At 38.8% G+C, this 72089-nt stretch overlaps 5 protein-coding genes across 9 annotated transcripts; 3 read left to right on the plus strand and 2 right to left on the minus strand.

Moving 5' to 3' along the window:
* The first annotated feature begins 3937 nt into the window (after positions 1-3937).
* gng7 (guanine nucleotide binding protein (G protein), gamma 7) lies at positions 3938-21567 on the plus strand. Of its 3 annotated transcripts, XM_027014032.2 has the most exons (5): positions 3992-4023; positions 5338-5396; positions 8917-8979; positions 20284-20405; positions 20642-21567. In XM_027014032.2, exons 4-5 carry the CDS (start codon positions 20325-20327, stop codon positions 20765-20767), a joined length of 207 nt encoding a protein of 68 aa, XP_026869833.1. In that variant the 5' UTR covers positions 3992-4023; positions 5338-5396; positions 8917-8979; positions 20284-20324; the 3' UTR covers positions 20768-21567. The 3 variants fall into 3 exon arrangements, with proteins under 3 accessions (XP_026869821.1, XP_026869827.1, XP_026869833.1); XM_027014020.2 differs by lacking the exon at positions 5338-5396 and having other exon boundaries at positions 3938-4023; XM_027014026.2 differs by lacking the exon at positions 5338-5396 and having other exon boundaries at positions 3972-4023; positions 8914-8979.
* Positions 21568-38564: 16997 nt separating this feature from the next.
* Positions 38565-40032, minus strand: gadd45bb (growth arrest and DNA-damage-inducible, beta b). Its single transcript, XM_027014057.2, has 4 exons — positions 39836-40032; positions 39639-39740; positions 39303-39528; positions 38565-39193 (listed from the first exon to the last, which is right to left on the minus strand). The coding sequence occupies exons 1-4, from the start codon at positions 39877-39879 to the stop codon at positions 39089-39091; spliced, it is 477 nt and encodes a 158-aa protein (XP_026869858.1). The 5' UTR covers positions 39880-40032; the 3' UTR covers positions 38565-39088.
* Positions 40033-43358: 3326 nt separating this feature from the next.
* On the plus strand, positions 43359-44316 carry LOC113579369 (cocaine- and amphetamine-regulated transcript protein-like). Its single transcript, XM_027013251.2, has 3 exons — positions 43359-43487; positions 43640-43723; positions 44242-44316. The coding sequence occupies exons 1-3, from the start codon at positions 43359-43361 to the stop codon at positions 44314-44316; spliced, it is 288 nt and encodes a 95-aa protein (XP_026869052.1).
* Positions 44317-44684: 368 nt separating this feature from the next.
* map1sb (microtubule-associated protein 1Sb) lies at positions 44685-57428 on the plus strand. Of its 3 annotated transcripts, none has more exons than XM_027014723.2 (7): positions 44685-44840; positions 46203-46304; positions 49470-49552; positions 49850-49990; positions 50195-53381; positions 53485-53693; positions 53872-57428. In XM_027014723.2, the coding sequence occupies exons 1-7, from the start codon at positions 44693-44695 to the stop codon at positions 54037-54039; spliced, it is 4038 nt and encodes a 1345-aa protein (XP_026870524.2). In that variant the 5' UTR covers positions 44685-44692; the 3' UTR covers positions 54040-57428. The 3 variants fall into 3 exon arrangements, with proteins under 3 accessions (XP_026870524.2, XP_026870541.2, XP_026870532.2); XM_027014740.2 differs by having other exon boundaries at positions 53488-53693; XM_027014731.2 differs by having other exon boundaries at positions 50198-53381.
* Positions 57429-66299: 8871 nt separating this feature from the next.
* si:dkey-193b15.8 (protein FAM163A) lies at positions 66300-69403 on the minus strand. The gene is given in 4 exon segments (XM_027014752.2): positions 66300-66643; positions 66645-66868; positions 66871-66900; positions 67207-69403. Coding segments are annotated over 4 exon segments (432 nt in total). The 5' UTR covers positions 67300-69403; the 3' UTR covers positions 66300-66558.
* Between the last annotated feature and the right edge of the window lie 2686 nt (positions 69404-72089).

The following is a 72089-nucleotide window of genomic DNA, read 5'->3' on the forward strand; positions in this document are numbered from 1 at the left end:
TATCAAAACATTACTACATATTGATAACATAAAGGTTTAAAACATAAACATACTTTAGTATTTACAATTATATCTCTTTTTTCTGTAACATAACCTCTTAAGACCACAGCTGTTAGACTTTGGGTATATTAAGTAATACATATTCAAATAATTATTTTATTTTAATTTCCTGCATATTAGTAGTGGAAATAACAATTCTCAAGTGTCTCATAACTTTCATGTATGCCATTGTGTTAATAAAGAGAGACACCTCTTCACTATTAGTCAGCTAATGCACTTGCACTAATGCTACAGTGTACGTACGTGCATTCTGCTACACTGTTTATGAGCTTGTCACATCTTAATGAAGCCAAGCTGGCTTTCGGATAAGTTATGCCACTTGTACTTCTGCCTGAAAAGAGGCACAGACATTGGGGACACCCTAGCACCTGTAAAACAGCCTTACATACTCTCATAGTTAGCATGCACACCTCTTACTCTGAATCCTACTTCTCTGCACTGTGCAGCAATCAGTTATTTATTTCTCTATCTCTCTGTCTATGTTCTGTAATTTATTAAGATTGCAGCTACATGGAGACAAAAGAGGTCTAATGAAATCAGTCCATAAGCTAAACTGCAAAATAAATAAGAGCTGTAAACTTTAGGCTTCATAAGGATATGAAACAATTTCTATTTCATATTCACCAGTATTTCAACTGATATGTTCTGATGTGATATGGCTCTTCAAAATAATATGTGAGTACAGTATGAAAGATACGCAAACAGTTTTTTTGGAACAGTACATGACATGCAGGAGAATGTTTTGATTATTAAGTTGCAGTATGTACACCACTAGACAAATGACTAAAAAAAGGATCAAGCAACATGCACAGTGTGACAGCAGTACATGACTGATATTACTGCTCTTCAGTTCGCTCAACAGTATAGACATAAACTCTTGCATATTTTTACAGGCTATGTAGTTTCACAATATGGTTCAAAGTATGAACACTGAATTAATAAAATTAAGTGTAGTACAAAAGTATTATTAATGTATTATTCAGAAAACAAAAAATAACTGTGTTAAAAATATCAACTGCTTCATAGGTGTTACCCAGTAAGCTCTCTGTAAATTGAACATGTCCATTTGATCACATGATTGCAGAGACTGGAATCTTGGGCATCATATAACCACAATTCTGGCTGTTTGCTTGGGTTATCCCACTGCGTGGCCCAGCAACCCAGAATCTTTTGTACAGACCCATACACCACCTAAAAAGACAAACAACACTTAAGTTATCAAACGTCTGTTTAAATCCTACATGTCACCTTGTAAATAGCTGTAAAATGTATGTAAGTTATAATGATATGAGCTCAAGGCTGAAATTCAGAAGGGAATCTCATCTGGCAAATAGAAACAGACCTTTAAACCTCTGTCAACTTACACTAGTGGCTTAGATCTCTTCATATGCCTGCTAAAAACCAGTATCAGTTCCATCTTAGCTGACTGCACAGCAGTGCTGGATTGCCTGTACTTGTTCAGTCAGTTCCTGGTTGTACAGGGAACAAAGGAAAACTGAATGTTTGGATGTGAATTAAACAGTGGGAAGTAAAAACACTGCACGAGCCACAATCGCCTGCATGAAGGCAACAAATAAAACTGTGAAGTTATCTATTTATTTTTTTGCAATTCACTTTTATGTTTACCATTTTAACATTTTTTAATGTGATGTTTTTTACTGAATAGTTTTTTTACAATATAATTTGAGTGTAAAATCTTTTTAACTCCTTATTAAAGACATGATGTAAATGTGCTCTAGCAATAGTCTTCCTAACAAAAATGATGTACACTCCCTAATGAAAATCAAGGATACTGTACTCTGTAAAATATATACTTAAATAATATTCTCTGATAAATGGCTTTTTTAATAAAAATTAGTATTATATTAAACCAACTGCTATCTTTTTCTTGCCCCTAGGCAAGTTTAATAATTTTGTCTAAGCTTACACATTTGACCCAAGCATATGCCTTAGAATCTTGTGCTAAACATGGTTTCCATAGCAACATCATACTGGTAGGGACATTTCCAAATGCAGGAATCCACTTAGTGCAGATGTTTAATGCACAATTACATCATTTCAGGATGGTCTCGCTCTACTATAGGGGAGGTAGGTAAGATAGTGTGTGGAACAAGTGGTCCAGCACGTCAGTGTCACATTTTGTGAAGGAGATGTGTTGTGCTGAGGGTACACACCACAAAATGGTGGCTGTGGGGTGAGGGAGTTCGCACCTACACTGAATGAAAACTACAGTATTTTTTTTCTCTCTCTCTCTCTCTCTCTCTCTCTCTCTCTCTCTCTCTCTCTCTCTCTTGCTCTCTCTCTCTCTCTCTCTCTCTGTCTCTGCAATGTGCAATGGTCTTTGTGTCAGCATATGCAGTGTCTGCAGCTTTTAGGGCTTATGAGATATACTACTGATGTTAGAGAGAGAGAGAGAGAGAGAGAGAGAGAGAGAGAGAGAGAAAGAGAGAGATGTATAGGCTTCAGCATAATTTCATGCTTCAAGGAAAATGAGGTCAGTGCAGCAGAAGCGATTTCCCCTGCATCTGCTATAAATGTCCCTATACTGTAAAATAAGGCAACTAGAGATCCAAGTATGGGTAGAGGGTCAAAACATAACTGATGAATTTAGATTTTGATGATCCCAACAAGGAAGTATAAGACTGTGAAGGAGAAAGGACACTAAAGCTGTGCTTTTTGCATTTTTGAAACAGGACAGAGACATCAGTAAACATAAATGTGTTGAAGGGGAAGATGGGGAAAGGCAAGAGGCCATAACAGTTTCTATGTTCTGTGTTGTTCTGGTAATTTTGCAAACAGAGCTGTTTAACTTCTCTTCCAGTACTTATAAACCAGCAAATGGATTTAGGAATACTTACATATAGCAAAAAACATATTGATATATAATTGAATTATATGCCTTGTACTGAAAGCCAGATGTTTTTTGTCTGTTAAACTGACTCAGAACCATAGAAAATCCCAGTTTTCTCTAAACCCTTCAGAACTCCAGATTAACTCCATTTTAAGGCTGCAGCCCTTTCATCATGTATTACGTTCTCTGAAGAGGGATCAGGGCTGGCTGATGATGTTTTCTGTAACAGCCCATTTAAATTAGATGACAAAATACCTCCATATTATTAATGGTAGTATACCCACACAATTGTAGTAAGCATTATCATTATTAAGGACTTTATCATTATTATGCTTTTATTATTCTGTTTTCTACTTATTTTCTCTAGAAAATAAACTTAACATTCAAAAGGGAAAAACATAATATGAAATAACAAATATTCCATGGGGGGAAAAAAAACCTTTTATAGATTCTGCTTATATTTTAAAAGCAAAACTACCTCCAAACCTTGCACACTGCAAATACGCAAGGCATGCATTCAGTACCATGTCGCAAAGATCAGAACTTTCTGTATGCAACCTGGTCTCAGGATGAATTAGTACATATTTCACTATACAAAGGTTTCGTATAGTGTGTACGAATTATAGTTCGCCCTTCGTGTTAGCATGAATACGCTTCAGGGGCGCCCTCGTGTGTTAGTACACGGTACTACACAATGCGGCTGGAGGCGGTCTCATTTCTGTCCCTCTAGATGCAACGCCTAATCAGATCTGTTAAATAACAGTCGTTGAGATCTTATTTAATAATCTACCCAATAACAAAAATTGGAACATTTAAAAAATCGTTGATAGATGTAACTCAATGTACAATATTCCCTGAACTAGAGGTGAAGAGGACGGAGCTATAAAAACCGATTGGTTTTCGATTGTAACTAAGATCAGCTTTATTTGATTCTGAACTGACACCGCTTTTCCCAGGAGGGAAAAGCAAGTTTGTATGTAAGAACGCTGTGACAAGTGGTGGGGGACTGGTAAACGGAGGGGAGGTGTTTGGTAAGGGGGGAGTGAACGAACGGGGGAGCAGCTGAGCGAGCCTGGCCCTTTAAATGATCTACACATACACTGTACGCGGAGGTGAGTATTAGATGTTATATAGTTATATAGTGTTATTTTCTTCGTTAATTAGTTTGTAATCGAGCAGTCATTCTCTCCGAGAGATTTATATGTTTGCTGTTTGTCCGAGTTTTGCTTTAGACAATGCACGGGAGCTCAACAGTATGAATCCGATAGGGCTTGAATTTTCCAAGCTTTGTCCGGTGGGGTGGGGAGTGGAGGGACCGTTGATATGGAGAAGCTTTATTAGTCGCACAAAATACCTTTTACACTACTAATTTTAATTAATCACAAGCCAGGATTGACAATAAATTGTTTTCTGTAAAAGAAGCGTTGGTATGAAATCAAAGCTAAAGCTTCTTACCATCGTTCCCCCACGATATTTCCAGTATCTTAATAGCCGAGTAGAGGCTTTACGCGCCTCCTGTCAACACTTTCTCGCGTATCAGACTACCTAATTCTGAGGCTGCAAGATTAAATGGTTGGTGTTTGTTAGTAAATAGATATGTCCATCGTTTCATGTTGTTCACCGACATATAGACGGGAAGCTGTACATTGCGTACCGTTTGTGAAAAAAGACCGCATTGTCTTTCCATCAGATTGAGAAAGGCCTACCAACAGCAACAGGACCAAGCACCTACATGTTGTGCTTTGTGTGCCTGATGCATATGACCACACATACCGACCAGCGATCAGGCGCGATTAATAGATGTATAGCAACATCGCGGTCGTTTAAATCGCGTAAAATGTAGTGTTTGATTTTTGAGAGGTGTATGAAGCTTCTTTAAAACATCTACTTTTGTTAGGACTAGTCATATCGTGAGACACACTTCTGCTTGTGTTACTGTTACAATTTACCTTTCCTGCTACAATGTTCCTTGATCGCGTAATTGGAGTTGTGAATGTTATCTTGGAATTGAATGTGTTTGTTTAGCTGATGTGATGAAGTGCACTTGTCAGTTGACAAGGGAGGTCCATGTCTTTCCAAAACTTGCCTATGCTGTATACCCACATTATATTATAAATGCCATTAAAATGCTGAATGCTAAATATATATTTTTCAACTTCCAAAATAGCGGTGGTTAATAAAAATATTTTCTTTTATAATTTTAGTATTTCATTTAAACATCAAAAAGGTTAATCACATTTCTATATATAATTCACAATTAAGTAAATCTGAAAAAACAAACAATTTTTTTTTTTTTTCAGGTGATTTACTTATGTGAGTATTGCTACGTTCACACAGCAGGTAGAAGTGGCCCAAATCAGATTTTTTAACCAGTCGCTGACACCCTATGTGATTGATGAATTACAGTCCCACTTTTTTTTCACCAGGACTCTCCGATGAGACTGGCCTCTAAGCTACATTTTGTCACGAAAACACACATGATAACGTGCGTAATTGCATGCATCCCAACTGCCTACAATGTAGCTACTAATACTAACTAGTTTTGAGTATGTAGTATAATTAAAAGTGTCAAAGTTGAGTATACGCAAAAATCTATAATACATAGTACTTAAAACCGGTCATTTTTGAGTATGATGTGGAAGGACACTATTGTCCCATAATGCAATGCAAAAAGGAAAGGGAGGAGCTACTCGCATCTGGAAACGTTTGAAAAAATGGCAGACAACACCACTTGGCAGGAGAACAGGAGTTGAAATGTGACTGTAACGTAGATGTATTTGTACAAAAGTAAAATAATTAATAAATATAATAAATGGTTAATATTTTAGTAGGAAATCTGTTTGAAATTCATGTTAATTTGTGTAATTTAGTTAACAATGGTAGCCACATAGCAAGATAATTATATAAACATATTTGTAAATGAAGTATAATTTCAAGAGTTAGTATTTTAGGTTTAATACCCATTTAATACCCCAAAAGTAACAATCACAGCTTGCAATGACACTTGTTAGCATATCCACGCTTCATCACTTCCTGTTAGTACAAAATGGAGTAGTATGTTAATATTTTGTGTACTAACCTGCCAAACCCATACTATTAAGATCGGTATATAGTATATCTTGTAGTATTGGTGTGTAGTACACAACTGAGATGCACCCTCAGACTTTTCTTTTCTCCAAAATGGATGTCTGCAAGAAGTGAGGGCTCCAAGTTGTTTGTGCACTAATTTCCAGTGGTAAAATAAGGTGAAAAATGTAAAGAATATACTGACGTATAATTCGTCCCTTGGGTTTCCCCTTACTTGAGCTCTCTTGCGCTCTCATTGGCTGTAGCTCTTTGCTGCACTAATTGCCAGTTGTAACTGGGTCCCAACACTCTTCACATTTGGACTTGCCAACAGGTTCAGATATTTATCCTACTTGATATTTTTCGGGGGTCTGCGAGGCATGGGCGAATCTCTCAGATGGCATCTTTGAACCGATTTGTTTCTGATCTAGGGCTTGCATCTGATATCCAGAAACAGTTGGCAAGTGAAACATCAGGACTAAAATCATGTAGTGTGAATTCTACATAAAATGACACTCATACACAAAAGAGCGTTGCTACACATGGCATGCTCCTCCACAGGTGAATGGTCAAAATGAGTCGAGTAGCAGTCATTAGCCTAAAGTTAATGCTCATGTTAAATTACAGTGGAAACTGGCTGCAAATTCTGAAACTGATTATGTTGAGGAGGGCAAAGAGAACCAAAGCTTTAATGATGGGTCTTTGTGGAGTGATGGAAGCTCCATCGACGTATATGAGGTCTGATACCTCATGATCCCACTTCTGAAATACTAACTGTTGTCGTCCATCTTTTCTTCCTGGCAATGCAAAATTATGAGGAATGTTGAAGTAAACAGCCAATCTGGCTGTTGAGACTTAAATGGATATATATCGGATATCAAATGAGAACATCTCATTGTCATACATTTTTGTGCATTTGATACCTGCATAGGTTCACTTTATGATTTCTGACATGAACTTAAATTTACATAACTTGAACTTAAATTTACACTGACATTCCTTTTTCTGACAAACCTTTTGTTGGAATTACAAACATTGCTATTATATTTGGAAATACTGTCCAGCATCTTGCTGAACTTAGCATGATGCTGTCTATTGACAATTCTATGACATAGCGAAAGCTTGTTAAAGCACAGACGAGCATTTCCATGCGTGCATATGTATGTATATGTATATACAACAAGTCACGTGAGTTCTGATCATTTTGCATGGCTTTGAATCAGATGTATATCGGGCCACATACAAAAGTGACTCAAATCTCATCTGTATGTCCACACAGCCCTGAAAAAAAAAAAACCTTGTTACATTTAAGGCAAAAAATGGATTTGAGTATTTCAGCCTGGAAATGTAAACATTGCCTAAAAGTGGTCCAAATCAGAATATAAAATGTCAGATATGTTTGCGCTGTTGAGACTGCCACCCAAATGACAAATCTGTGTGACATATGGAGAAAAAGATCAGACTTAGTCCACTTTTACTTGCTGTGTAAAGTATTCTTAGAGTCTGCTATAAATCAAAATGACTTAACTCTCTCAATATTAGACAAATATTTGATAATTGTATATTAACAATATGTCTATTGTTGCTTTCTTGGTTATAACCCATGTGTATGGCAGCCAGATCTGATTCACACCCAGGCTGTGAATGAGAAAGTGAAACAGATGATTTTCACTAAACTGACTAAGGCACATGCTCTTGGGTTTAAAAGGGTTATAAATATTATATAGCCATTTATATTCAAAATCACTGAGCAGGCTAGATGCTTGTAAGTCAGTTTGCATGGTGTAGAGACCTATATTTCTGCTGAGTGAGGGTGTGGAAAGAGGGAGTCTTAATTACAGCTAAAACTGCTCATTGCACTAATTACACAGTTAAATTATTCACTTAGTTCATAAACATGTTATTACAATGTAGGTAAACTTTGTTTAATTAGTTTGTTTTAATCTATTTATTTTACAGGGACATGAATGTTGGGAGACATTAAGCTAGGCACCATGTTGGACTAGGATATAGCCAGGCTTGTTACTGTGTTTGGCTAGGGGCTGCGTTTGGTTAGGTGCTGTGTATGGCTAGGCTAAGCTCCTGTTCAGCAACAGCAAAATAGGCTGGGTTAATTTATAGGGTTTGATTGCTGTTGGCTGTCTCCACCCCACATACTCTGGACTGCTTGTTTTGACAGTGAGAACAATACTTAGAGGAATATTTGGGGCCACATTTATATCTGAATTTTGCTTAAAGCCCAAGGAACAGGAGAATGACTGTCAAATAGTGTAGCTAAATGGCATATTGGAATTCATAATGCATTGTATCAACTTGAACAATGATGATCATGCACTCATTTAATCATGCAATCTTGAAACATATGACTAGAATATATAGTATTTTTCTAAGGCTTTGAAAGAAATGTGTTCATTAACATTTTGTAAGCATACACCTACCTCATCTCCTAGCTACAGCCTTGATTTTTATTACATTCTCCTAAGCTGCCAGTCTGATACAGTAGGTAGCCTTTAGAACAACTGTATGTCTAAACAGTACTTTATTTAAATGCTACTATCAGCAAACATGTGAGGTATAAGACTTTTAAGCTCTGTTGTAGTAATGCTACACACTGATATTTATACTATTCATGGTATAGTATTTATTTATTATATTAACTTCCCATGATTAAAAGTAACACAAGAATTAATGCAGTAACACAAGAGTTAGCGCAACAAACTTCGTGATGAGGGAAAAAAGTACTTCATGTGTTGTAAAGTAAAGCTTGTGTTTCCTTTATTTGCTTGAAAGTCAATAATAAAGTTATTAGACATTTTAGCATTAAAAATCCAGATCATGTACCATTATTTTCACTGGATGATATACATATCTGTAATGATGCTGCTCCTATTTAGACAACATTTGCCTATTTCAAACATGTATATTTATGTGCTCAGCAGATAAGGACTGAAGATCTGACAATTTTTCAGCTGCCATTGTTCTGCAACTTCAGCACCATCAAGGTAAGCTACAGTGCTAATCACACAGCCTATTAACCTCTGTTTTTACCAGTAAGAACATGCTTTTATGCAACTGCAGAATAAATAACCAAAGTCCATTAGCATATTCTGACCACACAGGGGTGCTATCATTGCAATAGTCCTCATGCATGACCCCCTCCCAAACCTGAAAGTAACCATAGCAACTGTCCAGTTTAAGGTTCTTATTTGTGCTTTAGGTCAGCATGAATTGGATCATGTCATGCAATATTTTAGTGATCAAAAGGTGATGTATGTTATTATTTCAACAAGCTTGTGTAAATATATGTGGGTTCATGAGCAGGAAATTGTTAACATTTTCCACCTATAATGTAATGAATAGCAAAATAGAAATATTTACCTGCAGGGAGTGAAAATGGGCAGTCAAACTTTAGCAAATGTCAGGCAGTATTTAGTGTTTATTAGAACTGCAGTGTGATGTTACTATTTTCAAAAATAGAATTTTTTTGAGTCACAAGTGGCACTGCCCATGCTATACAGTTTGCAGTTGAGGACTAGTGGAAGTAGCCTTGTCACTGCTTTCTGTGATACTAAAAGCACAGAATGCACATTCCTTTGTGTACCACATGGGGGCGGTGTCGGCCTGCATGAAGCAGCCTTCCAGTATGTTTCTGATGTTGTTCCTGTTAATTCAGTGTTTAGTGGAGTGTACACACTGCAAATGCCCTGCTGGATTCTTGCACTGTTGCATCAACTGATTTCCTGTCTGGAATTGGGAAAGTTGGGAGGTCTGATCTGGAAAAGCAACAGCCCTCTCAGCTATGTAGTCTGAGTCCCCAGCAGCAAGAAGATGGTTCTGAAGGACAGAGCTGCACCCTGCAGACAGATCTGGTATCTTCGCTAGTATGTGCTTAGCCTTACTGACTGTCTGCTATGTTTTACCATGTGGAAAATACATGCATGTGCTGAGTAGACACTCTAGATTGCTCAGATTAAAGATTGCATACTGTGGGCAGGGAGCACTGTGCATTGTTGAATGTGTTTTAGTGTTGAATAGTCCTTTTTGTGTTACATGACAAAGTTATAGTTTGCATTTTGATATTGACGTTTATCAAGAAAAGCGCCACAGAGGTTGTGTGCACAAGATCTGTGGTGGACAGAGTTGTTGCATGTTTACTGCTGTGGTTATGCTCACCTTCTGACATTTTGTCATCCTATCTGTGTAGAGTCTTTGTTCAGTGATATTACAGTGCCATGTCTCTGTACTGCCCCCATGTGTTAGGAAAATTGGACTTGCCTAGCCTATTAACCTAGTGCAGAGTGATTGTCTCTAAAAGTGTCAAGTCATGTTGAGTGGCCTGTTTTTCATGGGAGTTTCTATTTAAGTATGACGCATCTACTGTTAGCGACCTCCAGTTCTTTAGTGGGCAAAAACAGAACACTGAATTCTAACCTACATTCAGAGACGATACCATTAAAGCATAGTGAGTTCAACAACTATTAATGCAAGATTGCTCTCTTGCATGATTCAAATGTGCAAACCTTTGCACTCTTCTCTTGCATAAACCGTTGCTCTGTTGAAGCTTTAGGTATTAATGCTTGCCAAGACTTTGCTGCTCTGTATCTCTCACTCACACACTCACTCACTTTTGTAATTTGCTTAGCAGGCTTTCTTTACTGTCTTCTCACTCACAGTCCTCCCCCTCTGTCTTTTCTCCCTCCCTCTCACCTCCTGCTGTTTGATTTTCTCTCTCTAAGATGACCAATATATGCTCCCACCCGTAAGCCACTCCTCCCCCTCTCTCCTCCGTGTATGGAGGGCTTGTGTACAGCCTACTGGGGTCCATTTTTCTGTGCATACAGAAGCAGTGTGCATACACATCTTCCTCCTCCACTCAGCCCCAGCTCTTGCCTCATCTTCCTCCTTCCTCGAACAAAGCACTCAGTAAATGCATGGTTAGTAACTGGAGCACTAGTGCCCATGGCAGCCTTCACTGATGGCATTTATGGTTGTTTAAGTGTTTTACAAACATCACTACATAATGATTGTGCAAGTCTTTAATATCTTTTCTTTTTTCTGTTTTTGAATTTCATCATCTGAACATGTCTTGCTGAGTAACTGCTCTGATCTGTCTTTTTTTAAACACTTGCTTCCTGTTCCACACCATTGCATGTTTTACATGTTTGGGATAACAAAGGGTTTGTGTGAGCAGATGAATCACTGCTGGAATGTTCTCATTTTACACTTTACTTTCATGGGGATTCTGCTCAGGAACAGCATAGGAACACTTAGGAATTTTCTTTAAGGATCTGCCTACTGGGGTTCAGCACAGTCTTTTTTTGTGTGGTGTACAGTACTAGTTCCATGGAATCTTATGAGAGGCACTGGTCTGAGCAAGCTGTGTGATTTAGCCTGAAGCCAAGCACTGCAGGAGTGCTCTTAGAGAGCTCTTTGATTTGGAATGATTTTTTCAGATATTCAGGTTGTGCATTTAAATAGTGACAAAATATCATTGTTTAGATATACCTTATTGTTAACACATGCATAGTATTCCATCTAAATGATATTTAAATTTAGGCTTGTTATGTCATTTGTCATATGGCAGTTCAAGTCATTGTGACATCTCCAAAGAAACATAAGCAACACGTGAGTCGAAATCAAAAGAGCTCTAAAACAATCAGAAATGAACAAATTACAATGACTTCAAAAGGTCCTGAACAAAGTAAGTAAGGTAGTGTATCAGTACGCAGGGGATGGCTATGTAGGCATAACACTTTTTTTGTTGTTGTTCTTTACACTTCATTCATTTTCCATCAGTCCATTCTTCCATAAACATAATATTACTTTTACATAGTTTCTAACTCAAATTAAACAGCTTGATTATCTCATTAATAATTTTATAATTATTGAAAAATTATATTATTTACCCTATTTATTCATTGTAGGTCTCTGCATCTCTTGTAGGTCTCTGCATGCGGCATCTTTTGTGAAGTGTCAGCTATTAAAAACATAGGAAATACTGTTTGAGCTTGTTCAGTAGGAGTATCAATATAAATATCATCTTTAGGTTCATATTAACACTAGATGATATCTAATTAATTAGGCTATATTGAGAGGATAATGTGGATGTGAGGGAAATATCTTTTAGCTAGCACGTCTAACAGATAAGTATAACAGACAGAAGTTTAGCTGTCAGTTCAGTTTTATTTCTATAGATTAAGCAACAGACTTTGTCTTAAAGCAGCTTTTTAGGAATCAGGTCTAGGTCCTTAATGAGCAAGACAACAGTAGCAAGGAAAAAAACCCAGGTGCTCTGAGGTCATGTCTCTGATGATAATCTTGCGACACAAGTGTTTATGCAGTTTAGGCTATGGTCCATTAGTGATCATCTGAGAGAAAGAGACTCTCTCTCTCTCTCTCTCTCTCTCTCTCTCTCATGCATGCACACACACACACACACACACACACACACACACACACACACACACACACACACATACATACATACACACACGTGCAAGTCTTGTGTATAAGTAGGCAGTGCTGACCTGATTAAGAAGTTAAGGGGCACGCCGGGACTTCTGCACAGTGGACCGTCTGACTAAGGTGTAGCTTCTCAGCGCAGCCAGCCAATAGTTCAGCAATCAAAGATAACTCACACAGTGCCCAAATACCACTATTTAACCAAGCTCAAAAAGAACCCGCATTCTTACTTTAAATCAATTCAAAGTTGGAATGCCTGTGAAGAGGCCAAAGTGTATTCCAGCAGCAAGACTTGTATTGAACTCCAAATATAACAGTGTTTGTACTAAACAAAGGAGTTGCTGGCATCCACCCAGAGCTTTCCAGTTAGTTGAGTTTAGAAGAAAGCCCTGATGCAGGAAACCAGTCGGCATGTCTTAAGTGTAAGGAAGCAGTCTTATTTCAAGAAAATCGTATTGATGAACTGACTGTTATTAATATAGTCCCATGCGGAGATGTTTGTGGGGTTTCTGTTGTGCTGCAGCTGTTAAATGGGATACCTGTATTCAGGATCAGGTGTTTATAGAAGTGCCTTAATAACACAGAACTTTGTGATAGGTTATGTTCATTACACACAGTATTCAAATTAATCCATGTGTTTTTTAAGAGAACTCTATAGCTAGATTCATGGTGAGGGTTACCTGGATGGATAAGGTTAGCTTGAGGGTTTGACTTTGGGGTCTTTAACTCCTTGATGTGTGTCAACCTCAGGACTAAGGTGTGCAGCAGTCAACTGTGTGTGCATACACATGTGCACAGTCACTGTACATTTGCCTGTACAACATGCTCTTTGTCAGTTAGCCTCAAAGGCTAGTTTCAGTCATGGAAATTACTCAATAGCGTAGATAGTGCAAAACCATCAAACTGAGGTATATCATTTATTTCTTTAATTAGAAATTAATTTTAGAAAATATGGTTTTGGTGTATACTCATGCTTTTAAATGAGTTTCAGTATCTTTGGGTATATTTCAGTATATTCTGTGAAAATGCCAATATAAACCAAAACAAAATAATTTTGGCCACTGATGATACGTTGTGCAGTGCTAGCTCAGTTGTTGAGGTTCTTGACTTGAAGGTTGCTGGTTCAAGCCCCACCACTGTAGGGCCCCTGAGTAAGACCCTTAACCCTCAATTGCTCAAGTTATACTCAGTCATAATTGTAAGTCACTTTGAATAAAAGTGTCAGGTAAATGTTGGGACATTTTCATGGGTGGCTCTGTGATCTGTGGTAAATGAGCTTCTCATCTCACTCTGGATACTCTGCTGGAGTGAAATGTGGTGAGAGTTGGAGTTCTGGATGAAATGTTTAAACTGTAACAATCACCAGGGTGATGCTCTGACACGATTCCTCCTTCTGTGTTTGCCTGCTTAATTCTCCCTCTCATTTACTCAGTCTCTCTCACTCTTTCTTTCACTCATCCAGTCTCTCTCACTCTTTCTGTGATGACACACTTCTTTTACTCAAACTGATGATGTTTTGGATCTTACAGCATACAAAGTCTTTGAGGGCAAGTTGGAACATTTTCAAATCAACTTTTCCAGCCAAAAGGTTGTGAGAACTGCAGGAATTTTCTTTTACATTTGTGTTAATGACCAGACATCTACTACTACTACTACTACTACTACTACTACTATAGAGTTGAGACCTTTTGTCTTTTAAGTTGGAAAGCTTGAATGTTTTTTCATTTTACTTGCTGCTATGGGAGACTTTGCAGTAAGGAAACACTTGCACCCATGCTATATGTTTACCAGAACCTTCCGAAAGTGAAGGGAAGTCATTACACATTAAACTGTCATGCACTGTGTGCTTGATGTCAGCCACTGCCTTGGCCAGCTCACCAGAACCTTTTGATACTGGCCACAACTGATCAGGCCACACACACCTACACACGCCACAAAAAGGAACATGCACAACTCAGGACTGTGGTTTGAACCAGGGTGTTTTTTTCCACTGCCCAGCATGCAGTTTCTCTAATGTGTGCTCTTCAGTAGCATCCGCAGGACTTGAGTGGGCGGAGTGAGGGGAGGGGCAATGTCAGAATACTCCTGAGCCACCTTACAGGAGGCAATACTGCTCCACCCAGAACTGCTCCTCTGTTCTTCCTCCTTGGGCATTATATGGCAATGTGTGTTTGGGAATCAGCTGATGGCGCAGAGCAGCATGTTCAGTCACTGTCTCTGCTCTCTGTTTAGTGTCTGTCCCTGTCAGTTAATGAAACCTGTTTATTTTCATGTCTTGCCCTGGTTCAGGCTTCAGAGGGTGGTTTAAAGAGTGATATTTGGCTGTAATCTTTAAAAATGTGCCTAAGCCATCAAGAACTGCACCGGTAACATCTCTAAATCTGTTCCTGGAGTTCCTGTATGTACGCAGACAGATGGAAGCCTTTGTCTGACTTTAGGGAGTTTGTGAATCCTTCCTTAGTTAAGGGTTCCTTAGTTAATGGTTCCTACTGCACATTAGGCTTGGGTGATAATCGTTTGCCTTAATTTACATTATCATCTCCAGAATAATCACAATAAACGATATTATCATGTTAATATTTCATTTACTAAGTATCCCACTTCAGCGTTAAAGGGCCTTTCATCTGTTTCAGATATGCAATCATTTTATTGCCACCTAAATGATTTGTTGCATCTCAGCTTTTCAGATGGACTATAACAGAACAGTTATGATAATGAAGACAGAATAATAACATCTGTTTTTGGTGCATGTATATTACCCTAGTACTTATATTTATTTAAAGTCCAGATTGGTTTATACACAAATATTGTCATTTGTTTTCATTGAACTTTTCAGCCGTTACTGACACAGCAGTATATAAACATTCTTGTGGATTGACAAAATATGCCAAAAATTAACAAATACAAATAGTATTGTACAGAATTAACAAATACAAATAGTATTGTACAGAATTAACAAATACATATAGTATTGTACAGAATTAACAAATACAAATAGTATTGTAGTATTATGTAGGTTATGTCCAAAGCAATTTAACTAATGCCATCGAAGATCTTCTCTTATGGCTGACTTTATATTTGCAGTGTTTCCCGTTGTAATGCAGGTTAATTTTTACTCATTCAGCTTCCACTCCTGGAGTACAGAGCGAAGACCCTCAGATATATTGTTTGCGGTGTGACTGTCTGGAAATAAGTTTCCATTGCGGCAAAATAAAGTGTGCCGTCCATAGTGCATATTATTTGTCAGTGAGCAAAACTCTGCCATCTTGAGCAAACACTCAACTTCAGCTCGAACATTACTATGCACCTCAGGGACCACCGTCTTGCTGAAGTACTCATGGCTTGGTATGAATTCAAGGTTTGTATCATTTCTCTGAATGATGACTTTTCAGCTGTGTTGAATGGCAGGAGAGACCCTTCACTATATAGCGCGTTACACTGGTAGTGCACCCTCGCCACTTTACGTTGTACTATTGGTACTTTGTACATTTTGCAACAGATTTGATTGTTTGACTCAATGAACTGGCTTCTGCTCTGTGGGCTGGACCCAGTTTATCATACTGAGCTGGTTGATGTATCATTAGATGTTCTTGCAAATTGGTGATATTGACACCTTTTGGTGGTGATCTGTTTTCTGCATAAACTGCATAGATGTAACACCGTTAACATCTAATGGTTCTCCGTGTTCGTCTGGTTGGAAACCAAAATATTGCCAAGCTGGTGCATTGACGTCCTCCTGTACAAGGTCACCCATTTTTACCATCTACTGGGGAGTAGGTCACATGTAGCGGAGTTTGTTTCATTTGCTTGTGCCCTGCATTTTTTGCCAGACTGAAACTGACGCATTATAATCTGTTAAAGTGGCGGTTTCAAAACTTAGATTTGTAGTTAATTAGTTGGTGGTTGTGATCATGTGGCATATACTTAAATGCTATCTTTTCTGTTATAATAGTCTACATTCGTCATACAGCATAGATTAGAATGTTTGTATAAAATCAATGGTTAAATAAAAGCATCGCCAATAAAAAACAGCGTTAGTATGTAAAAAACTGCACTATAATTTAAGTAATATGGTGGCTAGTTTAAATTATCACGATGTTCGATAATATCCTTTCTTGACCCAAGACTACTGCACATCAAATCAGCACCTTCTCCATCCCTTACCATGGGACAAAGATACACCACCTGCAGCAGTCATTCCTATACTGCCTGCAAAGTCATTTGCCCTAATAATCTTGTTTTTCTAGCCTTGGTCATTAATGTTTTTAATCATACTCTAGATGTTATACCCATACTGTATCCTTCCTCTGCGTTACCTTTTTGCCCCCAAGTCACTCACCTCCGAGCTCACCCTTTATGTTACACGCCGATAATATGGGAACATTGATGGTGTTGGCATTTGCGGTGCAGGACAACTGAGTGAGAAGGATCTGAGGGTGATAATAATACTGTCAATTAGCTGTCTGTATATCCATTCTTTTTTGTTGTTTTGAATGTTTTGATGTTTGAATGTTAAAATGTTACAACCTTCAATTTTTATGGTGGCAACTCAGGATCTGTGCGTTCTTAAAAAACAATGCTTAGTGAATCATTTATAGAATGCAGTAATTCTTGTAATTGTCCCAGAATTCATTTCAGATCATCTTGGTGGGCATCAGTGCACCAACAGCAACAGATCAAAAGCTCCATATCAGTGAACATAATTAGAGGAATTGTGTATGTGAAGGAAATAAGTATGTATGTGACAGTGGGGTACCTTTCAGCAGGATATGATCAAAAAATGGACAGAAATTGGCGACTGTTTGTGGAACATGAGACTGTAGGCAACTGTTTCTGTTGCTCTGTGGGAATTGAATCGTCTTTGACTGAGGTGGGAGTAAGTGGAGTAAGGGCACTGTGCTGTTCTAGGCCTTTGTGGGGTCTCTGGCTTGAAGCTTCAGACTGAAAAACAATCTCCATACACTAAAAATAATTCTTCATACTCTTCTGGAAAATGCCTCATCCCTATTGGAATTCTTTGAATTACTACATCTAAATTGTGTTAAAGCACCTTCACTGAAGCAATAAGTCCAGTTTTCTTTAAACACACTGGTTTTTCATGGGGTGTTGGGTGTGAGTGATGCTTTGCTGGACAACGCTTGCTTCGCCCACCTTTTTTTTGTATCAGTTTTTGCTGTTATATGCTTGTCATAGTGACACACAAACCCCAGCATGCACCGCATGAAAGCAGGTCACGTGTCACTTCATGCTACTTGGCAGGGATCATTTGTTCAAAATCTGGAAGAAGGATGCTCTCCTTAAGCTGTCCAGACTGCTATGTTGCAGTCTCCGTACCTCTAATGGACTTACTGTGTGTATGTGCTCACATATGGGTGTATGCATACATATGTGTATATATGCTTGTGTGTCTCTATCTGCAAGTCAGTCAGTCTCTGTGCATGTGTATCACTGTCCTCCTTTTTGTTCTTTGTCCATACATACACAGCAGTGTAATAGTCTCATGAGTAAGCACACTGTCACATGATGCCAGCAGGTTGACCAGAAATTCCAGCCCCACCCTTGCCTTTCCCGCCTCTCCCCTGACTTCAGTACTTCCTGCAAACAGCTCTTAATCCTGGAATTCCACACGCCTGACAATGGCGGAGGCTTTGGCAGCACTTGGCTTTCTGCAGAAGACATATCTGCGTGTTTTTTCATTTTGTGAGAATGGCCGATGGCCAAGCTATTTCCTCCTAAGCAGGGTAGCAGTGCTCTTCAGGATGAGCCAAGATCCAAGAGCAGAGACATTTTCATCAGCCCTAACATAGTGTGCAGTCTTCAACTATATTTAGTACACAAAATATATATTGTAAAAATATATAAAGTTTTCTCTTTAAAGTCATCTAACTTTGACTATAGTAACTGCATTTATAATTGAAATTCTAATTGCTAATGTAATTATAATTGTGTTGGGCCACTTTTTAAGCATGTATTTACATGCAGTTTGTTTCTGGATATCATTATCAAATTTTTTAGCTATTATAATAACAACAGAATACTAGTATAATAACAACCCAATCATGTCCTTGCATTTATGCCTGTTTTTTAATGATTTCTCATGCTCTGCATTTTGATTAGATGACAAAAATTATACATGTCAGGAAGCAATATAGTTGCAGCCAATCCAGCTGTTGTGTGGAAGCAAGGTGTAAAAGGAGCCTTAAAGAGAATGGATTAAGTTACTTTTGGAGATGTTTGTATGTCTCTAAGGTGATTAGAATGGCAAATGTTTCTCCAACACTGTTTGTATTCTATGATTCCTATTGGCCCAGGAGTGGGTGTAGTGAAAAATCTTTCTACAGGGGCAAAATGCCGTTAGTCTGTTAAGAAAAAAACCCTCCCCCTTCTCTCTCTTTCTCGCCCTCTCTATATTTCTGCCTGGAAAGCCCATCCTGTGGGTTCATAGCATTCCCGCCAAGTGGAGATCCCACTCTAGACTGGCATAAATACAGCGAGAGAGGTTAACTTCCGAGCTGACTGAGTACCAGGGCCAGTCACAGCAGCGCAAACAGACACTGCCACTGTTGTTTGCTTTCAAGCTATGTGTTACACTCTATGGGAGAATTCTGATCATCCCCAGCAGTGTGGGTGGAAGTAAGGGGAGTGAGAAAGGAAGCACAGGCAAACATCAACAGTTGGAATTGCAGCATTACACACAAATATACAAAGGTTTCTGTTCACATTCTTCATTGACTGTTTTGTCAGACTCGGCCAGGCTAGAAGTGAAGAGTAAGGAGTATATGAAAACCATGCCATAGGATTCCAGGGTGTGGTTATATTCCGCTTAGAAAGAAAAAATGGTTCCTCTTACCAACCCCCACACTAGTACCTTTGTGTCTGTGTGTGTGTGGGTGTGTGCATGTCTGTCTCACTGGTTTTGTAGAACTGTTTGTGGGGAGTAGAAGGCCCTTAGTTGTACTATGGCATCTGCTGTAACCCCTTTATTTTAGCAAGTATGAAATAACTTTTAGCTCATGCACTCTCTATCTGAAAAAGTTGTGCAGTCACACTTCTTTTGTGGACATGTAATGGTAGAAATGCTAGATGGAAGTCAAATCAAAACACCTAGCATCCAAGTCCCACAAAAACTGACTGCAGTAACCCACTGCCAGGCGCCCAAAGGTACCTGATTACTGCTTTTCACAGTTCATGGACAAATGGTGAGGAACATTAGAACTCATAACCTGAGTGTCTGTGTCTTCATGGTGTCTCCATGCAGGCATAAAGGAGTCTGTGTACTGTGGATGGCGGCAGTTAAGTGTGTGGAATCTGTTTTCTGGAATATGGCAGACTGGGCTGACATTATTGTGAGGGAACAAACCTCAAGGTGCTCTGTGGGCACCAACATGGGAGTTGTTGGAAAAACCTGGACATGTAAGAGTTTTATCCCCTTGTCAGCACTCAGGAAATGAGGTGTTGGGATTGTGAAATCTGCTTTTGTTTATGAACAAGTGTGTACTGGACTTCATCAAGGTTTGTGCATGCTGATACTGCATGTGCAGTGTGCAGATCCAATCTGTGGCCATTGTTATTGGTTAGTATTAACATATTATTACTATAATATTATTGGTTAATTGTTAGATGCCTTAACCTTTCAGCTCTGGAACAGTGTGTCTGTGTGTGCTAAAAGGAGTTTTGGTTCTGGTTCTGGTTGTAGTTGCATTGGAAGTATGACTGAAAAATTAACTGTACTAGCTTTGTCTGCATTTTAGGGCACCATGTTAAAGACTTGATGCCTGGAAAACATCACCTTTGGAAAACATCTAAATCATATTGTAACCATGCTGAACATTGTCTCTTGACAGAATTCTCCTCATTTGCTTGGCACAATAACTGATGGCAGAGAATGTCAACAACTAATAACATAGCCCAGGCCAGGAAGCTGGTGGAGCAGCTTAGGATTGAGGCAGGCATTGAGCGCATTAAGGTACGCACTGCTTCACAGCACTGAGCACACTAACTCCAGACCTACAGTGGCTTTGGATGCAGTCTGATGCCATTTTGATTTGACCATATTTTGTTTTATGCTGTCAAATACAGTCCACTGTTTCATATACACCCTGTGCTTTCTAACCTTTTCTTCTTTTGCCCCTCTTTCACCAACAATGACATCAACACGTCTGTCTGTATCTCTCTCCTTCTCACTCTCCTTCGACCTCTCAGGTGTCTAAAGCTGCTGCTGACCTCATGAGCTACTGTGAGCAGCATGCCCGCAGTGATGCTCTGTTGGTTGGAGTCCCCACCTCTGAGAACCCTTTCAAGGACAAGAAACCATGCATCCTCCTATAGCTGATCTCACACGCCCTCCCTCACACCCGCCTTGCTCCCCAGCCAGCAAACGGCCATTTCAGTGCTGCAACACTTTATACCTGGAATCCATTCTACACTACTAACAAACAAGCCACTGTTTTCTGAAAAAAATAAAAGGGGTAATACCATACCCCTAAAACCATGGAGCCCTTAATTATAGTACATCTATATGAATGAATATGTGCATGTGTAGATGGTACCTGTCTGAATTCATGCATATAGATACACCAAACAAGAGGGTGGCTGATTTGGACATTTTCCAAAACTATATTTCCAAAATGTATAGAGCTTCAAAGAATGAGAGGTACTGCAGCATGTACCTTAGATGAGAGGAAGGAGAGAGATTGAGGAGGATGAGGAGTAGGAGCAAATCAGTCGTGGTTATTCTGACTGACTAGCTGGCTAGGCCAGTCACGTGGTAATGGCTGTTCAGTATTAACCTTACGTTTTTACATTTAGTTTGTGAGTTAAAGGCTAATTGTAGATTTATATGGACAAAATCCAGGTATAATTAACTTTCTTGATACTACAGCACATCTTTTGATTTACAAAGGGATTCAAGACATTTATCAGAGTTGCCAAAAGTTTTGCATTTTTTTGAGTCCATTTATAAGTTATAAAGGTTTTTCTTTCATGGATAAACTATGGGCTAGATGTTTGTTTATTTTCTACTCTTTGTTTCTACTATATTTCAGAGCCCTAAAACACATATAAGAAATATAAAGTCTCTCTCTCTCTCTCTCTCTATCTCTCTCTCTCTCTCTCTCTCTCTCTCTCTCTCTCTATATATATATATATATATATATATATATATATATATATATATACACACACACACACACACACACACACACACACACACACACACACACGTACTAAAAACTGTGTTCGTGTGTCTATATATAACATGCCTTTGAAACAATGCAGCAGTTCTAAATAACATTTCTGGCCCTTGTTTACTTGAAACAGTTTCAAATACTAAGATTTGTACAGGTGATTGATAAAACAGTAGTTGTCAGTAGACCTCAGTATTTGGGGGCAAACCTAAAGTAATGATTACATGTCAATGAAGGACCATTGAAGTATCTTTGAATATTTTGAAACCAAGAGGTACTGGCTTTGACCTACCTCACAATGAAGCCACTATGATGGAGAGGTTTGATACATCCCCAGTTTCAAAAGGCCAACCTTTATCTCTGAAGCCAAACTTGATTGTAAAATCCATACAAAACGAAAAAAAAATGTACAAACTTTCTTTTGGACATGTTTCGAGTATTAACTTTAAAAATAGCTGTTTGGGTTTGTTTGTTACAGTTTCTTCTATCTATGACCTGTATGAAACTGTATCGTACTGAATGGACATTCAGTATGATGCTGTACAGTGTTTGATGACTAAAGTGCTTGACTTTTTTGTGGATGTTTTATCTTTTTGTAATCTTTGTGTAATATTTCTGTTTCATCATCTTGACTCACATTTACCCATGCAGGTTGTCCTCAATTAAGAGAGGCATGAAGGGTACAGTAGATGAAGGACTGGGTGGTTACAGGTTTCCATAAGGAGTATGGACTTGGGATTGTGGAATGGGGTGTTGACACTGCACCCATTGATCTACTGTGTTGCTGTTGTGGAATGTGCAGGTTGGTGGATGTAGGTGTTATTATAGCATTAGGAGGACAGGCTAATGAGTGTTCTGCAGAAGGCTGTAGGCTTATGCTGTTCCCACCATTCAGCTATGAGAAGACAGCAGAGCAAGGCTGGGTCAGAGCCTCCACCTGACCCACAAACCTGGATCACTGCTGCCTTGTGTAAGACCCCAACAGGCTGTGGCACACTGCTCATAAACAGCTTACAACAAGTGATGATAACATCTAGTGGCTGCAAGAACAGAAGTCATTGTCCCAGCTGTGGCTGGAAGACTGTTGGAGCAGACATAGGGCAGGTGACTGAATGGTATGTGGCCAGAAGCCTGAGCAAAGGCAGCTCATAAGCCTCCAGGATCCTGCATTAATCAGGCGTGTGAGAGGTATGGAGAAGTCATCAGATACAGCGAGTCATGCTGAAAAGATAGAGAATATCACACTCCTCTTCTGAATGTGCACCCTGGTATGGCAGATGCAGCTACTTCTGTTTTTGATGTTGGTTATTCTCATACTAGAGAATAGGCAGGTGAAGCGGAGGTGGGGCTGTAGAGGGGCTCTGCACAGTAGTGCCTTTGGAAGAACCATGCGAGACAGAGACAGACATCTGACAGGCAAAGTGCTTAGTTTTCATAATGGAGAGTTTCCATCTACTGGGTGTCCAGTGGAATTCCCAATACATGATAAGTCTAGAAGTCTAGAAACTGAGAAGGTGCGTGAAGAAGCAGCAGAATGGTTTTTACAAACATTAATTATGATGATGAATAAACTGTTCAAGCTGTAAGACATGTGACCTGGCACTACAGTGCAGGAAACCACTGTGAAAGTCAAAATATAAAAACTTGCTGGATTTCAGATCTCCTGGCACCTTTAAGCTACAGCATAACAAGTTCCTTAGTTCCACAGGAGTTCTTCAGTGCCAAATTTAAGCACTCCCACAGCCACCCTTGATCAGACTTGCAGACAGCTGGACCTGAAGACTTGAATGATTAAGAATGACATTACATGTGAAGACAAAGAAATGTGTCTGGTAATCACATCATGTCTGTTTCAATGACAGAGTAGAGACAGACTGAACATGAAAGATTAGTGGCAGTCCCCCATAACAAGGTGTAGTGTAGTAGTCCTTTTGTTTTCACTTGTGAATGGACCACCAGCCATTATTGTGCTGAAGACAGACCTGTTTCCAGAACATTCTTCTGCAACCAACTTGGAGCTCCTTCAGTATTCCCATTTGGAAGATTAGGCATTGTTCAGGTAACATCTACAGCTGAGTCTTTAGCCAATAGAATCTCAGCCTGATCCATTACTTTGTGTTATTTCCTGTGTAGGCATAAGTATCTTTCTGCCTTGATTATGAAGAAATATATCTATTTTTTGTAATTGTTCTTCTTCGGATGTGCCATAAATCATGTTTCTTGCACACTGTTAATATTTTGTGGATATTGCTGTTTCAAATGACGATATCAAAAAAGTAAAAATAAAAAAATGTCACTCTGCATTGCTGGGATCAGTTTGATCATTCAAAAACTTTCACGTGGTTTCACGCACTCATTCTGTGAAGAGTAGCCAGATTGCAAAATATCTGATGCCTTATCACATTTAGCATCAGAACAGCCCAATATTTAAATTGTTAACTTGATATTTGAGGATTGATAATTGCTAGATATTTGCCAACTTTAATACCTCCTAAAATGGTTGACAGACTTAATACAATTAAATAACATAGAGGGGACTCTAATTCACATATCTAATTTTCCTTAATTTCAACAGAATCTATAAAAAGTTTAATGATTTATTGTGGTTCTTTCATGAGTTAGGGATCATTGTCAAAGAAACATAAACACAAACACAAACAGAAGGGGGTCTTGTGATCTGCTGGACAAGATGGCAGTTTTGCTTTGATGTTCTGAGCCTAGTATTGTAATCTTTGTCAGTTTGGATTTTCCAGTCCAGTGGGGGTTTTTTTTTTCTTTTGGGGAGAATATGCCCTCATAATTGAAAGGAAGCCAGTCTGATACAGAGTCAATTGTTGAGTCTGTTTTGGAAAAACAGCCTGAATTTTTCAAACCAAACCTCACTCATGGCAAGTATTAAGCCCTGTAAACTCAGAGATTGGCAAAATGAAGTTGGGTGTTGAGTAATTCCAGCACCTTCAGTAATCAACAGGATATGCATTAATCAGTAGAGCTCAAGATGGCAGATTTTGAGGACTGGAGCAAGAGGAAATGAAACCAAGAGAAACAGAACAGACAGAAACATCAATGGCATCAATGTCTCTCATCAATGACAGACATTTACTAGACACGAGACACAAACAATAAATAACAAGAGCGCTCGCACATAAAGCAGTGAACAATGTGATACATATGGGTGCACAGGTAAAGAACTGTGGCTACTAGCACAAACACTAACCTGACCATGGACAATGACCAACAACATTCAACCAAACACAGGGGATAATATACATACATAAAGATACAAATGACAGTTACAGTGTTAACAAGAGGGGTGTGGTAACAAGGGGGCAGTCCAAAGAGAACACTCAACAGATAACACCCACTGCACATGGCGGGTCATACCACAAGAGAAGTGGGAAGGGGAGTGTACCATTACAGAACCCTCCCAAGGGCGTGGCTCCTGATGCAGCCACCACCGGGACAGCAAACCCCAGGCAGCTGTGGCACGGCAAAGCCTGGCGCCCACACAGTACAAGGCGGGCAAGGAGCCAAATAGCACTTACAGAACATGGGCTGATGAAAGAGGAATTTAGGTTTGGGAAATATTACGAGCAAGGGAAGAAGATATTTTTTAAGATTAGACTTGAAAAGCGAGAGAGTTGCAGACTGCTGGACCAGAGAGGCGAGAAGTTCCACAGTCAAAGAGCACATCTAGAATAAGCATGATCACTGTAACCGTGCAGGCTGGAGGAAGAAGAATAGGTTTGTAAGGAGACGATCAGACAGGTATGAAGGAGTGAGGTTAGTTAGGGCTTTGTAGGTGAGTAGGAGTAGTTTGAATTCAATGCCAGTGGAGATGTTGGAGAACGGGCATAATGTGATAGTGAGAGTGAGTATGGGTGAGAAGGCGGGCAGCAGAGTTCTGAACCATCTGAAGTCTGTGAACAGAGGAGGAGCCGTTACACAATAGAAATGAGTTGCAATAGTGATGAGAATTATGGCACTAGACAGAGAGGGATGGCTTAATTTTGGCAATGTTACACAGATGGAAAAAAAAGTTTTAACTACAAAATTGATGTGGGCACTGAATGAAAGAGTCGATTTTGGGTGGGTAAAAGATATACAACCGTATCATCAATGGAGATAGAAAGAGAACCAGCTTTTTTGAGAATGGGTATAGAACTGATTAGCAAGAGTTCAATCTTATCACTGTTTAGCATGAGGAAATAACACTTCATCTATTTCCTAATTTTCTATAGACTGTTTCTAACTGATCAAGAGGTGGATTTTTAGTGTATTTAGTACTAAAATAAATCTGGATGTCATCCGCATTGCAATGGAAGTAAAGGATAAAGTAATGCAAGATATTTTAGATGGTGGTTCAATACTTCCTTATCGAAAAGACAAGGAATGTATATCACAATTAATGAATGAATTTAAGAAATTTATGAGCTTTAACGTTCTCTGGTCTGGCACAGGATGTTTCCTGTGTATAATTACAATCATTATTTTGACATACTAAGACACTGAGAAAATATTTTTTGAGATAGCAAGTCATTCTGTTTAAGTACTTATTATTATTTTTAAAATATCTGAATATTTTTGAAATATTGTTATTACTTTTGAGATAGCAAGTCATTTAGATAGTCTACTCTTGTCTACTATTGTCACCTAGTACTATTACAGAAGCAGGTAAGGTAGAGGACTACTATAAAACAATGGCCAATGGGTATGGGTAGGAAACGCAGTGTTCACAGTACCTCAGTGGCTGATTCAGATGGCAGGTACCAATGGCAACAAATGCAACAGGTAACATTAAAAGCAAACTGGAAATTTGAGAAAGTATACCAAAATTATGATTTATTATCTCAAAATAATGAGTTCATATCCATAATCCATCATTCCCATAATCCCAATCCCTTACTCCGATCTAAACCTACATTTAGTTATGTTGGAATTAATAGCTATTTAGCCATACTGGAAATATGTGCTGTTATGTTGGATTTAGTACGTCAACATTACTAGAAATAGCAAACACTATTATTATATTTAATATAATTGAATTATTATATTTAATATAATAGACCTTTTGAAACATTTAAATACATCTTATTACTTATGAAGTTTGAATTCTTCTCTGTGGATGCATTTCAGTTGTATGAAGAAGTCATCAGGTTTCATAAATAAATGAAATAAATCAAATTGAGGTAAATTGTGATAAATACAAGTCACAGTATGGCCCCTCCTCCCAAATGTCTCGCTCTGTGTGTGTGTGTGTGTGTGTGTTCGTTCGTATGTATGGCCCTCCCTGTGTTTCACACCTGCTCCTCATTGTTTTCTGTTAGTGTGTGAATATATAAGTCTTTTGTTTAAATGTGAACATTGTCTGTGGTTTATCTGGCCATAGCCTAAGCGCTATGTTGTCTTTTGTGTGTATCAGTAAACATCGTTGTGTTTTACAAGGCTTGTCTTTGCATCCTGCCAAGCGTCCATGCATTACAATACATTTATCTATACATCATTACATACATCATTAATCCTTCATAACCTTTACAATTAAAATTATGTTAATTATTAAATTAGCAATTACAATTGGTGAACATAATTGTCCCATGTCTCAAGAATCAGTTTAATATTTAGTTAATATTTAGTCTAAAATTTAGTTAACATAAATTTGTAGAAAGCAGGAAGTACATTGGGGTTAACTGTGTGTCATTTTTACCATGTAATTGTCCTGCCACCTACAACTACAACTAATTTTAGCATTGTTTGATAGAGTTACTATTCAAATTTTAAATGGAAAAAGCATATAAAGCAGGAAGTACATTACATTCAAATCCAATTGTAGTGTGTTATTACTTCCACTCACCTGAGTTGGCATCATGTAACTGTTCCTCCCTCCTGGTAGCCTCTGTTATGTGGTAGCAGCGTGGCATGTGGCCTTTGTTTGTGTTTTATTTTGTGTTACACGTGTCTTTGTAATTATTCATTGCCATGCCTCCCTCAGGTGGTGTGTGTTGTGCGTCATTTGCCACACCACCTGGGTGTTGTCATTTTGTTTATCCTTTTTAACTCCTTATTTTTTCAAGACTGTTTGTCATGTTATGTTACTTTTCTTTTGCTCCTGTTGGGGCACCTTTATGTTTGTTTTTGTTTTCATTCATTTTGTTTAAATCTTCACTTGGAGACTTTTGCTTCCTCCTTTTTTCCTGCACATTCTTTGCCCATGACAGAATGACCAACCGGTAGCGGTCTACTTCTTGCTTTCTTTTTCATTTTTGTCTGTCCGAATGTACTTGGCTTCTGTCTCTCATTTCAGCAGACCCGGAAGCTTGGCATGCTAGTGCATTGTTCCCTGGAGCTTGATGGGAACTCATGCTGCCCTGGAGCTCACTAAGTGGGCGGGTATGTACTGGCGTTCTCCCTGGAAGTAAGGACAGCTCCTCAAAGTGTGCCGGGGTTGGCAGCACTTCCACCACCTCACATCAGGAAACCTGTTCCGGCTTCCACATCTGAGACAGAGAGGAAGTCGTGACCCAAGCCACCCACAAAGCCTTCCTGAGCCTGCCCTTGATGACTGAGCGACCGGAACCACCTCAGTTCTGGGGAGAGTGGAATTTTTTAAGTGGGGATAGTAAGTTGAATTAACAGTTGTGCTTTTGTGTATTTGCAGGCATGACCATGGTGGTGGTTGCCCGGTCAGCAAAGGAGCCCCAGCGAAGCGAGAGTGTGCCAGATCTGTGCCAAATTAACCAGAAGGGAATCTGCTGATGTAAAGGGGTGATGCCTACATGCCCAGTGTAGTGAAGGGGCCCTGATGACGTATTCCCATACGTCATAAGGGACCCTTGACTACAGCTCTGTGTCCAGTGCCAGCTCTGTGTCCAGTTGTTGAGGGGGATCTCCACTGATGAGGAGGGAGATTGTCATGCCTTGTCAGTTGGAAAGGCCCCTTCGATGCAAGAGGACACCCATGGAGGAAGAGGGTGTCACCATCCCCAGGACTTGTGACTCCACGGCTTTCTCTACTCCGGGGCTTCCTGGTGATGTGATGCTCTCTGTGCCCTCAGCCCAGGATGGGTGCAGTTCCCACTCCATCCACTCCCCCTCATCCCACTGCTTTGCTGTCATGGCAGCATGGTGGAGTATTGTACAGGAGCCCCTCTGCCAGTAGCCTCTATTATGTAGAGGCAGTGTAACATGATATATTTGTTTCTATTTTGCCTTGTTGTTGCCTGTACTTTTTTTTTTCATTGCCACGACTCCCTCAGGTGGTGTATGTTCTGCCTCATGTGTGACATTACCTGGGGGTTAATATCATTATGTTTAGCCTTTTTATGCCCCGTTTCTTTTCAGTACCACTTGTTGGTCATTGTGTATGTTATGTTGGGTTTTGTTTGGTGCACTTTTATATTTGGTTTTCATTCATTTCCTTAAACTCGTCAGCTGGTGACTGGAAATTGCTTCCTCCTTTTTCCCCTGCACTTTCTTTACCCATGACACATTGATTGTAATATGATTTAATTACTATTGACAGGACATGCCAGTCTAAATCCAATGATCATGTGCCATTATTTCAACCTACCTGTACCATTCACTGGTGATTTCAATGCTGCATGTAATTCGGTTAATGTTATTAAATATTCAAAATGTGAGTATGTGTGTGTGTGTGTGTGTGTGTGTGTGTGTGTGCAGGGGGGGGGCGATTAATGGGCATTAAACAATGTTTGTGTCATTACTGCTGCCTACTGCAGCTTGCATTTTGACTTTGTCATTACATGTAATGTGATTGAAATGGTATTGGAGTTCAAAGTGAAAAAAGATGAATTGTAATACATTCAAGATCCAAATGTTGTTTATCAGTATTGCCACCAAGCTGTGTCACAGGTGATTTTAGTGTTGCGCATAATGAATTACAAATCCCATTGCAGCACAAAACTGACTTCAACATGCACCACATTACTTAACCACATTACACATCTAAACTCCAAAGGTTGTGCATAATTACTTCCAGCTAAAATTTAAAATAAAAACAAAATTAATGTAAAATTTACACAAATTAATGTAAAGCATTACATTAATATTACATTATGTGCATTACCAATTTCGAGTTATGATTTCTAGTTTCTGTCAATTACCTGCACTCTTAACAGTTTTATTTTTATATATGAGGTGCTTCAAAATGGTACTGAAATCCAAAAGTGGCAATCCGAAGGCATTATGATATTCTAGTGAATATCAGACCTCAAATATCAATCTAATTGTAGTTTTATTTTAAAACTTGTGTTACTACTTCCACGGCGCTTTGGAAAGTAACTGTATGTCATGCGCCTTTATTTAAAATCTGAGGCTAGAGCGAAGCAACTATGTAAGCCAAGGGCACAGAGAGAGGAGAGGGACTTAGTAAGTTGCTCCCCAGCTCTGTCAATGTTCTGTATTCCGGTACAGATATCGCACAGGGGCTGTCCTCTTCCACAGCCTTGGCGGACCCGGGAGTGGCAGGGAACCTAATGTAAAATTGCGAGGAGGCTGGGGATAAAGGCTGTTTCCTTACCCTCCCTGTTGCATGTACAGACACTTAACGGGGGACCTGCGGGTTCCGGGTTCATCACGCATGTCATTCCTTGTGTATGTCTGGAAATAAATGGCGAACACGTAAAGTACATATCCTTTATTTACTTTCTTCTTCTTCTCTCCCCCTCCCATTAGGTCTTTCCTGGTTATGTTCTCACAAACAACCCTCACCTATAATGGACTGAAAACTGTATCCTCGCATGGGGGCCCTCCTGCAATAGGCATTGCTTCCCTAACCGGGCTGTGCCCCTCCAGTCTATGCCAATAGAGAGTCCCGAGGCGGACAAAGACATCATTGTCCCTCAGGAGTACCGAGACCTTACTGAGTTATTCTGTTCCGTTAAAGGTACTCAGCTCCCTCCTCATCATGCATGGGATTGCACCATTACCCTGAAGGACGGGGTTGTCCCTCCTTGATGCAGGATCTACTCCCTCTCCCAGGAGGAAGAGTGACTGATGGAGCAATACATAAATGAGGCTATGGCTCAGGGTTACATTCGTCCAGCTACATCTCCCGCATCAACCAGTGTATTCTTTGTAAAGAAGAAGGACGGTGGTTTAGAGCTATGTGTGGATTACCAAGGACTAAATGAACTATTGCTGAAATATCCCTACCCTGTTTTCCTGGTTCAAACCATGCTTGAACAGCTGAGGTATTTTGCTAAGATAGACTTACAAAGTGCATACAACTTCATACGTGTCACAGAAGGTGACGAGTGGAAAACAGCCTTCAGTATGTCGTCAGGACAATATGAGTATTTGGTTTTACAGTATGGTCTAGCCATGGCTTCCTCTGTATTTCAAGCATACATAAACGAGGTCTTAAGGGAATTTCTGGGTAGATTTGTCGTTGCTTATATCAACGATATCCTTATCTACTCCTCCTCCCTTGACCAACATGGCTGTGATATATGTGCAATTCTCCATAACCTATTGTAATAGAAGTGTGTTTCATCGAACAGAGGTGAGTTTTCTGGGGTATATTCTGGGGAGGGTAATGTGCGCATGCAACCCAGCAAGGTGGAAGCAGTAACTAGCTGGCCTCGACCTCGGACATGCCGGGAACCATAACCGTTTCTAGGGTTTGCGAATTTCTACCGGAGATTCGTTAGGTCCTTCATTACCCTGGCCAAACCCCTCGCCCCTGCTTCAGGGCCAGGCCAAAAGCATTAAGTGGACTTCCGAAGCAGAAGCCTTCACAAACTTAAAAATGGCCTTCACAACCACTCCCATTTTGCAGTATCCCAACCCAGAGAAACTTTTCGTGGTGGAGATTGATACCTCGGGTGTAGGAGTTGGAGCTGTGCTGTCCCAGCATGGGGAGAAGGAGGGTAAGTTGAAACCCCTTGCCTACTTCTCTAAAAAACTAAGCCTATCAGAATGGAATTACAGGATTGGAGATCGCGAGCTTCTGGCCATGAATCTGGCATTCGAGGAGTGGAGACACTGGCTGGAGGGAGTGTGACACCCCTTTACGGTGATCGTGGACCATAAAAACCTAGAGTACCTACAAACCACCAAAAGACTAAACTCCAGGTAGGCACGGTGGTCACTTTTCTTTTCCAGGTTCGACTTCTGTGTTACCTATAGACCAGGAGAGAAAAACATAAGGGTGGATGCGCTTTCACGCTAGTTTGGTACTGAGGCACAGTCTGCCAACCAGGAGCCGATTCTCTCTCCCTCGTGTTTGTGGCAATGATTAGCTGGGAATTGGATTGCAACATAGAGGCAGCCAACCCATACCCTCACTGCCCGCCTGAATACTGCGGTGCTCTGATGACATGGGCACATACCGCTGTAGGAAAGCGACATCCCAGATCCACTCGCATGGCACAATTGTTTTCTTAGAGCACACGATACTGGTACCCTGCCATGCAGAAAGATGTGGTGAAATATGTGATGTCTTGCACAGAATGTGTGCATTGTAAGACACCACGTACACCACCTGCAGGTAAGCTGCTTCCCCTGCCTACTTCACAACGCCCATGGTCTCACATATCTGTGGATTTTGTAACAGACTAGCCTGTCTCTAAGGGGAACACAGTTAGACTAGTAATTATAGATCACTAGATGGTGAGGTTCGTTCCTCTAAAGGGCCTCCCTACTGCTTGGGAGACAGCGGATCTGCTCTGTTTTCATGCAGTTTGGCCTGCCAGATGACATTTTCTCAGATAGAGGACCCCAATTCACATCACGGTTGTGGCATGCTAGGAAAATTAAATATCATGGTTAGCCTAACATCTGGCTACCACCCTCAGGCTAATGGACAGGTGGACAGGGCTAATCAAGAACTAAGTAAATCCCTACGACTATACTGTAGACAGCATCCCGAACTGTGGAGTACATATCTCTCCTAGGCTGAATACACGCAAAACTCTCTTCATCATGCTGGAACGAAACTAATGCCCTTTGTGTTCTAGGTTACAAACCACCGCTCTATCCCTGGAACCTCCCCGTGTCTGACCAGCCACCTGTGCAAACTTTGTGTCGGTGCAGTGAGCAGGTCTGGGAGGATACACACAATCGGTTAAGCTTGGCCATTGCCGCCTACAAGAGAAAGGCGGATAAAAGGCATGGGAACACCCCTCAGTATGCTCCAGGAGAGAGGATGTGGGTGAGCCGGACCAAAGATGGCTGGTCTGGTCCTAAAGGCAAGCTAAATGCCAGGTACGAGGGTCCATATACAGTCATTGAACATATCAATGACGTGACCTACTGGATAAGTTTACCTGCTAACAGTTGAGCGCCTAGTGCCTTCCACGTCTCAGCCCTGAAGCTGGTGGTAGATGGTCCTCTAGGAGAGGACCGCAACCCTTTAGAGACTCCGCCTCCACCTTTGGAGGTGGAGGGGAAGCCGGCTTACCCAGTGAGAACTTTGCTTGACTCGCGGAGGAGAAGGACAAGACTGCAGTACCTTGTTGACTGGCAGGGGTACAGCCCGAAGGAGCGTTGCAGGATACCGGCCTCCCAGGTATTGGACCCCAACCTCATCACTTCCTTTCATAGGGCTCATCCACAAAAACCCGCTCCTCTGTGGCCACACTGTAGGAGGTTGGGGGGTGTTTGGGGGGAGGGGTTGGGTTTCTGTCATCCATCAGGAGGGACACACTCACTCCTGCTCAGGACCACACTACACACCTGCCCTACTCACAATCACCTGATTATTAACACAATGCACCTGTTCCTTGTTTTCCCCTTTTTAAGACCACAGGTACCTAAAGTCAGCACTGCACATTAGCGGACTGTAGAGCGACTACTGAACGCCACTGACACGCTGACTTCTTGTATTTGCATTTCCTTTTTTTCTTCTTGCTCTTTTTTGTCATGGACAATTAAGGCTACCTCATGGAAACCTCGCCTCTTGCTCCTTCTGTGCTGTTCATGTCACACTTGGTAATTAAACTGGAGCATTACACTTCCACATTTTTATGGAGAAATTAAAACAAATGAAGAAAAACTGATGTTGTTATATGAAGTCATCTGCACTCTAATAATGTTCATAATGTTGTTGGTCATGTAACTATAATGGTAGTAGTGTAGTAGTTCATGCAACTTGTGTTGGCACTATTAAGTGAAGCATCTGAGGCTCCAGGATGTGCTTCCTGCATGGAACCACAGAAAGGTTTGGTAGCTCAGCAAGTGTTATTTCTTTGCCTCCAGTCTGGGGTGTGGATGGTTCAGGAACAGCCTCTCAAACAGACTGTGGCTCAGGAGAACCTCTTGACAAGAATATTATCTTCCTTATCTTGGTACCTTATTATCTGCATTCTGCTTAAAATAGGTTAGTGTGAATACACACTATATGAACGTGAATACGCATGAATACACACATATACGCTCTCTCTCTCTCTCTCTTTTTCTCTCTCTCTCTCTCTCTCTCTCTCTCTCTCTCTCTCTCTATCTCTCTCTCTCACCACACCCATTATTCCTTTATTGCCTCTGTCTGTTCACTGACTGCAGGATAGTGCTGCATAGTCAGACAGTGAGCTGCAGTCTGTGCATGGTGAGGCAGGGCTGGGAGATCTGTGCTATGCCCCAGTGATCTCCCAATGCTGAGCTGCAGGTCCCAAGCATTAGTATAGCACCTCCCTGACATGCTCCCACAATCAGTTGAGTCAGTCCCACAGTGCAGCTGCTGCATGCAGAAACTGTAAATTTGTTTCTGTTTAAGTTTTCAGTCATGGGCAGGTGGGGGGGACTGAATTTTCACCCAATTATTAGTGCGTTTTACAAATGGAAAGCTGATATTAGGCAGTTTGTCACCAACAGACATATGTTAACTTAAAGGTTGTTGAGCTAAACTGTCTGTGTTACACAGTAGGTAGTAATTTGCTCACACCTGTGCTTATGTGTGCACATACACACTTGACAGAGTGTTCATCCAATGAGCTTCCATGCAGCACTATTGGACATAAACTTAAACAAGAAGGAAGAATAACTAAGAGTAACAGTAACAAAGATGCATGTATTGATAACTGTTGTACAACAGAAAAGTATGAATAAGGAATATAGGAAGATTAGGAAATATAATAGAGAAGTATGAAAAATAAGAAGAGGAAAGAGTGGTAGAGGATTATGAAGAGTAGTAGACAGTCTCAGAACAATGAAACACTCAAAAATGTTACTGTGGTTTGATACAGATGCAAGTAAAAGTTTGCATTGCAATTTATGTTACTTCATTTCTCTCTCTCTCTCTCTCTCTCTCTCTCTCTCTCTCTCTCTCTGTTATTAATTTGTCTCTGTTGACAATCCTCTAGTTTGATGTGACTCTCACTGTTTGTCACACAGGAGAAGCAGTCACGGCTGCTCTCTAGGAATTATTTTTAATAGAATACAAATGCGTGATAATCAAACATGCCCATATGTTTTAAAAATCCAGTAATTAACCTGGCTGCATGAAACAGGAAGGCTAGTGCGCCAGGGTTTCTCTGCTAAGGGTTGTATATATATATGGAGTCCCATTGTCTCAGTGGATAGGGAGGACTGCTTGGATGCCAACTATTGGGTGATTTTTCTTAGAGGCATTTTCTGCTGCTGCTACAACTGCCATCTCCAAAAAGCATAGTGCACTGCATATTTTTATTAGCTGAAATATGCTTGTTTATGTGTTCTGTAAAGGAACAAATGTGTCAGAATTCATCTGGTTTCACCTGGATTTAGTGGGAAAAGTTTGATGTGGTACTGAATGATGTAATCCTTGATGATTTTACTGCTTATCAGTTTCAATGTCAGACATTGATGTGCCATTGATGGAGCATTACTTCAGGTTGAGATGAGCCACATTGGGTTCTGCTTCTCCACCCCCACTGCCTGAAAATTACTTTTTAGAACTGCAGATAAAAGAAGGCCTATTTTTAAACTACATTATTGGTCTTATCTGACCAGGTAAAGACAAAACCCAGCAGTTTGATCATCAGTTCTACTTCAGAAAGAAATAATATATGGAACTTCCTCTCATTCACTTGTTCTTATATGACTTATGCTGACACAGGACTTTATGCTGACTTCATCTATGGGAACAGATTTATCTAGTGATTAAATGGGAGTTAGGTTTAATCTTTAAACCAAATACAGCACATTTTCCTATAATCCAACAGCATTACATGGACTTCTAATCCAACACCATCCAAACCATAGTTTTTTGTCAGTTCTATTTAATGATCTAGTTTGGTAATAAACTAAACACATATTCCTGCAGGGGACTATCCAAAGTGAGATACAACAAAACAACACTTGGATTTTATCGAAGTTAGTGAGGTCTTGATCTTCTCACTTCAAGTCCCACAAAATCAGCAAAGATTAAATTACCAAAGCTAATGGGTCATCGCTCTGTTATCGTGCTAGAGAGGGGCAGGCAGTGCAGGGTGAAGACTGTGTGTTTTTTTTTTTAGCTTTGCTATGAATGCATGACTCCTCCCAAACAGTTCAAAAATAGCTCCCACATATCTAAGAATAGACAGTGCAGTCAGACTATTCAGAGCAGCTTCAGCGTAGCCAGACTGACTAGGAAAGGGCTGTGCCACTACCACCATGGAAACAAACGCCTTCTGTTCCTGTTTTTCTTCTATTATGCCCCAATAGCTTAATTCCAGTGAGGCACCAGCACGTGTGCAAAGACCCACTGCAAGTTTTAGTCATGTTTGTGTGCCAATGCTGCCAAAGTGAGCACTGTGACACATTATCTGTTTTACTCTGCCTGCAAGATGCTGAATTATCTAACACAACCCCTGTAGTTGACATCAGAAAGTGTGTCGATATTTCTTAGTTGCTTTAATGCTACTATTCCACAAACACATATGATGAGCTTTAACTGGTTATTTATTCCTTATCCCAGTCCTATCCAGCTCTGGAATATACATAGAGTATAACAGAGTGTATAAACCTGTGGACTCTCATTCTTTTTTTTAAAATACAACTCTTCACATCCCAAGGCTGCAAAATCTCCATCCCTTAGTTACAGCTATCCAGACTTATTTAAAGTGAGAAGTAAGGCTTCCAGAAAACTATGGAAATGTGTGAATATTGTAACTGGATTTCCTAAGGCAGCCACAGATGACCTTTTGCCTGTGTTTAACCTCTTCATAGAATGGATGCACAATGTTAAGACAAAAGGAATTCCTTTAGTGCTCACATAACATCCTACAAATAAAACTGGCTAATATTATACTTAAACATTTCAAAATCTTCCAGGATGATCAAAGACAAAAACATCAAAAATATGCTCATAAAGGAAGACTGAGGCAAATGACTGGTGAAATAATAACTATGGCACTACATGTAAATTTAATAACTCAGCCACTAAAATAACTAGCAAAAGAAAATCAATGGTTATCTCCCATTAATCCACACACATTACTGCAGGAAATGTCTAATGTATTTCTTGCAAGAGATGTAATCAGCTTTATTTTGGAGAAACTAATAGAGGTCTTGCTGATCATTTTGTTGAACACCTTTGAACCATGAGAATTAAGGATCTGTCATTTTCAGGAGCAAGACATTTTAATGCTAATGGACATTAATGACATATCTATTTGCATTGCCAGTTGTTGCTATGGCAGCAATGTAGTTAGGAAACTGATCTACACTCTCTGAACTTTAGAACCCCATGAAATGAGTGTTATGATTTTAAGTTCTATTAACCAAACTGGTTTCGCCTTCTAGAATTTCAGAAGCACTTTGCTTACACAGCTGATGAAGGGCCTCTGTCAGAAGTGTTTTGTTTCTCTGAAAACCTTGTGTGCTTCACTGCAATTTTGACCATCTTTTATTACAGCACAGTGCAGTTACTCCCTGGGACCATCTTCAGATTTATATATAAATGGAGCCAACTATTTCTCCATTGCCCTTAATGGACGTTCTCTTGTGGGTTGGGTCTCGGACACATGCACACCTTGGGACAAGACTAGGACCTCTAGAAAGTTGGACTAGACAATAATTGCTTTTTTTTTTCATTTAAAAATTGATTTCTCTCTTTAAACTGTTATTATTGTGGTGACCATTGTTTGCCAGAGGAGGATGGACCCCCCCTTGAGTCTTGGTTCCTCTCAAGGTTTCTTCCTCATGCTCTAGGGAATTTTTGCTCTCACCCTTGGCTTGTTCACTTGGGGCTTGGACTTGAACATGTGTATAGCTGCTTTGTGACAACATCTGTTGTAAAAACGCGATGTACAAATACATTTTGAATTTGAATTTGAATATATGGATCCTTGAGTGACATTGACAGTCTTGTGATAAGACTATAGAATGGTGATGGTGTTGGGGTCTTAGCAAGTACCCTCTGCAACCCCTTTCACTTCTAAACTTGTTTGCAGCTTTAGAACATGCCCATGGTATCCATGGCAACCAGTGATAGCATACCTGTCCACAAGAAGTTAGATTGAATGATTTCTATATTTGAAACTGGAATAAACAGACAGTAAAAGATAGTAAAATGAACCATCTTATAAAAGAAGTCTTAATGCATTGCCTCATTTATGATTCCAGAATCATAATTTGCAGTTATTTCCAACAAACACAAAAAACATTATCTTGTCTCTTCCTGCCAATGTATCCTGTGTGAGAGAATGGCTGGGCTAGTTCAGAAAACAACAGTAAGTCTTAGACTTCCTAAGGTGGGTTGATGAGTTCCTATGTGTTATTCTAGCATCAGGCCTCAGTTTAAGACTTATGGCCTATGGTCTCTCCACCAGATAAAATAGTCAATGGGCACTGTAAGCCAGCACTGCCCAATCTCCGCACAGAAATGTCAACAACATAGTCAAGGGGAGTCCACTGCTCCCTGTCAGTGACCTCCCAGCTTCTGGTGCATTTATGTTTCTGAATATTGCTTTTGTTAGGATAAACAGCTGACTGGAGCGTTTAAGCTTTTAAGGAACAACAGAAAATGCAGTTTACAATTTATGAATTTATTTTTAAAAAGGTGTAAACGCATGCCAGTCAATAAATAAATAATTCTAATTTGTTACAGCCTACATACTGTCAGTGTTCACTATAAATATTTAATACAAAAACAAGAAAATCAGTTCATTCGTTAATGCTGCATAATGTGCATTTTTCGAACAGAAGTTGTATTTTCCCTCGAACTTCCACGCCGCCTTATTAAAGTTTCGTGTTGTACTTCCAGTTAAAATTCTGCACCGTTCCACTCTTGTGCAACCCCATCGCAGGCGTAACGGCATTGGCCGACGTCGACCGCGCCAGTCTGCATCTCACCGCTCTATACCACTGACAAAACGGCATAAACTGTTTCCTTATATCCTCGCTGCCTTCTTTTTCCAAATACGTGGTGATCTTGAGCAGGACTTAATAGCGAATCCCTTTTACAGTGATGTATTTAACTCTTCAACAGTGTTAAATGACATCATCAAATTCATTACAGGCCTATTTCTCAAATGTGGGGCAACGTTCTTCAGCGCTCTTGAAGGGCGATGCAGGGCACCCACTGATTTCTGCAACGACTCTCCTTGCAGTAACGTCCCACTTCGCTCAGCTGTAGATGTTCAGCTTGTGGGTTCTAAATAGAGAATAGATATACAAAAACCTCTTACACTGGAATAACATAATTAAAACGTTCGTGCTCACAAACCATTGTGCATTTGGTAAAATGGTACATAGATACTTACAGTCACGAGTATGCAGTGCAGGTCCTTTGAGTCATTAGCGTTGCTGTCAGTGGCGAGTGACTCGCCGAGAACTTCTGCCAAGCGTCGCATGCCAGAGACTCGCACAATATTGATATCAATGTCGCAGCAGAAAGCTTGGATGAGCGTGAAGTGGATTTGTAGCGCGACGTCGTTCTCGTCCTCCTCATCCGTCGCCAGGACGCATAGTACTACATTGTCTGGATCACTGAAACAGATGACATATGTATCTAATTAAGTGTTCAAGACTTTTCATGTGAAAACATACTACAAAGACTTTGTTTTGTTAAAGCCTAGTTTTAAAAAAGAGACACTTACACATTCATGAGTTTGGCAGACTCGTAGACTCCCACCGTAAGACAGTTTTGTCTGCGCGCAGCCGCGAGCAGCTCTTCGAGAGCTTGGCTAACATTCTCCATTCTAACACAAAAAAGAACTATGTTGTAGTACATATGTAAAAAATATGTTTTTAAAAAAATGCATATTCCTATATTATACCGATACATGTTACTTACGTTTTGTCTGAGCTGCTGCAACCCAAAACCTCTTCCAGAGTCATCTCGCCTTTACGAGTTCAAAATTCGCTAACAAACGAAAAAGTAGAATTCCAGAAAGAAGCTGGTTTAGAAAAAATAATATAGTCCACACGTGCTGTATTTGTAATCCTGCTCAGAGAGGCCCCGTACGTCGCTTCTCTCTCGCTCAGCTTAGGTTTTCTGTTGGAGGAGCTCCGCTGGTTTTATAGGCTACCTCTAGCAGTAGGCGGGTTGAAACCGCTATCGAAACCTCTAAATGGTTTGGTTGTTTGCGTGGAGTCATACAACTATCACCGTGATCAAAAGCATTATAAAACAATTCTGTAAGATAATCAAATCATTCAGCGTATTCAAAGTAAAAAAAAAAAAAAAAAAAAAAAAGTGTGAAGAGTGCATGAAGGTGTTTTGATATCGAATTAATTAAAAATAAAACCTTCTTGTGCTAGCATACTTAACACTGTTTATGTCTAGTACCTTAAAAAAAGTGCACCTAGTTTATATATATATATATATATATATATATATATATATATAGATAGATAGATAGATAGATAGATAGATAGATAGATAGATAGATAGATAGATAGATAGATAGATAGATAGATAGAGAGAGATAGATTCAGACTAGTACAGAAGTCTGTTCCTTTCGTGTTGACTTTCTTATACGTTGATACATTAACGCCATCTGGTGTACGTAAGAAATTGGCAGTCATACAATGGAGATATGCAGTCGTATGCAGTGAATTAATTAGTGAGGTAATTAAAAAAACAAAAAACAAAAAATCCATTAATTATGTTTTATGAATAAATTCTTATACAAAGGATTGTGAAACTATAGGCTAATCCCGTATGTAAACATATACGTGGATTTTCACATGTCATGTGATCACACACGTGTGATTTCATTCATCATCGTCGTCAACATTATTTTAATATGGGCTAATAACGCAGAATAATTTTATAATAACCACCAAAACCATATAATATTCCCATGCAACAATTTTCTGAAACTGAAAAGCAATAGTCGCTAACGCGCTGCTGATGTGTCATTAACTGTTAATATGTTATGGCTATATCCTTATAGGAATAGTATACATGCTGCATAGTCTTAAACAGTTTATAAGACTGCAAGACTGTTATTGGCATATAACAGAAAAAATGGAAACCAAAGACGCTCGAAACAAACTCGTTATCGGCATCTGTTGTAACAGTGTTTCAAATAAATTACGCTGCAAACAGGGCTAAATGGGAAACCAATGTGGACTTTAATTGATCTTTAAAGATCAAGAGTCGCACAAGGCGGAGGGCGGGCGGTATTGACTCGGAAACTATCAAGTGCAATATTTAACCTTTGTAGGGCACGGCCCAAGAAGAAGAATACTGTTGCACAATTTGACACAAAAATAGATTCATAATTACATTTTAAATCTTATTGGTTTTATTCGAGAAAGATTTTTATCGGTTTTACATTTACGGCATTTGGCAGACGCTCTAAAAAAGTGCTTTGTCATTTACTCATAGAATACATCCTAGCCTGTACAGTAGGTTAGAGTCCAATATACCAATGAACTAGAATACTGTTGAAATACAGGGATCCATTCTGGTGCATAGAAGTGCAAAAATACATAAGCTCTATCTCAGACAACAATCAGTACAATAAACAATAAGTACTAGAGTTAGTCAACACAGTAGCAGTTATCATCAGTGCAATAAACAATACCCTAAAATAAGTATTAGAGTTTCACTTAGTCAACATAGGAGCAGGGTCAGTGTCTATTTAAATATTTAAATAGCTAGGATTTGTATTAATGCTATTGAGTAAAAACATATGCCAAATGTCGTAAATGTAAATGTAAAAATATAGCCTAGGTTTGCTGTTTTCTGTTTTGATTATGGGAGATTGCATGATAAGTCAAAAATACTTAATTTTGCACTGTTTTTAGGTAAAAACTGCTGGTTTATAAAAACTCAAATAGTCCCAAAGCGTATTTTGTCACGAACTTTACGAGTCGCACGCGCCTGTGTAAAAAGTTACATTCATTAACACGGGAGCGTAACGAGGCGTACAGCTCGCGACGTGATGCAAACGTCTCAGTTACTGCGTCTGATATTAAACAGGTCTGTCGCGTGCTGTGAAGCCGAAAGGATCATCTGATGCTGTAATGCGACGTAAATTAAATCGGGTAAAAACTGGGTACGGACACACAACAAACGTTTACCAACCCTCTTAAATTATTTTAAGTTTTACAATTTGGGCATCAAAGTATAAGTTTTTTAGATCCTAGTTAAGACCATTATCAATTTTGACCCGCCCCCCCCCGTGCTGCTTGTATGCTTATGTGATTAGTCCTATCACCTGACTCTAATCCATGATTATCTACTCAGGAGTTTCGTTCCATAATTGAATTCTAACTTCATACTACTTCACTTGATCTTAACGTGGTGCTCATAACAAAGGCCTAGTTTCAATCACCCAAATATTCTTTTTGATTAAAAGAATGATTAAAGGTATTAGGAAAAAGTGATAATGGAGTAATTTAAGAGACATTTTTAAGGAAGTTTGTATTCTCAATTTCTGAATGAATCACAGATTTATAAACTGTTGTATCAGCTCATGACTAGAAATATTAATGCAATTCATCTTTAATGTTCTGTACTTTTAGCTGTATATATGCAGTTTGTAAATGACAATAGAAATGAGCAAACATAACATCCACTCTATGGTCAGAGGTTTATCTCTTTTCCAAAGTTGGAGTCACCAGGGCTCTAATCCAGACCTCTGATCCTCATCACATACCTGCACCCTTGGGGCAGGTACCCAATCAGAGCAGTGTCAATATTGGGCTTCAGTTAGGTTTTCCTAACTCTGAAGAGGAAATGCATGTATCACATTTAGTTTAGCTGTTTGCCAGCACACATCATTTCATTCTTAGATTTAGAGTTAAAGATGTATCATTGTCACATCTCTGTTTTAAATGAATACTGAATTGTGAATGTGAATAGTAGGGAGGACTAGTTTGTTTTGGTCAGTTTTATTTTCTGATATTGCTATTTCATGTTTCATAAAATCAATCATCACAGCATTGGCATCTACATTAGCCCTATGCAGCCTTAATTCAATGTATTAATTTCAGATTCTGCTTATGTCCTGTCCCTTGTTCTCTAATGCTCTGAAAGATGAGCATGCAAGCATGGAGAATGACTTTTTATCAAGGTTTATTACATATTTATTTCTATAATTACACTTTCAGGCTGAATAAACCACCTGATATTAAACAGTCAAGCTTTACAGTAAGGTTACTGTTCAAAAAGGGCTACAATCATTTCACTTCTGTTTCAACTTATCCTTCCCCTGTTTTAAGGGGATGATGTCACCATGAATTTTGTAGTATCTGATATCAACTTAGGTATAAAGAACAGCCTCTACCTGTGTCACATAATGAAGCTCATCTTTACCAGTCATCCCACCTCCTCAGAGATTGAACAAGTATCATTCAAGACCATGGTCAGCATTCAAATGATTCTTATTGGAGCCACTTTTTCCCTGTCTATTATTTTCACATACTGTGATGACTCGCTGGACACTTATTCCTTGCAGACTGCTGTCAAGACCCAAGAAGAAAAAGACTTGGTGAGTTATTCAATTTTAGCAAATGGTACCTGGTCCTCATACATTGTCAACATAGACACCTTTGTAATTGTGTCACACAGACAATGTATGTGGAGTGTATAAAGATGTGGAGAGTATATCTATTGAATTAGTCTTTTGATTGTGTATCACAGATTGAAACTTTGCAAGCTGTTCTTGACAAATTAAAAAGTAAGCAGTTACCAAACACAGTGAAGAAGTTTGGTCAGCTTCCCTCGGTAAGATACAAAACCGGACACAGAACTGGCTACAATAAAATGATCAGTGCTGAGTTAGTAAAACTTAATAACACATTCCGTATCTATGTTTGAGAAATCTTTTGTGCAGGAATTTTCTATCAGTCTTTCTACTGGCTCAGACTGCAATTGCGATCTCATTACTTTCCACTAATTTCAGAAAAGGATGCTAATGGGTTTATATTTAAGATACAAAAACTTAAATGTCAACTGTAACACCCATTATGAATATTCTATTCCAACCAAATGAACAAAGAATCGCGCACATACATGGACCCACATGCATGCACACACACAGAGTAATACGGTATTTTTTGGCGTCTTAGAAGTCCCAGCAGTCCATGGACTTGGTTATCGCTTAAGCATCATGAGATCAATCCCAGCTGATGGCTGCTACCATTGCACCCTTGTCTGTAGTACAGAATCCCAACCCCAAGGTGTCAGTCCTTGTCTTCAAACTCAGTTTCAGTTTTCACACCCAGTCCTTTCATTTTTTCTAGTGTGATGCTGGGGAGCAGTGTGCAGCACGAAAAGGTGCGAGAGTTGGAAAGCTGTGTGGCTGTCCTCACGTGTGACTTCTTCATCATGAAATGCTTGTGAGGAAAGGTCTTTGTAAATACAAATACTGATGTTTAAAATGTGTTTAAAATGTTTTTCAGTTATGTGTATTTCAAAATAAAGCATAACAACTGAAATCAAAATATTGTTTGCTACAATCTGTCACAATCTGTTTACATCATTTTGTGAAAAAGTGTACTTAATAAGAATGTTTCAGAGTGAGACTAAGGGCGAGCTACGTTTCTCACACATCACAATTAGTTCTAAATACCCAGCACATATGCAGCATGGCGCAGACACTGATTGGTCAATCTTAAGGGCCATATGACTTTTCGGTTTTCTTCGGTAATGCGTTATTGTTTGTGTATGACATCATAAGCATAACTTTCCAACATGGCGTCGGAGCTTATGGGAGCTGCGGAATCGCAGGACCAAGTAACTCATCCCGGTTTCAGCAGTGACAAATACTCAATGGTGATAATAATCGGCGCAATCTATCGGCCAAATATACTGGACTACGCCGTTGTGGATATTGAAAGAGGTAATGACCGTTTTTGTTTGATTTTAAGGAAATTAAACACGACGCTTGCACACCATGGGCTACTGTAACAAGACAAAAGAGTTCACGCCAAGATTTCTCCTCTGTGCTATATTGCAGTGTCCGTAAATCTTTTTGTTGTCTTTGTATTTACTCTTGGCTGGAGTAAATGACGTTATTATTTTCTCTAGAATTTCTGAAATTGATGTATATGATTTTTATGATAGACACTTAATATAGACTATTTATATTAATATTGGTGTTTACCCAACAACCTTAACATGCACCGAGCCAAGCTGTGCGCACCGCTACGCACTGCAGTATTGGCGATGGCGAGGTGCAGCCAAGCAAGTCTCTACCGTTATTTATCATCTGGCCGTATAATAGATCATATTAAGACATTATCTATAATAAATTATCCTCATGTTATACACTAATTTGCCAGTATTTCTTGCCATACGTACCACAACAGATTGTCAGGCAGATCTGCATGATCACACCAGCTCGAATTATTTGTCTCCAGTGTGGGGGCGCGAGTACAAAGTAATCCTCGATTAAATTTAAATTTGACTTAGCAAGGACAACTGTTTTCCCCGGTGTAATGTAGTATAGTTTGCTCAACAATACAAGCATATTTTGCTAACTGTAATAAACCTATCCACTCAGGAAATATGCATAAAAAAATACATACATACATACATATATATATATATATAAAACCTAATAACATAACCTTCATGCACAGTTAAAATGTACTCAGGTTCTAACATTAAACCATAATGTGTTATGTGTGATACTCTATGGACACATTTCAATAAAGCAGCTGTTTGCTTCAATGGATGTTCCCTCTATGTCTCTGTACTCTGCTGGAGCAAACTGTGGGATGCGTGTATAGTGTGTGCTCCCTGAAGCAGGGTGCTGGCAACTCTGTTGCTAGGCACATCAGCAAATTGAGCAACTTGCCCACTCCCTTGGCACCTCACTGCACTATTCTAGCGTGTTCATTCACCCATTCCACTGCATTAATTCTGCCCATGTTAAGGAATCAGAGGTCTTGCTGTGGCAAGCAGCATTGAATAAGCTTCTTTCTAGGGCTGAACTGTGATGATGGTAAAATCTATCCTGTGGGTTAACCTGAGAGGTCTAAGGTCGCAGAGAATTACATTAAAAATAATGAAGTTTGCTAATACACATTTGCAGGCTGCATCACCCATGATGTTCCAGTTAACAAGCAAACTGCATGGACTCAGACCTTTTCCCACTCATAGGAAACAGACAAAAGGGGAAAAGAAGAGGGCGTGTCATTAAGCACAGGCACTTCTGCCTAGTTTGGCCATATTCTCACAGAATTCTGATCTTTTTTAGGAATCCGTTCATGGGATGTGGACCTAACTATATGTAATTTGGATGAACAACTTAAACTCTTTGTTACTCACTATTCTTCTCATTCCTCTACTGATGTTAAAGGTATGTGAATTTCACCTGCACATTTCAAATGTTTGTTCAGTTTTATCTTTTTTTTTTAATCGTATTAACAATTTTCAGTCTAAATTTGAACTATCAGGCATTTCCAAACATTTTCAAACATCTTGTTATGATCTAGTCAGCATCCAGACATGCCTAGACATGCACACACAAGCCACTCCTCTGATCCAAATCATCAGACTGTTAATCAATAATTACTCATGCCTGTCCCCCGTTCACTGTCATCATTGTCTTTATTTAAACCCACAGGCTTCACATTTTACCTTATGCTCAGATAAAAGCCTACAGCTCTTAAAATACTAAAAAGACTACTTGACTTTCTTTGACATTTGTCAGTCTTTAATTTGCTTGTTATAGCGATAATAAAGCTCTCCTTTTGTTTATATTCACACCTCGCTCTCTCCTTGATGGTGACACATCTCAATCTTCTGAGCACTACCACCCCACCAAAAAGAAATTAAATAATTAAAAACACAAAACTAATGCAAATGTATTCGTTTCTGTAATACATTAAACATCCACATTTTACAGGACAATGACATAGCCTCTATTGGCATATATTACACATTCACAAGTTTGGTGACAAGGAATTTTCAAACTTCTTATTGAGAAAATGTTTTAGGAACTTATGGAAATATGTAAAGTGAAGTTTTGAAAGGTTTTTATTTATCAATAAACATCATAGGAAATGCAGTAGGCAGAAGAAACCTTGATGTGAACACCCGCTTTTAAAACAGCACCAATTCTCTCCCTGGCATTCATTCTCTTACATAGATCATAAGTTGTTTCAAGCCTTTTGTAGAACTTCCCACAGTTCTTCTGAAGACTATGGCTGTCTAATTTGCTTCTGTCTCTGCATGTTATCTCAGATTGACTCAGTGATGTTGAATTCAAGACTATGGGGGCCATATCATCGGCTGTAGGACTCTTTGTTCTTCTTTTGCTGGAGATAGATCTTTATGAGTTTGGTCTCAATTTTATTCTCCACCATGACAATGACCCCAAACACACAGCCAGTCAAACGTCTCCCTGATGGAAATACGTAATTGATAAGAATCTGCCTGTTCTTCTCAGCAGTGAGGGACCAATTAATTTTGAACAAATCACCTCCATTTGCAGAAAAACAGCCCTAAACATGCAGGGAACTTTCACTGTGCTTCACTGTTGGATGCAGAGACAAACTACCTTGTGTTGGACCCGGAAATTTCAAACTTTGACTCATTAGTCCAAAAGCCCTGCTGCCATTGAGCTGCAGCCCAATTCTGTTGTTTTTGTGCATAAATTAGACACTTGGCTTTGTTTCTTCTCTGAGCCAAAGGGAATAACCATACGATAGGCTAGTGGTATTCAAATCTAGAGCATGAATCCAAATCCAGTTGTGGATTTCATAATCCCTAAACCCTAATGTTGGGTTATAGTTCAATTCCTTCTTTCTATTTGAAAAGCTGAGAATCTCAGAGTTTCGAAAAAGTATTTATAAGTTTTAATATTTCATATTAACACAAATTTAATTGTTAAATATAAAATGCATTTTAAATGTTAAATGCATTTTAATATAAAAGTAAAAAAGTAAAATGTATTTTAAATGTAAATTTATTTTAAGACAAAAGTTCATGGTATGTGTTCTTCATCAGAAGGCTAAGTGATGTACTTTGTTTTTCTATTTCACATTTTTGTTGTTTTGATATTTCACAAGTATTTTGAAAGGCAGTAATTTAGTTTTTGTTCAAAACAGCTAAATGCTTTGCACTGAAAGCTTTTATTTAGAAAATAAAGCTGTCTTTGTTTGTCACTTATATGACATTACAAAGGCACTATTGACTAACTAAACAAATATCTAGTGTCTTAGGTGATGCATAATGTATAACTTGAGTAGTTCAGCATAAACATAACTGCTTCTTATGTCTCGTATTGGCTTTTGGGTAGTGCTGCATAGCTCTGAAATATGTCTGGTTTTGGGTAGTGCTGCATAGCTCTGAAATATGTCTGGTTTTTGGTCGGTATTTCAGCTCTCAGAGAAAGACAGGAAGGAAGTGCTGCTGCCCCTTTGTTCTGATTATGGAAGCTAAAGAGAGCACTGCAGTGGATTATTCTTATTTGCAGGCCTTGGAAATTCTTTTTAATATACAGTAGGCAAAAACCTTTACTAGGCCTATTAATGATAATAGTGATGGTTATAGAATTAGTCCACTATAAAAGATAAAATCCTTAAATATAATGATAAATAAAAGTAATCTCGGGAAGAGTGAGTGATTGTAATTGTACTTACTCATTAAGAAGTAATCCTCTGTCATCGTCATGCTGAAAAGCATCAGTGGAACTTTGCTGACTGCTGGACAGACTGTGCAAGCATGACCTTTCTGGTTCTGCAGGGTGTGTAGGCACCAAACAGGCTCAAAAAGGAAATGCTTGGAAAGCTGCTTGTGTTTAGTGCAGCAGCACTCCTGAGAACAGAACAAATGAGAAAAGACAGGATAATGTGTGTTGAAGATACAACTGAAAGTATACAGTTCTTTTTTTCTATTTAGTGTTTCCTGTAACTCATGCTTACTTGACAATATCTTGACAATATTTTGAAGATTAAAAAGAAACTTTGTTGGAGACTGCTTGTGTCAAGGGAGCATCTTGTTTTGTTTCAGTCTAATGCAAGGGGGGTCCAAGTCTGGTCCTGGAGGGCCGGAATTCTGCAAAGTTTACACCTACTAAACCTGGAAATCAGCTGTGTTTAACTAATATTAGTTAATGTAGCACTGTGTCAAACCCTGTTCCAAGAGGGCCAGAGACCAGTTTGGTTTGGTGATTGCATATATAAATGTGCCTGATTCATCTCATCAGTCAATTTTAGTAGGTGTGTCTGATTAAGTAGAGCAGAGCAATCACTAAACTTTGCAGAACTACGGCCCACCAGGACCAGAACTGGACACCCTTGGTCTAATGTATCTGTTCATTTATTTTCACATTCAGTTCTGAAGAATTTCTCAGTTGAGGAAGTCAATAACAGTGTTTGCAGCGGATATTTGTTTTTTTCTTGGTCATCTGGGGGAAATATTCCAAATATTCTTTGCCATAGAGATTTGCTTATAAAAGCCTTACTTTTGCTACCTTTACTGTTTATCTCCTTTTTAACCAATCAGTTTTTCTTTGTAGGTCAACAGATATTTCAGTATAGTACAAGTGTTCTCAACTCCAAGGTTGTGGTCAATCCCTCAGAAGAAGTTGTCTGCTCAGAGGTGTGTTTCTGCAGCATTTTGTTTTCCACCTAAATTTTCCTTCAGAGTTATTGAAAAGTTATCACAAGACTGAATCTCAATTGCATATATTTAAACTCGCCAAACATATTTTTGTATTTTTTAATTGAATTTCAAGTGTATGGTAATTGTACACATAAAGAGTTTACATATGTGTAACAAAACTGATCTAGGATCAGAATCTATTGTACCATTAGTCAGCAGCCCTGAAAAAAAAAAAAATGTATGAAATTCTTTTGCCAGTTGTTAGTATTCTGAAATGTCAATGACATCATGCAGGTTCATAGCCTGATGTGGGACACATCTCAACACAAGCTCCTTGTGCTCGTGGGACAGTCTCTAGAGGACACAGGAGATGTAGTCCTACACACAGGACACTTCAGTCCAAATCAGTTCACTCAGATCTTTGCTGATGAGAAGGTCTGTGCTTTATCATCTTTAATCCTGAGTTTATTGGTTGCCAGAACTTCTTTCATATGTAATCCTGATGTTTATTTGGGAGACTGGATCTCCCAGTTTTATGATCTACATCAGGAATTGCATGGACTAAATTGACACAAAGAAATATAAATGCTGATTTTTCACCGGGAGTGACTGTGCTATTCCTTTTATATATATATCTAGCAGATTCGACCAATCCTGGATTCTATAAACACGTCTAGCAAAGCAAGCCTGACCCTGAGTTGCCCCAAGATTGGAAAATGGAAAAACTCTGTTCTTGGGAAGCACAGTACACAAGATATAATAGACATTAAGGTAAACCCTCTAATGGTGCTACCCAAAATGGGGGGCCTTCAGGAGTTCACAGATCATCTTTCCAAGACCCTTGAGTCACAGTCTCCATTTGACCTCCTTGAGCCCCCAAGCACAGTGGGTTTTCTGAAACTATGTCGCCCCTGCTGCTACATCTTTCCAGGTGGGAGAGGGGACTGTGCATTCTTTGCAGTCAATGGATTCAATGTCCTGATTAATGGAGGGGCAGACCCATGCTCTTGCTTCTGGAAGCTGGTGAGGCATCTTGACCGTGTTGACTCCATTCTGCTCACACACCTTGGGACAGATAACCTACCAGGGATTAACAGCCTGTTTGAAAGGAAGGTTGCAGAGCTTGAGGGGTATAACTTCTCTGCCTCCATGAAGAATGAAGAATGGCTTAGAAATTTAGTCTCTCCAGAGTTAGGTGTAGTTTTTCTCAATGCACCAAAAAAGTTGAAAAAACTTAATGGTGATCCAAATGTATTACAAAGTAGTGATCAAGCAGCCTTTACCTTATGTCATCTGGAGAAGCTTAAAATCTCACCAGAACCACTACTTCGCAATTCCATTGGTCCTATAGAACCAGTAATTCTTTTTCAGAAGATGGGAGTGGGGTGTCTTGAACTATATGTCCTTAACCCAGTAAAACACAGCAAAGAGTTTGAAGCTTTCATGCGCAGCTGGCCAGAGAGCAGCTCCAACCCCAAAGGCTCAGAGGCTCCCTTAACTTCTCTAGTCTCTATTTGTACTTTACTTGTATGGCATCCTGCCAGCCCACATGAAAAAATTATCCGGGTCCTTTTCCCTGGTTCTACACCACAAAGGAAGATTCTAGAGGGTCTAGAGAGGTTGAAACATCTAGAGTTTCTCAAGCGACCTGTAGTCTGTTCCAAAGACATTGAATCATCAAATTTAGAAAAGAACCCAAAACATGTGGAGAGCCAGGATGGCCTAAAGTCTGGAACCAAGGAATCCAGGAGAGGTAGTGCTGCTTCAAAGGACAGATCAGCCTTTGGATATTTAGAGCCAAAGAACAAAGCCAAAGGAGTGAATGGTAATGACTCAACAGGTGAAGAAAGACTGAGATATGTGAAAAATGGTGGCAAACTAAAACTCCCCAAACCTGAAAAAACAGTTACAAGGAAGGAGTCTTTTAAGGACAATAAACAAGAAGTAAAGACTAGTGTATCTGTGTCAAAGAAACAAGAAAATGGGCAGAGGAAAATGGCAGGTAAAAATGGTTCTGCTGTTAACATATCAAAGGCTGATTTAAAGAATGAGCAAAAACAAGATGTAAAGACAGAAGAGAGAAAAAATATTTCTTCAGGAAAAGATGCAAAAAAAGCCATTCCTTTAGATCCAGTTAAGTCAGCAAATGCAAAGAAAATGGAAACAAAAGTAAACAAGGGGACAGAGGACAAAATAAAAAACAACAAATCTAAAAAGGAACAGAAAAACCAGAAGCTTTCAGGTGATATGGAGGGTCCAAATCACTTATTATTTTCTTCTCCTAAAAATATGGGATCAGATTTTCTAGAAATAGATCAAAATCAGACAAATAATTTCCCTCCTACTGAAAACATTGACCTCCCCTCTTTGGATGAGGAAGATCCAAAGAATGACCTTGAGAGTCTAGAGAGGTTAGGATGTAGAGAAACTTTACCGGACCAAAGCAAAACCATTGAGGCCTCTGCCTTCTTTGTCAAGACTCCAAAAAGTGATCATAGTGTGCATCTCGACCTCACACCAACTGAGTATACTTTACTTGATGGTGCTTTGAAAGACAGTCTTTCCAAATATGGAAATGAAGTCTGTGTCAGCCCTGACGAGAAGACCCTCGAGTTGAATTCTCCGGAATCTGGACCAAAAAGTGCTGGCCATACGCCCTATCACCTGGCCTCTGAGGAGACCTGGGCCTCCAGAGACCACAGCAGCCTAGGAGCTAAGATGTGCTTAGGGTCTGAGAGTCAGGACACAGGATCCTGTAAACATTCTGGATTTCCAGAATGTCCCAGAAGTAATCAAGATAGCAATTCCACCTCCTCAAAAGAGAAACACTCCAGCTTCTTGTCACTGAGTTCTTTCAAAGACATTGCACCTGATATATCCCCATCTGTAACTACCACTCACTCCATGCCTGCAGAAGTTAGCTCACCACAGTCCACTGAGGTTGATGAGTCTTTGTCAATGTCCTTTGAACAAGTACTTCCAACAGTCAGTGAATCCACTAATGAGCATGAGACCTTGTACTCTAATGGACATTATATAGATTCTGATTTCAAAGTAGGGATGTCTTTGTCTTTAAAGATACCCCATACAAAGATGGTTATAAATGATGGCCTGGATGGATGTCCAGCTGGACCGCAAAACCTGATGTTTGACATGGCACATGATGTTGATCTGTGTTTGGTTTCTCCATGTGAGTTCAAGCATTTTAAACCTGCTGAGACGCAGCAGCCACCCTCACCTGGACTTACCACTACAAGCCCTCATGATCTCTCAGATGACAGTGACCACTCACAGGAGGTGACAAAGCCCCTGCCACTGACATTCATAGGTAGCAAAATCACTTGCCCTTCCCAAGACACTCCTATCACTTCTGCTAGTGACTACTTCCCAAATACCTCTGATTTGGACATGTATCCTGGAATAGAGGAATTCCCCACCATCACTATGGATAGTGCATTAGATTCTGATGAGGAAGCTGGTGTGCATCTATACTCTCAGAACATAAATGAGGGCTTAAATACTCAAACAATAAATAAGTCCCCAACTCATGACCCTCTGCCAGTCCCTGTGAAGGACTTGCCACCTCTTCCACCCCAGCCAGGGACTTGCATGCCTGATCCTAGGAAAAATGTCAAGATAGGTGCTACAAGGAAAGAGAAAACACTCGGTGTAACACAGAGGATGACATCTACTAGTTTAGTGCAAGCCAGCAAAACCATGACTGGAAATCAAGGTGGATCAGTTAGTAGTGTGAGGTCAAATTTCACTGTGGACTCTTCAGTATCACACTCTACCCCTTCTGCTCCAAAAAGATTAAGTTCAGCAGGTATGAATAGTTGTGTGAAAATATTTGAATAGCACAAGGACTATCACTAACACCACAATCAGTTGTGCTCAGTTTCTTACTAATAGGATTCTGTTCAAATCAGCAGGTAACAAGGGTGGCACCTTTGTGTATCTGGACCTTGCATATCTCCCCTCTGGCCAGGCAGCCTCCACTGTCGACTTGGAATTCTTCTGCCGCTTGCGATCGTCCTGTTACATCATAAGTGGGGACGATACTATAAAAGAAGCCATGATAAGGTCTGTTCTGGATGCCTTACTGGATGGCAAATCCACATGGCCTGACCATGTCCCGGTTAGTTACATACAAAACCTTTTTCATCACATATGCATTTTCATAATTTACTGACATATTGTCAACACTAATCATTTGTAGTCAAGTCACCCAGTCACCTGCAGTGCCTGTGTTGCAAGAAACTATGTATCTAAGTCATGTGAAGTCTACATCTCAGTTTGTTACTTCTTGTCTCCAGGTGACTTTAATTCCCACATTTGAATCGGTGATAATTCATGAGTGGTACCAACAGACACGAGACAGGCAGCGGCAGTTGGGCATCACTGTATTGGGAAGCAACAGCACAGTGGCCATGCAGGAAGAGACATTTCCTGCCTGTAAAGTGGAGTTTACATTCTCTCCTTAGCTCTTAAATGCAAAGAACATAGAACATATCCACACCTTCACAGTTTTACCACTCAAGTAATAAGAATAGGTTTATAATGCTGTTGCTGACATGATTTTAAATATTGTCACAACTGGAAAGATCATGCCTATGATACATAATGCCTACAACTTGTTAGATATTTTAGGTTAGCAAATGTTAATACTGGGTACTAGCTCACAACGTGGATAATTTTTCCATCTATATCTTGCATGAAGTTTTTTTTTTTACTAAATATTTTTTTGGAGAATAATGTATGTTTTGTTGATTTTGGAAAAGGACACATGAGAGTATATTATTACAATTGCAAAAATATAGCGGCAAAATTATCCTGCCACAATGTAATTTGGCATAAATAGAATCAAAACAATTTAACTTTTATAAAGCCAAACTTTATAAACATTCTTCCACTCAGATAAATATCTCCACCTAAAACACATTCATGTGTGAATAATTGCAGTGAAAGATACTGGGGATCCAAGCAGAAGGCAACAATATTTTTGGTAACCAAATACATGAAAAAATGCACAAATCCATAGCAAATCTTATAAAGAAAATTGCTATATATTAAAACAACAACAACAACAAATAAATGAAAGTAAACACAGTCAGTAAAATTGAAATAAAATACAATATTCAAGTCCTAGGGAGTGCAAGGAAGGCTTTCATTGGTGATCCACAGTCAAAACATCTCAAAGGTATTCCAGAGAATGAGTCCCACAGAAGCAGGGCTCAGTTTGAGGGGGGATGTGAGGGAATGCTATCCTCCCAGTAAAAAGGAGACAATAAACATCTCCTTGTAAAACTTTAGTCTGGCATTTGCATCCCTGTTTGATTAGTCACATATATTGCCTATTGCTGAAATTGGAATTCAGTCTATATCTGGGCAAAATGGTAACCTCTGTGTTGAATACAAACAGTAGGGGGAAATCTGACAACTTTGCTCCCCTGTACAGTGGGGTTGGTTCAGCATGTGCCACTGCTGTAATTCAGATTCAGATACTCCCCCCACCCCCCACACAGATTTCTGAATACTCATTTAAGAAGTCTTCTGGGAGTAGACAGTAAGATATGCTTCTAAACATCTTGACTGGGTTTCACAAAACTATTGATCTTTTTTGTGTAGTTCATAATCATTGGTCCTGTTTAAATCACTGCAGATTTGCAGTCCGTACTTAGTAGAGAGTGTTATGACTTGCTATATGAACAGAAATAATAGTTAACAATCCAGTACCTAAATAAAGAGAACCCTTTAACCTTTCATAACCGAACTACTGTCAGAATATATGATCTTTTTTTTGCAATGCTCCTCCTAAAAGTATTCATTGTAATTTTCTGGCACTACTTTTGTAATACTTGACCTGAGGACGCCATGTACTACAAACAGTTGTCTCTCTGCTCTGAAATATCTGACTCAGTTTATGAAGTGCTTGATAATTAGCTGATGATTTGAAAACACTGAATAATGCATTGCAGGGGGACTTGAGGGCCAGAATTGGAGGATGAAAAAAATATAGGGGAAAAAAATAGGCAAAATCTGAACTTTTGTGCTTTCCAAACTAAGTGGACCTTAAAGTAAGTTTATGCTGAATTTAAATCTGTTTTTAGAATTCTTCAATTACATTTGTCTTTTTAATGACAGGGCACTTACGTTAATTTACATTAAAATTGTGGATTTCTCCCTGCTGAGTGCTTTGTCATCAAATAGAATTCCTCCTAGCCAGTACAATAGGATAGAGTCCAAGAAACCATTGAACTAACATACTGCTAGATACAGGAATCAATGCTAATATCTAGAAAGAATTACAAAATGAGAATGACAAAAGCGCAACACCAAACAACATATGTAAGACTGTTCTTTCACTTAACATATGCATAAATGTACTTTTAAAATATACAGTATGATTTTTGCTTATATTTGGCCTCAGGAACATCCCTCTTCAGCATAAAGGGGATCCAGTTTATATATATGATGTAGAGAGAAGTAGAGAGAAGCAGCATATTTCGGACAGAGGTCTTTCATCTGCTGTGCAAGCAGAGCGGCTGAAATATTCTGCTTCTCTCTACAGCTCTACATCTCTTACTACAGTATACTGCAATTACTCACCTGGACTCTTCTCCAATATATCTGTGTTTATGTATGTACTGGAACAAAAAAAACTATAGGGTGATAGAGAAATTCTGAAAACATTTGTTTCAGTGTGCAAAAATACATAATAAAAGGTATATGACAGGATCAAAATCATTGTTTTGTGTTATAGCTAAAGTAAGGAATTATTGTTTTATTGTTCCATTGTTCCTGTCTCATGAATTTTGGAACTTGCTTGCTTTGAGAATGAACTGCCTAAATATGGTCAAGTGTAACAACAAGTGTAAGTTCTGTTATGTGCCAACTGAGTTATGTTATATATCACCTACTGTGTATATGTATGTACTTTAACTGTTAAGTTCCAAGATTTCTCACTGCTTAAATTAACAATAAACACAAAGGCTTTTTAAAAAAATATGCTATATACAGAAAATTAAAGCCCTGTGTTGCATTGTTGAAGACTATAAGAAATATGTAATATATCATCACAGTATATATTAATTTATTAAAATGTAAAAATGATGTTTAAATGTAAAATTTAAGTGTCCAAAAAAGAGCATATTATTAGTAAAACCACAACAACTCTAAAACAAAGCCACCAAACAAACAAAAACAAAGATTGGCGATTCTTATAAAGCACTCTGGGGCTTTTTTGCATGAAGGCATCATTATCCAGTGAACATTTCTGATCTCAGTAAACGATTGTGGATGGACTGAAACAGCAGCAATATCAAATATGCAATGGGATTATGTATTTACAGAGGTTATGTTTCAGTGTGCTTACTTCATATACACAAAATCAGTGACTCTGAACATTCATGTGCTTGAAACCCCTCTGGTATAGATTAACTCAGGTTTTCTCTCTTTCAATGATGCACACAAATGCTTCTTAAGTGTTTATAGCTCTTTGTGGTGAATCTTCAGCCTTTTAAGTGTGACTGTATGAGTCTAGTGCACAGTTCATTAGCGTTACACTGGGTAATAGTGAGCAGGAACACTGAGGAACTGTTATTATAGCATATAAAGGTTTTGTTTTATATCATATAAAAGTATTGACATCTGGGCCACACTAAAAGAGTGTGGCTAATTAAGACGTAGCTGAATAAATCTGTTCCTCAATATTCCTTATAAATCATTGCTAATTTGTAAATGAGAAATTAATTCTAGCACATTATGCAAGTTAACGCATGCAAATGAATTCCAGCTGAGTGGTGATTCATTAAAACCCACACTTTTATTCTTGCTGACAAACCAATAAAAGCAACAAAAGTGATAATGTACAGTCCCAGTTCTCCTTTAATAAAGCCAGTAAAAATGCTAAAAGGTCTATTAGGATAAAGATGAATTACTTCCTATAATAATATAAAAAATCCTATAATAATTTCACATTTGATTTTAAAATTAGGGTGTCCAAAATTACACAAGGATTAAATAATAAGGCTAACTAGTCATTAATATGGAACAGCTGACACTCACAAGGTGGCAAATAAAATGAAATGATGGAACCAAAACAAAAACATGAACAGGTAACCAAGGGGACTGCGATGCAAGTGGAAGGGAAGTGTGCATCCTACATTTCAGTCGCCTTTGGAAGAAAATGAAAACTCCCAAAATCAGAAAATTAATAATATTCTTTATTAGCAATAATTAATTAAAATAGTATCCCACCATGGAGTTTTCGCCCTTTACAACTTAATTATATTCTTTAAATGACCTAGTAAGGATTTAAGTTAGGAGTTCAATATTTGGTGATTATATTACTATTAGTAGAAAGAGAGGACAAAATACTTTCAGCATCTTTTTAACTTTTCAGTCACAAGTTTGTCATTTCCAGAAAATGCTCATTCATATTTGTGCTTCATCATGAGATTAAATAATCATTAAAGCAGATTAAAAGCAGATTAATAGTTTAAATATTTAATTAAAGCAGACAGGAAATATGTCTGATCTAATTCTATTAGGGATGCCCCTATCTAATTTGAAATATAGGTACTGGAGCCAATCCAGGCAAATTATAATTGACCTATTTCATTCAACAAAGTAACTACTTCATAACAAATACTGCAGGATGGTTTTAAATAATGAGAATTTTTTTTAAAGTAGCAGCAAACCATGAAAAAATACAGAGAGTTTAGGTGAATTTGTACCTTTGTATGATGAGCGAATGTATGTAATAAAACACATGGAACAAACTATTAAAGAAAAAGATCAAGTATGAAAATCTTTAGGCTGCCAATAGAATTTTAAATTTTAGCACAAACTGTATCAAATTCCTGACAGTTATAAAAACTTCACGTGAAACTGCTTGTTAAGGCCAATTTGAGCTTGCTCTTTCTGTCTTCATTATTGTGGTACAGCAGGTTTCTAATAAATGTTATTTATTCATAGCCAAGTTTCCATCCAAACATTTTGCAAATGTTATGTTCAATTATGAAATTTTGGCAGAAGAAAATGTGAATTAAGCTGTAGGGTATCGTGATTAGGGGCAGCATAACAACATGCAAATTGGAGACATTTAACTCAGTATTACAGGTTGATCAACATTTATTTGAAAAAAAACAAACAAACTTTGGTTTTAGCGATATTTTGACATTTCTACCTCATCGCAGCTTAAAATCTGTTTGTGATATTTGGGTGTTTGTTAAAACTTTTGGGCTTTTTCCATTCTTTTTTATTTTTTAGCACATTTTCAAAATTCACAAAAACATTGGTGGATGGAAAACACACATATGACATTTAAGATCACACCAAATAATGTGTATTACCTAAACAGTGCTTAGGAGGCAGTATACAAAAAAATAAAAGTTATTTTATGCACTCAGCAGTGCCCAATAAATGCTTGACTGAAAGCAGAAGCATGAAGATAATGACAGTTCATTAATATCATCAGTTGTGGGCAAGTGCACCCATTGGATGCTAATGTGCAGGCTATTACTACCTTTCCTATCCCACATACAAAAAAGGACTTGCAGTGATTTTTAGGGATGGCCAATTACTACCGATGGTTTTGTAAGAACTTTTCCATTGTTGTTTTACCTTTGACCAGATTGCTGTGTAAATCGACTGTCTTTTAATGGACCCTGAGCTGTCAGAATGCCTTGGATTCAGTGAAATCCCTTCTTTAAAGCTCCCTGGTGTAGTGCACTCCTGACTTGACAAAACCTTTTAAGTTTAAAGTGAACACTAGTGGCACAGTGGCAGGTGCTGTGTTGTTACAGAAGGATTCCACCGGAATGGATCACCCTGTTAGTTACTTCTCTAGGACATTTGTCAAACCCCAGTTGAGTTACAGTACCATTGAGAAAGAAGCACTTGCTCTAGCTCTATAACACTTCAAAGTATATCTGGATGGCTCTTCAAATCCACTTGCTGTCTTTACAGATCGCAACCCTGTGTTTTTAGCCAGAATGTCTAACTCAAACCAATGCCTCATGCGCTGGTCACTGATTGTTCAGGGATTTCATCTAGATATTGTGCACGAAAAAGGTTTGCTAAATGTGATGACGCATGCCTTATCCAGGGGTTAAGATTTGTGATATGTTGTAGGGTAGTGTGTTTTTCTCCCACAGGTCTCGTGTTTATGGGGGTGGGGTGGGTGTTACGCCCCTGGCTGCTAAGAATGCTGTGCACCTTTCATGATGTGTCCTGTTCGGTTCTTGGCTACAACTGCTGTCTCGTTACTGGCTCCTCCCTACTAATCAAGATGGCCTATATATGGACAAAGCTGGAGGACTGAAGTGCCTTCTTATGGCTCAGTGCTGTTAGTGCTTACTTTGCTTCGTAGTTGTTCTTGTTTAGCTTCTTTAGACTTGCCTTTGTTACCCTGTATCCCCCTGTTATCTTAATAGCCCTTAGAGAGATTTTGTTAACCTTGTGCTTGTGTGGTGATTTCACTGCATTAAATATTTAGTTATATATTTCTACAGGTTGCTTTGTTCATAACCACATTGTGACATCTTGTGAGCAGCAGGAATGAGATGTGAGGCAAAAGTAAAATAGTGAACCTTTATTAGAAAACAAGCAGTAGAAAGAGTAACTAAGAGTAACTAGCTCGTGTAAAGAGAGTTGTTGTTACTGTAAAGCGAATTTGTGTCTGTGAAAGGCATTATATAAATTAAAATTATTATTATTAAACGGCATGGCAAAAAGCAGGTATGGTTCGGTATAAAGCAGTCTAGCAGGAAACTGACAGTGTAAACAAGCCTGCTCTGCATGTCATGTGGCAGGTGGAAGGCTGGCAGGCAGGTATGTGGAGTACAATGGTCCTGGTACAACTTGCTTGAACAGAGATATGAAAACACGGAGATACACAGCTACCTACAGGCATGTTGACACATGCAGTAGGTGACCTTGTTAGTATGGTGTTGAATGGTGTAGGGGCCAACATACCTGGATTGGAGTTTATGGTGGGGTCCTGCTTTCCAGTCTTAGCCACCCATCTCTGATGTTAATTTGCTCTCCACTTGAAGGTAGCGATTGAGAGGTGGTTGGAACCCTAGCACACACTTGCATGCTATGAGGTGATGCTCAGGGAGTTCTGGGTGTATTCTGCCTAAGGTAGGAATGCACTCAATGTGTCAGAAGAGTCAGAGATAATTCCCCAAATTTTGTGTTACTCTTGACTCTGATTGTTTATTTGATAGTAGCATATGTAATGTATACATGGTCTGGCCTCACAGTATCTGGACGAGCTCATTGCAAACTATAACCCACCTCACCTACTGCGCTCTCAAAGTACATAATTTCTCTTAGTCCCTAAAATTAGTAAGATTACAGCTAGGGATAGAGCCTTCTCCTATAAAGCTCCCATGCTATGGAATGATTTTCCTGTCAATCTTCAAAACTCAGACACAATCTAATATCACAATATAAGGCTACACTGAAAACCTATTTGGATAGTCAGGCACTTTATTAAATACTTCTCTTCTAAGGTAAAGGTGTGGATATGGGAGTTCATTGACAGTTAAACTGGGATGTTATGATGCTGTCACTTCACCTCATTTTTGTCTGTCAGGTTTGTTGACTGAGAGCGGTGGAATGCTGATGTTTGTATTTTTTCAGACATTCTGGTGCCAAATGAGTTTTGGACACACATACACTCATCAAACCAAGATTAGGATTTCTAGAAAACTGGAACAGACATTCATTGTTTATTTTTTATGACTACTATATTTAGCTCTTTATTGTTGACATCGTTGCTATAGTGGTGTCCCTTGTTGGCCAGAAGAGGGTGTCTTTGTTTGAGTTTTGGTCTTTGGCCATTTTCTTCCTCATGCTCCAAGGAGTTTTTCCTTGCCACTGTCACCTTTGGCTTGCTCACTGGGGGCTTGGACTCGGACACATGTAAAGCTGCTTTGTAACAATGGCTGTTGTAAAAAGTGCTATATAAATAAATTTGAATTAATGGAGTATCTAATTCCTTGTGAACTTTGGGCAACATATAAATAATTGGTGTGACTGGTTGTTCTACTTTGAAAAATTCATAAACTTGTTATTCAAATTTGATGTTACGAACACTGGACAGCTGCATGTGAACCTTCACAACCCTGAAACCAGCCTTCACCACTGCTCCCACATTCCAACTCCAACATACATCCTGTCCATTCAGAGTGGAGGTGGTCACCTCTCACCTGAAGGGTAGGGCTTTTCCTGTTTCCTAGGAAGCATCGAATGGCACCTAGATCGCACTATTTCACAGCTGTACGTTTCACTGCTGCACATGCCACTGCAACTGCCAAGCCCCCCTCATCTCCTGGCCTCAGACAATAGGGTTCAGTTCATGTCCAGTGTGTGGAAGAAATGCCTTAGCAAGCTGTGAGCCTCACATTTAGTACCATTTGTGCAGCACAGTAGCTTGGGGGTTAGAAAGTTTTCCCATCAGCGCTAGGGTCTAGGGTTTGGGTGTTCACCTGTGTCTGTGTGGGTTTTCTCTCTAGTTTCCTCCCACAGTCCAAAAAGCAAGGAGGTTAGGTAAAAGTAAGCTACACTAAAATTGTCCTGGTGTGATTGTGTGTGAATTACTGTATGCCTGCATACAGTCCTGGGGAAAACCTCCAACATTTTATTCATATGCTGGTGGCTCCTATTCCATATTTTTAAAAAATCCTAGTAGTGGTGAAAATTTTAAAATAGGCTCTATCCTGTTGTCAGTGCAATTAGATACAAAATCAAATATGGCAATCTGTAACCAAATTCAATGGAGGTTCAATACTTCACTGCAGAACAAAAAGGAATTTTATTTAACCAAGAAAAAATTGCTCAGTATTAGCAAGATAATAAACACTCCCCAGAGTCATGTGCTTAATGGGATGCTGTTAAACCACTGTATGTGGGTATTTAATCTCATATACCTCTTTTCACAAAAACTCAAGGAGATAGAATGGAAAAAGTTAGAAGTATCACACTTAGAATTGAACATAAACAAACATGCGATTTGGACCTTAATGTACAAAAACAATGAATTTGAGAACAAGGAGAGCCACTTATTAGCTTATTAACTGAAAACACAGCAAAACGATAGATCTATAAAGTCAAAAAGTGCCAGCTGATGACACATTGAGAACACTTTCAAAACCTTTGTAAATCACTTTATTCCTTGGAATATTATAACCCAAACATGGACATATCAAACTATTTAAATAATATATCTCACCCCACTGGACTGGACACAGTGAAATGCACCCTTCACATCTGGGAGACAGTTAAAAGTCAGTGCCTTCAGGAAAACACCCTGAATAGGAAATGAATAGGTAACTGAGTTTTAGAAAAAGTTCTAATCAAACATTTGTCCTACCTTTATGCATATGAATAATGATAGCTTTAAAGAAATTTTAATTCCAGAATCTTGTTAAATGGCTTCAATTATTTTGTTATTGGAAAAAGAAAAGTATTGGCCTTCAGATTGGAAATTTCTTTCTGAATATATTTAAGCCCAGTCAGACAGAATTGGTTAAATTGAGATATGGGTCTGACAATGTCCACTGACTCCTGAATAATTTCATGAATTTATTTGCTATTTTCAAATATAACTTGGTGTGCTATCTTGGTTTCAAGGTGTCCCTTAAAAAAGAGATTTTAATCTCAAGGGACCTCCTGCTTAAATAAAAGTGAAATAAATAAATAAATAACAGCAACCATTAATACAAACAATTTAGTGTCTGAGAGTTTCTGCATTGGCTGAAGCTGCAGACAAGGCTGTTCTATCTCCTCTTGTATTTGCTTTAGTTATAGAACCTTTAGCCAAATATATTAGGAGCAGTATAAAAATCTCTTGGGTGATTTTGGTACCAACAGATCACTGTATTTTGTTATATGTAGATAACAATCTCTTACATCTGAAAAATCTAGTTATCACTACTCCTACAGTCATATATTTAATCTCCCAGGATTAGTTTTTGTAACGATTAGTCCCTCCCAGCCTCCATGTTCCATGTTTTCCTGTTTGTGTTTCTTTGATTTCGTGCGTGTTTATTTGAATTTAAATCCTTATGTTTGTTTATTTATTCGTGTTAGGTTCATTGTGTTTGGTTTAATGTCTGGATGTTTGAAAGCCTTCGTTTGTTAGCCTGTTTTGTTATCCTAGCCTTCGTGTTTCCTAGCCTCTGTTATAGCCTGCTTCCCCTGTTTGCCTTCGTGTGTGTTTGTTTGTTTGTAATGTATCCCCATTAATCTCCGTGTTGGCTCTATGACCCTGGACTCCTACAACGACTCTGATATTGTATTTGCCCATAATAAATCTCGCGCTTCTCTGCACATGCGTCCTTACCACTCACCGTTACAGTTTTAGTAAATCTATGGCCTTACAAATGAATATATCCTGTAATGGTACACTGAATAGTCCTTTCTGGTTGTCTAATACTGGCTTTGAATATCTGGGTTTGACTGTTACTGCTGACCTGAGGCATATATATAAAGCCAAATATTCTGTTTCGTTGTAAAAAAAACCCAACAATCTGGAAACCAGTTACATTTTTTGGTAGAATTAATGTGATGACTAAGATGAATATTCAGCCTTGAATGCTTTACTTGTTCCAAATTTTTCCATGTTATCTCACCATTATATTAATTTAATAATATCCAATTACATTTGCAAAAACAAAATACCCCCTATTAAAATTTTATTTCTGAAACAAATCAATTGGTGGTGCATCTTTGTCCAATATGAGGTTATTTCTGGTCAGCTCAGATGAAACATGAAATAACCTAACACCTCTACCTTTCTTTTATAATTTTGATAAGATACCATATTTACTACACAGCGTTTGTCTTGCTTGTCTTGAGTGATGCAAGATTTTATGTAAAAATCCCAAATTGCTTGTCATTGTGGTCCATTCTCTCTGAATCCTGATGTGGCATCACACATTAATCATATCAGTCTTAGAGATTGGATGTCAAGGGGTCTGATAGATTTCTCCAAACAGATAGATCATTGATCTAATTTGGTCAGATCAAAGAATCCTTTGGCAGAGTCTGTGGTATTTTCAAATTAAATATTTTTTTCAGTTCATTAGTGAAGACTAATAATATTAAACTTATTCATACAGAATTTAGAAACAGTTTGCTTCTCTTAGTAATTTAAAAGGTAATTCCAAATGATATACCATTTTGTCTAATTTGGACTTGATATATTAAAGTTAATCTGGGGAAAAGACCTTGATTTGATTTTTAGCAACCAGGAATGGATGACTGTAACTAACAGAATCTTCCCTACACCTACCTCAGTGTTCAATAGCAAAAGTTTTAATTATTCACAGAATTCATCTTACCTCACTCAGCTTTCAGAAAACATTCCCTAATATATCAAAAATATTTTAAATGTTCTGTGGATATAGATAGTAAATAGCATGTATTTTGGTTTTGCAACAAAATACACAGTTACACTCAGTAAATGTGTCTTTGTGTTTGTCTTTTAAATTTTAGAATTTACTTAGTCAAAAGATTTGTTACTTTTATGATTCAAGCCAGAGATCCCCTCTATCAAGATGTGGTTAAACAATTTCTGCATCATAACTCAGAAAAAATTGTAGTAATGTGGTCTCCTTTAGAGTTTTGTTTGCAAAAGGTTAAATAGCTGTTTTATTTATATATTACTTTGATCATTTGACTTTGTTCATTTGCACTTTGTAAAACATTTTCTGGTGTTTCTTCTTATATTTTTTATTAGGTTCTGAATGTTACACTGAAAGCCCTACTTCCTATTTATGTTTGTGTGTAGTGGGAACACTTCACTCATTTCTCTGTGTAATGTTAACCCTTTATTTTCTTTTGTAACTTAAATAAATTAAAAATAATTTAAAATACATTTATAAATAAAATAAACAACCAAAATTGTTCTTATAGTTGCCATCATAATTTTGGTGACATAAAGAGACATTATTTATGAACACTAAAGATTAGTCTGCTGCATTTTAATCACTTTAATTGGTTGTTTGTTTGTTTTTTAAATTCTTTTATTTTTATTTTTTTTTTAGCAGTTGCAAGGAAGGGCAAATTTGCACAAATAAAATGCATCAAGTAAGGCACATGGATTAAATACATTTCGAAATATCAGTAACAACGCTCTGCACATTGCTGTATAACTGGACATTTTTACAGATTCACAGACTTTAAAATATGAATTAATATAAGCAACAGAACTTTACAATTGTTCAACAGAGCAGCAAAAGAGAAGTCAAAAGAGAGATTACAAACTGTTCCATAGCCTGAGCACAGACCATGCACACACAAAACACACATCAAACACACCAAACAAGAATCACATATAACTGTTGACTGTTGTCTTTGTTAGTGGGTTAGTGGGCTTAATATGATATATTCCAACATCATTCTACTCAACAATACACCTATGGGGACACATTAGTATGCATTAATTTTACATAATTAAGATGAAAATCATTTAACTATTTTTATTCCCTATCATACTAAGAGATGACTCAAGATTCTGTCTGAGAGGGACTTCTAATGAAATACTGCAATTAATTTCGAATAAAATGAAAATGCCAATCTTTCATATATATATATATATATATATATATATATATATATATATATATATATATATATATGAATAGCTTTCAAACACTCCCTAAACTGTTGGAAATATTTCCAGTAGTTTAGGGAGTGTTTGAAAGCTATTAAACAGCTTGTCCTTAAATGAACAATGATGATTCTATCAGAGCAGGTCAGTGAATGTTTGCCTTCCACCGACTTCCAACTGAATGACACTGTAGGAGTCTTTAAAATACATTTTAAAAGATTTAAAATAAACCACAGTTACCCCATCCATCATGAAGCTCATAGTGTTCTCTGTCTCTGTCAAAACTGAGTGCAACACACAGAAAAACATAGGGTGCGACCTCTGTACCTGGGCTGGTTCCCTGTGCTCTGCTTCTGCTGTGTGGAATGGGTGGGGATCAGACATCAGTGCTGATGGCTCGTGTATTGGTGTATGAGTCTTTGGGGCTGCATAGAATCAGCATGGGGCCCTTCAGTATGGCCAGTGGTGCCAGTGTTCTCATAAAGACCCGGCATGAAGGCCAGTTGCTTCCCTCCATTTCGAACATTGCTGGTGTAGTAGGGTGTGCAGTTAGGGCAGTAGCTGTGAGATGGGGTTGGCTCATAGGGCAGTACCAGCGGAGTAACAGCTGCCCCATCCATAGCTGGGGCACTGCATGCGTTACAGGCAAATTGTGGCTTCGGGGCCCCTCGGGGCCCCTTGTGCCTACTTCAGAGTCATTCCTCTTACAGCAGTAATACTGATCCATCCACAACAGGGAGAATGAAGAAAGTAAAGAGAAAGTTTGATTCCACTCCATATTTTTTTCCAATACTGCTGAACTGAACATTTGAAATGAAACATTTTGTCTGAGTTTAAATAGATTTATCTTTATTGAGGATGACTAAATGAATACTATATTAACAGAATATGTGAAGTAAAGCTGTATGAGTAATTTGAATGTATAAAACATAATTCTTAACAGCATAATAGCACAATAGCATAACATCATAATTCTTACTGAACAGCATCAGACTAAACATGTAGTTGGAAAGACGGTGTTTACCTGGAGTTGACAGTAACAGAGCACCGCAATGATACACAGGGGTATCACAGTGGCGAGAATTCATCCAGTTATGACAACAGTTCCAGCTGTCATCCGACCAAATCTCCATCAACCCCTATACAAGAAGAGAGAGGTAGACACATAACAGGAAGGGTAAGCGAGAGGTAGGGAAGTGAAGATTAAATGGAGATATGCACATACACATTATTGGCTCCCAGAAAAACCTTATTTCCATAGATAAACATAGATATTGTTCCTTTGTGGTGCAAAACACAATAGCCCTTATTCATCATCATTTCATACAAATGAGTGCAGATTTGACTGCCACGAAAGTAGCATAAGCTACTCTAGGTTTGATTTGTGAAATTGTTGTGCAACATCAAAACAGCTGATTTAAGTGGAATTGATTAATAAGCTTCAACTATCTAAAAACAAATGCTGGCACACTGGTGCCTCATTTATATATACCAAAATAGGCAAAGGGATTGCCCTGAATTACTGTCATATATATCATTTTTGCATTAAACACACCTTGAGTCATGCAACTGTAGCATTGGTAAGCCAAAAAGGCATTAAGATGACTTAAAATGGAAAGGGTATCATTACTATTATTATTATTATTAATGTATGCATGTGTAGTGTGAAATGTTAAAGGCCAGAATATTATATATGTGAGGCCTGTAGTATCTGAACCAAAACAGGATAGAAGAATCCTTTTTTACAGAGTTGTTTCAACTGCTTCTTCTTTGAAGGTTATTAGAAGGACAGTATAATTGGCTGATTACCAAATTAGTAGCCATCGTAGTCCAACATCAAACTGAACACACACTTCCCACAATGCAAATCTAAGGTGCATGATTGACATCATGCCAGTATTAATTTAAAATAAACAGAGTAAAAATAAAAATCTATGTTGTAAAAACAAGAATAAAAGTTATTTTACCACTAGGCTACACTATAAAACAGAAATTCTTTTCCACTTCCTGCACATCAGAAAGTAGTATTCTGACAGACTAGAACAATGAAGAGCACAAAACTAATATACTTAGTAAAAGGATACGAAATGTACAAAATAACTGACCACATGGGTAAAAAAAACACAGGCTTAAATACAAAAATTAACTATTAATTCTTTAATTAACAAGACACAGGTGAATTTTATAAGGGGCAGAGAAATAAAGTAGGAGATGCCAAAACCAAAACAAGGAAGCAGATGTAACAAAGACCAGGAAAAAAACAAAACAGAAGACGTCGCCAGGGAGGGGGCGATCAATATTTATCATGATATATATCAATATAATTGATTATGATAAATAATAATAGAAATTATGCTGTCAGTTTGAAGAGTATCATGATAATGACTGAGGCCTGAGTCAATGAATGAGGCAAACATCTAAAATGTTTGTATAGGTTAAAAGAATAAACATATGGATCCCTGGAACATTTAAGTACTTCTGTATATTGAAATAAAGTAATATTAATTATGTACAGGTCATGTAGTAAAATTAATGATATACTTTACATTTCTAAAATAAATGTAAAATCTGCATAAAAAGTACAAAATGTAAATATTGTAATCCAGTTATTGTGCTACATCTGTGCTTATTATATCTTTGAAACTGCACTTGATTGATTATTTTTATTGTCACATGACAAGTGGTACATGCATCTGGTACAGAGGTAATTCAGCTCTGTTGTAGCACAATATACATATACAGTGAACAATATACAGTACAATACACAATATACAATATTTAGTGAAAGAGAATCATGGAAAATCGCACAGTATTTTCATCTATCACAGGATTATTAGTTGTAGAGGAATTAACAGTAGTAACTCTTGATACTAATTTCAGGTTATTGTTAGGTACAGAATAGTCTTTCCCACATGTACGATTTTAAAGAAGCTCCTGAGGACATGCATGTTGCTGAAATCGCCAAAGTATGAACTTTGAGGAAGACCACACTTAGGGTGCCATTTGGGACTGTATAAATTATCTATGTTCCTTCAACTTTTGTTCATGTTTTAATGTTTCTGACAATAGCCATTGTGATTTAAGTAGTTATTTGGGATTACAACAGCAATGTTGGAGTTTGGCAGTGATGAAATGAACTGAAAGTAGCCTATGTGACCAATGCATATGATATAATTCCTTCCCAGACAGTTCTGGTCATGCTGTAAAGTTACATTACAATAAAAATTAATCACAAGTTAAACATGGGCTATGTGCTTACCTGTTTCCTCTCCATGTGTACACTTCTTGAGTAAGTGTGCATTCAGAAATATGCATCATGGGGTTGGGGTCAGGGGGCATGGCATACACATAGGTTAAACTTAATGTGCAAATTAACTGAATTATTTTGTGGTTATTCTGAACATGTTTTATTTGAGAACAGTGCATGCTTTATTTAAGTGCTTTTTTGTGAATTAGCAAGCAATATTTCTGTGGAGAAGAAAGTATCACCTGTCTAAATGTATTTTACTTCCAATTTAGGCAGGAGTTTAGTGCTTAAAAGGCACTCCAAGTCTTTCGCTTGGGAGAGAGGAGGGCAAACATGGACTCTGGTACTGCCTATGCTGTGCAAGGTTTTTAAAGTCTGTCTTACTGTTTGAAGCCCCAATGTTTTGTCAGTAAGTAGAACAAAGAAGGCACTAAAAATAATGCTAAGAAGAACCCCGTATGTTTTTTGTTTGTTCGTTTGTCCTGGCAAGTCGATGGATCCGCATGCATGGTTTTTCATTTTGTCTCCTTTAAAAAAAAAAAAAAAATCTAAAAATACGCTGAAGGCATTGACTCCTGAGCTTTCTCTCACCTCCATTGGTCACCCCATTACCACAGAGTGTTATGTCGGCCGAACCCCAAGCACACTACAACAGCCAACATGCTGTTCATAACTCGGCTAACAATGCAACCAATCATACATATTCCTTCAGATCCTCATCACTGGAATATTGACATCACCTGTTTCTCTACATTCGACTGTATTTAGACCTGCCTAGAACTTCCCAGTATTGTGAAGTATTGCCACTAGTATCTACTGTGCATACCGAGCATTCTTTTCTTGATTTCTCTCCTGTGTATTGGTTTTGTTTTTTTGCTCTTCTGTCTTCTGAGTTTTGCCTGCCCCTTTTTTGGAATAGTTTACCTGGTTTATGATTGCGTTCTGTTTTTTTGACTCTGATTGTTTACCTTAATGATTTGGATTAACCCTGTCTTTGTTTTCCTGGTTTTGACCCTGGCTTATTCACCCACCATGTTCTTAAGAGGACTTTATCGCTCAATTTAAAGCCATTTTCGATCACCCACATGAGGGAAGAGCATGTGGAGAAATGCTTACCAAACTCCGCTAAGGCAACCGTTCTGTGTCAGACTATGCCTGTAAGTTCCATACCGTTGCTGCTGGTACTGGGTGGAACGATGTGGCCCTGCTTGTCACTTTCCGTAATGGTCTGAATACAGAGGTACTGCATGACCTGGCTTACCGAGTTGACGAGCTCAACCTCAATCAGCTTATAGGCCTAGCCATCTGGCTTGACCGTTTTCTGTGAGAACAAAGACCAACAGTACCTGCTTAACTTATACCACTCCTGTAACAAGAGAAGATCCCAGACAAGAGAATGAAGCAGAGCCCATGCAATGTGATTCCTCTCACCTGACTGAGGAGGAGAGGAGACGCCATTTCCAGGAGGGACTATGCCTGTACTGTTGGTCTTCAGGACATATTATCAGGGAGTGTCGTATTAGACCCAACAAGTCTGCTTCCTTGTCCCATAGAGGAGGCATGGACTCCAAACCACTTGCCAAGGTAGGGATCATACCCCTCAAAAAGATGGTAGTGAAGTAATTTACAGTACCTGTCTATGTTCGGGCTCACACTCCGTCCTCTCTGTTTACAGCCCTAATTGACTCTACATCCATGCATCAATTATCACAAACTCTACCAGATATCCAGAAAATATGCATACCCAATACTGCTTGTCCCTGTCGCCCTAGAACAGCTAAGAGAAGCCAAATACTTCACCCAATTAGACCGCCGTAGTGCATACAACCTGATACAAGTGGAAGACTTCAGTACCACCAGGGGTCACCACAGGGTGTGGCATAACTTTGCTCGCTCTGCCTCTTGGCACCATCTGTCTTCCAAGCATTTATCAATGACACACATAGGAACACATAGGAAACTGTAATCCTGTACATCGATGACATCCTCATATACTCATGGGATCTGGAATCTCACATATGACATGTCCGGTCTGTTTTGAAGAAACTCCTGGACAATGGACTGTATGTGAAAGGAGAGAAATGCTAGTTCCATATCACTATTACGACCTTCTTGGGATATGTAATCAGCCAGGTTGGTATCACTATGGATGACTGTAAGATAGAGGCCATTCTCACTTAACCCACACCGACCACAGTCAAGAAGCTCCAGAGTTTCTTCAGCTTTGCGAACTTCTACTGACGCTTCATTAGGAACTTTAGTCCTTCTTCCTGGAACGACAGCGAGACTTGTGTACTTCAAAGGGACCGATATACTTAGGACCCAATTTGCGACATGAACCCAGTTTATGGAAATCCTGCGTAGAGGGCCATACGCGGTCTCCCAGATGATATGCGGGAGTAGTTCCTCTATGTCCATCCGCTAGTTCCTTATATCACTGGAGTGCGTGTTCGATTCACTGGTACGTCTCCTCCCATACCCTCTTGCTGCATTGCATCCATTCATCCACAGCGGGGATATCAGTCCTAAATGAGGTCCACGGGGCCATCAGGGGCTGGTAGCCTAGGAAACACTCAAAAGGCATTATGCCAGTGGAGGAAGGATGGTTAGCCCCCTCCAACCAGTGCCTCCATTCTTCTAAAGCCAGTTTGATGGCTAAC

This window comes from Electrophorus electricus, chromosome 19 (genome assembly GCF_013358815.1).
Source record: "Electrophorus electricus isolate fEleEle1 chromosome 19, fEleEle1.pri, whole genome shotgun sequence".
Lineage (NCBI taxonomy): Eukaryota > Metazoa > Chordata > Actinopteri > Gymnotiformes > Gymnotidae > Electrophorus > Electrophorus electricus.

Coding starts and splice junctions, on each gene's coding strand:
- gng7 (XM_027014020.2), top strand. CDS start 20,325: ATGTCAACAACTAATAACATAGCCCAGGCCAGGAAGCTGGTGGAGCAG. Junction 20,406..20,641: donor CAGGCATTGAGCGCATTAAG/GTACGCACTGCT, acceptor TCGACCTCTCAG/GTGTCTAAAGCTGCTGCTGA.
- gadd45bb (XM_027014057.2), bottom strand. CDS start 39,879: ATGACTCTGGAAGAGGTTTTGGGTTGCAGCAGCTCAGACAAAAC. Junction 39,741..39,835: donor TGCAGCAGCTCAGACAAAAC/GTAAGTAACATG, acceptor TTTTTGTGTTAG/AATGGAGAATGTTAGCCAAG. Junction 39,194..39,302: donor TGCACTGCATACTCGTGACT/GTAAGTATCTAT, acceptor TTCTCTATTTAG/AACCCACAAGCTGAACATCT.
- LOC113579369 (XM_027013251.2), top strand. CDS start 43,359: ATGGTCAGCATTCAAATGATTCTTATTGGAGCCACTTTTTCCCTGTCT. Junction 43,488..43,639: donor CCCAAGAAGAAAAAGACTTG/GTGAGTTATTCA, acceptor TGTGTATCACAG/ATTGAAACTTTGCAAGCTGT. Junction 43,724..44,241: donor AGTTTGGTCAGCTTCCCTCG/GTAAGATACAAA, acceptor CATTTTTTCTAG/TGTGATGCTGGGGAGCAGTG.
- map1sb (XM_027014723.2), top strand. CDS start 44,693: ATGGCGTCGGAGCTTATGGGAGCTGCGGAATCGCAGGACCAAGTAACT. Junction 44,841..46,202: donor CGTTGTGGATATTGAAAGAG/GTAATGACCGTT, acceptor GATCTTTTTTAG/GAATCCGTTCATGGGATGTG. Junction 46,305..49,469: donor TTCCTCTACTGATGTTAAAG/GTATGTGAATTT, acceptor TTTTCTTTGTAG/GTCAACAGATATTTCAGTAT.